This window comes from Carica papaya, chromosome 6 (genome assembly GCF_054855325.1).
Source record: "Carica papaya isolate Zhongbai chromosome 6, ASM5485532v1, whole genome shotgun sequence".
NCBI lineage: Eukaryota > Viridiplantae > Streptophyta > Magnoliopsida > Brassicales > Caricaceae > Carica > Carica papaya.
The window spans coordinates 23,104,336-23,176,424 of NC_142314.1; the positions used below are offsets into that span (position 1 = coordinate 23,104,336).

The 72,089-nt window shown below is 35.1% G+C and overlaps 3 protein-coding genes, 1 long non-coding RNA gene, 1 other non-coding gene and 2 pseudogenes across 5 annotated transcripts; 4 read left to right on the forward strand and 3 right to left on the reverse strand.

The window, feature by feature from the left end:
* The first annotated feature begins 3,136 nt into the window (after positions 1 to 3,136).
* Positions 3,137 to 5,873, forward strand: LOC110806905 (putative peroxygenase 4). The gene is made up of 6 exons (XM_022031932.2): positions 3,137 to 3,882; positions 4,025 to 4,138; positions 4,279 to 4,364; positions 4,599 to 4,693; positions 5,331 to 5,456; positions 5,542 to 5,873. The coding sequence occupies exons 1-6, from the start codon at positions 3,840 to 3,842 to the stop codon at positions 5,693 to 5,695; spliced, it is 618 nt and encodes a 205-aa protein (XP_021887624.1). The 5' UTR covers positions 3,137 to 3,839; the 3' UTR covers positions 5,696 to 5,873.
* Positions 5,874 to 10,351: 4,478 nt separating this feature from the next.
* Positions 10,352 to 12,935, reverse strand: LOC110806929 (trihelix transcription factor DF1-like). Its single transcript, XM_022031928.2, has 2 exons — positions 12,523 to 12,935; positions 10,352 to 12,052 (listed from the first exon to the last, which is right to left on the reverse strand). Exons 1-2 carry the CDS (start codon positions 12,744 to 12,746, stop codon positions 10,834 to 10,836), a joined length of 1,443 nt encoding a protein of 480 aa, XP_021887620.2. The 5' UTR covers positions 12,747 to 12,935; the 3' UTR covers positions 10,352 to 10,833.
* A 7,890-nt stretch (positions 12,936 to 20,825) lies between these two features.
* LOC148253416 (uncharacterized) lies at positions 20,826 to 21,224 on the reverse strand. Its single transcript, XM_088223366.1, has one exon. The coding sequence runs from the start codon at positions 21,222 to 21,224 to the stop codon at positions 20,826 to 20,828; it is 399 nt and encodes a 132-aa protein (XP_088079492.1).
* A 12,247-nt stretch (positions 21,225 to 33,471) lies between these two features.
* LOC148253417 (small nucleolar RNA R71) lies at positions 33,472 to 33,578 on the reverse strand. The gene has a single exon (XR_015812959.1). It is a non-coding gene; the product is annotated as a small nucleolar RNA R71 (small nucleolar RNA).
* A 4,699-nt stretch (positions 33,579 to 38,277) lies between these two features.
* Positions 38,278 to 40,013, forward strand: LOC148253418 (uncharacterized; annotated as a pseudogene).
* A 1,948-nt stretch (positions 40,014 to 41,961) lies between these two features.
* Positions 41,962 to 48,380, forward strand: LOC148253419 (uncharacterized). The gene is made up of 2 exons (XR_015812820.1): positions 41,962 to 42,292; positions 48,042 to 48,380. It is a non-coding gene; the product is annotated as an uncharacterized LOC148253419 (long non-coding RNA).
* Positions 48,381 to 59,291: 10,911 nt separating this feature from the next.
* Positions 59,292 to 66,039, forward strand: LOC148253420 (uncharacterized; annotated as a pseudogene).
* The last annotated feature ends 6,050 nt before the right edge of the window (positions 66,040 to 72,089 follow it).

Here is a 72,089-nt window from a genome sequence, read left to right on the forward strand (position 1 = left end):
CAGTAGTGCGTTTCAGTTCCCCAAAAAAAATTCAGGGAAAATTAGGGACAGCTTTTAGGCGCACTGTGAAGCCGTGTTCAGACCCCAAAATGAGTAAGGACCCCTCACCCTATTTCCTATCACGGTATTAAAGTTCAATAATGATAAAACGGTATTTCTTGAATCAACAAATGTGTGAAATTGCTTAAGGTCGCTAATGGAGGCCGAGTCTAGTGTGTTTGTCGGTTAACTGTTATTGGGCCTATTTTACAGTTTTAAATGCAGTATGAGGTTTGATGTTTTCATTTCATAGTTTCGTGTGCATATTTTACTGTTTTATTGATTATAGGTTGAATGACTGAGAAACCGATACTGTATGTTGTCTTGTTTGGAATAAATTACTGTTTTGCTTGTTTGTACGTGAATTGATGATGCTGACTGAGGAAAAGGAGAATGAAAGATTATGTAGATTGATAATTGTATAATGTGGTCAGCCTGACTAGATATCCTGGGAGATAGTGGACGGACTGGGTCCATAGGGAACCCTACCGGGATTGTGGTCTCTCATACCGGACGGGGTATGGAGACCTTATGTGTTTTGGCGCCCATACCGGACGGGGTATGGGGACGGCCCGTTTCACCCTCATACCGGACGGGGTATTGAGGTTTATAGTTTTGGTCCCATACCAGACGGGGTATGGGGACGACTCTGGAATCTGATTACAAGTGTTAAGGGTTAACGGGTAGCGGGACCCCTATGGATCCCCATGGATACTAGTAGGCTGGTAAATGAGGAAAAATATGTTGTGTAATGATTGAATTCCAAAAGGCGTGATAAGTATTATGTTATACAGTTCATATAATTTCATGATGATGATAATATTATTACTTTCGTATATTGTTTTATGAATTTCACCGAGGTAAGTGGATGGTAAATGTTTTATTATTAATAAAAGGATTTATTGTAAATCATGCTCTATTGGTCTTTTTGTGTTTTCTACTCACCTTTACCTCCGTGACGGTGAGATATCGTGATGTCTTTACTGGGCTAGTATAGCTCATTCCTTATTTAATCATTTCAGATCAGGAAGACATTGTTCCCGAGCCCGTTCCGCAGGAAGACGACGAAGGGGACGCCTAAAGACTCCATAGTCATATTCATAGCTTTTACTTTCGAATTTCTCTTTTAATTAGTTTGATCTTTTATATTTTGAGCACGTTTTTAGTTTTAGTGTAAGGGATGTTAATCGAAATTTTGACTTCGCTTCCGCATTTAACATTTTTAATACACATATTTCATTTTAAATTTCCGGGGCCGTTACAGGATCTCTCATCCTATTTTCTATCACGATATTAAAGCCTAATGAATGATAAAACGGTATTTTATTAATTAATATATATGTATAATTGATTAAGGTTGCTAATGGAGCCCGAATCTGATAAATTTTCGGTCAGGTGTTGTTTATTTATTTTACAGTTTTGAATGCAGTATGGTGCCTGATGTGTTTAATCTATGGTTTCATATGCATGAATCACGGTTTCATTTATTATGCTTTGAATTATTGTGAACCCGATGGTGTGTTGCCTAATTTGGTGTCCATTACTGGTTTACGTGTTTGTATTTGATTGGATAATTGAAATTAAGAAAAATAGTAAAAAAGTATGTGAATTGATAATGGATAATATCTACAGCCTCACTAGATATCCTGGGAGATGATGAACGGACTGGGTCCATAGGAAACCCTACCGGGAACGTGCTCTCTCATAGCGGACGGGGTATGGAGATTTTATGTATTTTGGCGCCCATACCGGATAGGGTATGGAGACGGCCCGTTTCACCCTCATACCGGATGGAGTATTGAGGTTTATGATTTTGGCGCCCATACCGGACAGGGTATAGGGACGGTCCTGGAATTAAGTTATTAATGTGAACGGTTCACGTGTAGCAGGGACCCCCTATGGATCCCCATGGATACTAATAGGTTGATAAAGAGGAAAATTGTTGTCTGATGATTGAAATACAAAAGCATGATATGTGTTATGTTGCAGAGTGTGCGTGATCTTATGATATTTATGATGTAATATTTTCATGAATCTCACCGAGGTAAGTGGACAGTAAAGAGTTTTATTAGTGATAAATAAGTTTGTTATAAATTATGCTCAATTGGTCGTTTTCGTTTTCTACCAACCTTTACTTCTGTGACAGTGAAATAGTGTGATGTCTTTACTAGGCTAGCGTAACTCATTCCTTACTTAGCCATTTCAGATTAGAAGTATTTGGTTCCCGAGCCCGTTCTGCAGGAAGACGGCGAGTAGAAGCGAAAGAATTATTTAGTTTTCCTTACAGTATTCTTTCATAATATTTCCTTTAAATTAGTTTATTTTTTCTTATTTTAATTCGTTTTGATTATTGTGTAAGGGATATTAATCATAATCTGTTTTATTTCGCTTATGCACTTAGAATAAATATATATACATTTTCTTTTAATTTTCAGGACCGTTACAGTTAATATTAAAAATTAAAAAATATATATTTTAAAGTGAACATACAAAAACATATTTGTCTCAACTCAAACAAGATGATAATAAATATTAATTTTAAAAATACCATATTTATATTAAAATCCTGATAAAAAATCTCAATCTATAAATTATATTAATAAATTAAATTTTTAGTAAGTTATTAATTAAAATATGATATCACATTGGCGTCTACTAGTTACATAAGATAGTTTTTCTCTATAGCAGTAGACCATCATATTTGTCATTTTAAAGTAACTTTTATTTTATTAAATTATTGTAAATATGATTACACCTTTGATTTAATTTTATAATATTTATTTGTATATAATATTAGATCCACTAACCCTAACGTAATTTTAATTTCATCTTCAACCAGACGTCTCTCCGTTCTTCAATTTTAATTTTATCACTCCAGAACCAGAATTCACTGCACTTCCTGCGATCTTAAAAAGTACGAGGTCTGAAGTTGGTAATTACATTTTTTTTAATGCTTTCTTCCTAGTCTCACTGTTTTCCCTGGTTCTCAATCTCACTCTGCTTCTCTTCTCCGTCTCACTCATTCGATGCTTTCTTTTGCTCTTCGCGGTAAATCCGTAGGGAAGATGAGCTGCAATTTCGAGTAAGTTGGAGCAATAAGTCTCGACCGTCCTGCGGTTGGCCTTTTTATTCCTTAGATTCTTTATCGATTAGCCTTAAGATTCATATTGCCATGTTTCCTAATTCCTGGTATTTTTTTTACAAAAAGTGGAGTTCGTTTCTTAATTGATAGGTTTCTCTTAAACTGTTGTTTCCCGATTTTGATTAATAATTTACGTTTACTTTTTAGTAGACCTGGTTTTCCCATATATCTGCAACATCGATTCGAAATTGCCTATTAAGAAATTATACACACACACGCACACTCTCTCACACACACACACACACACACATACATATATCCATATGTACACACAAGAGAGAAGAACACCCAACAATTGCTATTGGTATAGATATTATTTAATCTCTCTCTACCGAATTTGGAAACCCTTATTAGAACGTTACTTTCCTTTACAAGCCCTTTCCTCCTGATCTCTGGATTAGTAGTTTTATCTTTTGATTTTTAGATATAAGTCAGTTTCCTGTTTTCTCAATATTTTCTTTTAAGATTTTTTTTCCTTTTCTTCAGCACAGTGGGTATTATAAATAGCTCCAAAACTCTCTTCAATACCATAAACGATCCGTAAGGATAAGATCCACTTCTGTTATATCTACTCTGCAGTTACTTTTTCATCTCTTTAATTCCATTGTTGTTACTTTCATAATCTCTCTTCCACTCTCTGATACCTTTGTGTGTTAATATGTATGCCTCTTTGTTGACATCACCAAACAATAATCAACAAAGTAATTACCAACTTCTCTTCTATTCAATTTCAACCTCTTTCTTTATTTCTTAAATTGAGTTGCTACTGTACTTTAACTGTCTGCATGTTATAATTACTTTATAATATTCGTTTTGAATTTTATATTTGATTATATGCTTCAGAAGTTGATGATCAGAAGGTGGTACCCACTGATCAACTTAGTGCTCTGCAAAAGCATGTTCTGTTCTTTGACAAGAACCATGATGGAATCATTTATCCATGGGAGACCTACCGAGGTGATCTTTAAGTTCTTTGTTCCCTTCAGAAAAATTCTATTATATTGATTATGCTTTTTCCAATCTTCAACAATTTAACTGTTCAAATTAATGACAAAATTTTCTGGATTTTATTATTAATTCTGCAATATCTTTAACAGGTTTTCGTGCAGTTGGTGCTGGTAGACTCTTGTCATTGTTTTTTTCTGTTTCCATCAATGTTGGTCTTAGTCGGACTACTCGTCCGGTAACTCTCCCCCCCCTCTCTCTCTCTCTCTCTCTCTCTCTCTCTCTCTCTCTCTCTCTCTCACTCTCTCTGTTTTCTCTCTCTCTGTTTTCTCTACTTGGTTTCTTTGTTTCTTTTGTAGACTTTTGGATAGTGTTAGTAAATTTTTAGTTTATATTTGTATTGGATTTAAGAACCAGCAAGTGAATTGTGTTCTTTAATATATTAATTCTACGAATTATTAATGTGAGGCAGGGAAAATTCTTTTCTCCGCTATTTCCAATTGTTGTCAAGAATATCCATATGGCCAAGCATGGGAGCGACTCTGGTGTTTATGATGATAGTGGAAGGTGTGTTATCTTTTAAGGATATAAAGTTCTCTTTGCAGATACTTTGCAAGTAGTGTTATGTTTTGTTAGATGCTATAGGTATAGTATTCTTGGTTATATTACTTTAAATTTCTATAGAGTTTTTTCTTTCCCAAAAAAAATTCTACAGTATTCTTGTTAATTTTTACTTATAAACATATAAATGCGGATTTCTGTATAAGTAAAATTCAACGATTGGTGATAAATTAGTTCAATATGAGGAGAAAAAGTTTGTGTTACAGAAAATTTGATGCTTTTTGATTGTAAATAGTGAGGCAACTATAAGCTTTTATTTCAGAATTGAGATTTTGTGCTCTCGTTCGAATTGTATACTAGTATAGAACGATTTAAAAAGTATATATATTTTATATTTAGTGACTTATTTATGTCTATTTGTTATTGAATTTTTCTACACCCACTAAATTTGCACACTTTTAATTGCTCTAACATTCCACAACAGAGTTTAGTTCTAAAAAAATAAAATACAATTTTATCAAATTATCATATATTAATTCGTGTGTCTATGCTATGTGAATGTTTTTTGTTTGATATTTTCTCCTTAAAAAAGATAGTTTTAATGAATTATAGTTAAGTGATTGATAAAGAGTCGATGTTGCAGATTTGTTCCGTCTAAATTTGAAGAGATATTCACCAAGTATGCTCGTACTCATCGTGAAGCTTTAACATCAGATGAATTGAAGGAAATGGTAAATGCTAATAGGCAACCCGAGGACTTTAAAGGAAGGTTAGTGTTTTTCATTTTATTTTATTATTAATACGCTATGATTTTAATTAATTAATTAATTATCTTTATTTATAATTAATTTCAGGATAGCGAGCTTGATGGAATGGAAGTTACTTCATCATCTTTTTAAAGATAAAAATGGTTTATTGCAGAGAGAGACAATTAGAGCTATGTTTGATGGAAGTCTCTTTGAACGGACGGAAAAGGAGAGAAAGAAGAGAGTTATTGACACAGTGTAGATTGTTATAACAGTAAATAGAAAAAAAAAAAAATGTAATTTCTAATTTCATTTCCATGATAATAATGTAGCCATCCATTACCATTAGTAGTTGTGTAATTTTTCTTTTGTTAGAATCAGAAGACAAAAAACAAAGATATCCTAGTTTCTCAATGTCTTAAAATAGACATATATACATATACAGACGCACACAAAAATCAAAGCAACCCATGTCAGCTCTTGGTTTTTAAGAATTATATATTTCGTATACGAGTAAAATTGGGATAAACGTATTTTAGCTTCAGAACTATTATTTTTGTTCAATTTATCCATTTGGTTCCTATTTTGATTTTACCTCGGATTAATCTACTTGATTTTTTTTTTTTTAAATAATTGATTTAATCATTCTCTACCCATAGTATTTAGCATTGTCAGCATTTATGTCATTGTAACACTCAAGTAATTTAATTTTTATCTTACTATTTTTATTTTTTTGTATTTGAATTTTTTATATTTTAAATTAATTTAATTTGATTTAATTTAATTTAATTTAATTTAATAAAAATAAAAATAATAATAATGATAAAATTGGGTAAATATATTATTTGGATTTAATTGAAATTGATTTTGGAAAAAATGAGTGAAAATTTGGATTCTGGGAGTGTTTTTGAAAAGAAAATCTGAAACCGGGGGTCAAAACGCAATTTAGAAAAGTTGTGCCACGTCAGCGGCCGGTCAGCAGTCCCGGCCAACCAGGACACGCCGCGTGGTAAGAAAACGCTGACCAGGGGACGGGCCACATGGGCGATCCGCGTGCGCGCGATCGGACGGCCCAGATCCGTTCCCACGCGCACGGACGACCCAGATTCACGGGTACGGACGACCCAGATTCAATTAGGCACAGACGGCCCAGATTGCGTCGCGATGGACGGTCCAGATTTAATCCCAATTAAATCGCGATCGGATGGTTTAGATTTAATCTTGATGGACGGTTGAGATTAAAAGGCAAAGGGTATAAATAACCCCACCCACACCTGACCACAAAACCCTAGCCGCCAGTACCTCGCCGGAGAAGAAGAACCAGACGCCGGAGGAGCTGGCCGCCGCCACCCGCCATCGCACCGGAGAAGTTTCTGACCGCCGATCGAGGTAAATTTTCTCCTCCTGGCTCGTTTTTCGATGCTGAGTCCGCCTATGGCCAAACTGGAGCCAAACCACCGGCCAAACGGTCGGAAAACCCAGTCGAAGTCCAGCGGCGCTGCCGCGCCCCTCTCTGTTTTTGCCTCCGATGAGGTCCTTCCCGGCCTCCGTTCGATGCAAACTTTATACCATTGTGATCACCGTTCTTTTCTCTACAGGTTGATCGGAGTCAAACATCAAAACGCGACTCACGCCGGAGGAGCCGCCGCACCCGAGAGCACCGCCGTCGGTAAGTTTCAGTTTTTCGTGATTTTTTGGCCCACCGAGGGCCCTGGGGTTGTTTTATTACAGGGACCGATGTAAGTGTGACCGAATTCGGCTGAAAACGGTCAATCCGAGGCGAATTGCCGCCGCAAGCGGCGGAGCCACCGTGCTGGAATTTCGATATTGGCCGAAAGGGGCCCTAGATCTGATTTGGGATTTTTTAGAACACGTGCAGGTACCGATAGTGCGTTTTAGTTTTCTGGGAAAAATTCAGGGAAATTAGGGACAGCCTGTAGGCACACTGTAGAGTCGAATTCAGACCCCAAAACAGGTAAGGACCCCTCACCCTATTTTCTATCACGGTATTAAAGCTTAATAAATAATTAAACTGTACTATGTGACTTTATAGATGTATAATTGATTAAGGTTGCCAATGGAGCTCGAGGTTGATACAGTGTTGGTCTATTATTGTTTGATCTAATTTTTAGTATTAAATATAGTATGATGTTTGATGTAATTATGTTATGGTCTCGTATGCATGAATCATGGTTTCTTTTATTATGGTTTATATTATGGTGAACCCGATACTGTGTTGTCTTATTTGGTGTCAATTACTGGTTTACATGTTTGTGTATGATTGGATGAGTGAGACCAAGGAAAATGGCAAAAAGGTTATGTGAATTGATGAGTGAATAATGTGGACAGCCTGACTAGATATCCTGGGAGATGGTGGACGGACCGGGTCCGTAAGGAACCCTACCGGGAACGTGGTCTCTCATACCGGATGGGATATGGAGACCTTATGTGTTTTGGCGCCCATACCGGACGGGGTATGAGGACAGCCCGTTTCACCCTCATACCGGACGGGGTATTGAGGTTCATGGTTTTGGCGCCCATACCGGACGGGGTATGGGGACGGCCCTGGAATCATGTTGTAAATGTTAATGGTTCACGTGTAGCGGGGTCCCCCTATGGATCCCCATGGATACTAGTAGGCACCAAAAAGAGGAAATCTGTTTTTTGATGATTGAAATGTAAAGACGTGGTAAGTGTTATGTTATCCAGTTTATATGATTTCATGATGATGATAATGTTATTGCTTTCATATGTTGTTTTCATGGATCTCACCGAGGTAAGTGGACGGTAAAGGTTTTTATGTTAATAAACGAGTTCGTTATAAATTATGCTCCATTGGTCATTTTTGTTTTCTACCCACCTTTACTTCCGTGGCGGTGAGATAGTGTGATGTCTTTACTGGGCTAGTGTAGCTCATTCTTTATTTAACTATTTCAGATCAGGAAGACATTGTTCCCGAGCCCGTTCCGCTGGAAGACAGCGAAGGGAACGCCTAAAGACTTCATAGTTATATTTATAGTTCTTATTTCGAGTATCTCTTTTAGTTAGTTTGTTCCTTCATGTTTTGAGTACGTTTTGGTTATTGTGTAAGAGATGTTAATCAAAATTTTTATTACGCTTCCGCATTTGAGATTTTTAATACATATATTTCATTTAAATTTCTGGGGCCGTTACAATCATAGTTTACAAAATTCGTAAGTGGCTGGCCTTTTTAATTGTGTGTTTTTTTACATTAGTTGTCACAGTGTTGCCTTACTTAAGAATTTACATGGTAGTCATTATAATTTGAACCAGTTTAAGAAAAAAAAAATCCCCAAATCCTTAATTCCACGAATCCCAAAATCCAAATACTTTTCTTCACTTTTGATGAATGATGGTTGTCTCCACGGTCTTCTTCTTCACACTTTGCCTTTTCACTCAATAAAGACTTTTAGAGACACAAAAACCAGTGTGAAATGTAACATGAAACACTTTTTCTCTTCCCATCTTGACATGTGCTGCGTAAGAATAGCATTTGGTAAAAGCTTGTGTGAAATGTAGATGTTAAATTGCTTCTTCGCATATAAAACTATTTGGATAGAAAATTTACACTTACATGTGCAAATGAATTTTCAAATGATAACTTCACAAACTTAAAGAAATTGAATCACAGTCTATGTGAAGTTCCTATTTAACATTTAATTTAGATATTGTCTTTTAGAGTTTTCTAAACTTGTGTGAAATAAAACGTAAAATGGTCTTTCCCAAATCTTGTCACTCTTCATTTGGAAATAAAAAATCATGATATTCAAATCTTTCTTTACATTGGAAACTGCTTATAATTATATATACATAGCACATGTATGTGTTTAGTGTTATTTTACAAAATATGGAAAAAAAGACTCATGAAAGAGTTCTTAATCAAATTTTAAAGACCTCAAAACTTATTTTCAATTCTATAAACATATGTTCATTCAGTTTGGAGTAATTACCTTTATTGATATTAAGCTGCTTTTATAAAATTCAAGTCATGTCTAATTATTATCTCCATATAGCTCATAAAAGAAGTTTATAAATTACAAGTTTCAAACAGGGCTTTGTACTCGGTCCAAAACTGGGCCAAAGACCGGACCGGGACTAGACTAGAAAACTTGGTTTCAACATGCTGGGATTGAGGATTAGGCAATAGTTCGTCCAATCCGGTTGGACAAAACAACTGGTCTCGATCCGATTTTCCAGTTTAGACTGAATTACATACGCCACCCAGTTCCAAAGTGTGATGGACCACTTACAAGATGTATATATTTGATATACAAGAAAAGCTTTACTCAAGAGTTTCATCCAAATTAATTAACATATTTCTTAATGAGAATCTAAATTAAATAAAAAATAAAAAGAAATCCTTGGATCAATCTGCTGTTTGTTATTCGGGTCATTCAAATGGGATACATCAAAAACATTATTCCATTTAAATCCATGAATTCGTAAGTAAGCTCAAGGTGTAAAAAGAGATGCATATTCACAATCTTCATTTGATGCATCAAATCTAGGGCGGATTTATGAAGTCTATTTTTTTTTTATCCAACAAATTTTTGTACAATCCGACCAGACTTGAATTATATACAAATATATATGTTTTAAACTCAACGCCAATCTGATCTTCATTTGATCAAAAGTTAAATCCGACCCTGACTCATTTTTTTTTCTTATAAAATAAGAACAAGTCTATTCTGATCTATCAGATTTACTTATTGTGTTACAAGAATTTGCATTAATAAAAACAAAATCCCATGTAATGACAGTTGACTTATATGATTAAATTTACTGATGAATTCCAGATTGAATGTTCAAGAACAGCGTGTAAAGCGACCTAACATTTTCAACGCAAGTGATGTAACCGAAATGAAAAAAGCGAGAGGAATAGAAAAAGGTTAACCAATAAAGAAAACAAAATAGAATCATTGGCAAAATTATGTCAACAATTTGTCCTTTGTAAATATACACTATTGCTTTCTCATGAAGGATATAATTGAATACTTCAAACAAAAAGCAGACCTCTTAGTTGCAGCATTATGACTTTGCTAATCTACATTGAATCATACAATACATACCCAACAATTTCCAGTTTGCCACACAGAGGGCTTATTGCTCTTCCAACTGCCAAAAAGCCTAAAAACAAGTATATATAAGTATACATGTATTTCACTCCAATTTCCTCATTCTACACTCAAGCACTTATTCAACAGATGATGAACATGTACATATATAGCTAGATATGCATTATATCTTGTACCAAAATGAAGTTTCTAAAATCTCAAAGTAACCCAAACAAGCCATGTGACCAGCCTTCAACTATGACCCTACACTAATAAACAAGACCCACAATCATCGTCCAAAAAGTGGGTTCTCTTCATTCTCTTTTCACTCTATGATTTCCATGGAGAATGAATTATCAGCTCCAATCTGATAATTATTTCCTTCATCTTCATTATCTCTATGTTCTTCACTCTGATCAGCACTCTCGCTTTCTCCATCCTCTACGTGCAAGTCAGGTCGTTGCTCTTCTTGGGAATCCATCATATGCATCAAAAGCTCCTCTGGCTTCATGTTGTAACCTGAACTAACTGAACTATCTGGCTTCCTAGTCTTCTCTTTATAGAGAGCATCAAGCTGTTGAAAATAAGGACATGTCTTTGAATCCTCTGACCTCTTCTTATTGCTTTCCTTAACCTTTTTGAAGTATTTGTTCATGTTCTCCCATTTTTCTTTACATCTTTTTGCATTTCGATCATAACCAAGCTTCTTCATGGCAGCTGATATCTCCTCCCAAAGAGGCCCTTTAGGAGCAGTTTCATCATACTGTGTGTCCAAATTAGCCCTCAACTTAATCAAAGCCTCAATTTCTTCTTTAGGCCACCGAGATGAGCTCATCTGATGAATAAAATTTTCACCACCGTCACCATCTTCCTGCCTCTCAACCACTTTCTCAACTGCAACTGGAATCTGAGGCATTTGCACCGAGTTTGTTTGTTCCGAGAACTTCTGCAGAAATGCAAGCACAGCAGCATCCTTTGCAGCTACAACTGATCTTTCTTGGACCAGAAGCTCACGCTCTCTCTTAATCCTTGCTAATTCTTGCATCTTCCATGCCTCCTCTCTTGCTATCCTATCTTGTTCAAACTTCTCTATTGCCTCTACAAACTTCTTTTGCAAATTCTCTTGCTTCTCCATCACTTTCCTCATTAAACCTTCAAAAAACTCTGCTAGTTTTCTCTTCTTCTTATGCATTCCATCAGATTCTTTACTTGAAAATGATGTTGAAGGCGAGGTGTCAGCATAATTTGTAGTGGGATTCTTTATGGAACATGGAATAGGATCATGGGCAAAATTAACATGAGATATGTTTGTTGGTACTGTATTTATTGGCGGCGGCATGCTAGTTTGAACACTATCTAGCGGAGGAGGCATGTATAAAGAATTGTGGTTATCTAGAGCCTCTAGTTGCTCAAAAAACCTATAAGTCTTGGAATTTGACCGACCAGACCGGCATTCTTTGGTTCTTCTATGGTACTTAAAAATGTTCTCAAACTTCTCCTTGCATTTCTTTGCACTTCGGTTGTATCCAAGCTCAGATAATTTCCTGATAACATTAACAACACTATAAACTCCATGGCCGAGGGTTAATACTCCAACTTTGAAGAGACAACTTAGTGGAATCCTTCAACCTACAAGCTAAACATGAAGTAATCTCAACCTAGAAATCAATGTCCTAACAATTTCTGTAAATAAATTGAGACCCAAACCAACGTTAACATTTGGTTCTAAAAATCAAACCACAGATAACTTGGTATTATCACCATTGAAACTGGACTGTAAAATCAAGAATTTGATGCAGACATGTCAAAAAGAATTTGATGCAGACATGTCAAAAAGAAATAAAGAGAACGCACCCACGATTGGAAGGTCAAAACTTTTCTAAATTTCCTAAGAAAGCAATTAAAAGAACGAACAAATTCAGGAAAAAAAACAAGACCCAACAAAGAAAAGAAAAAAAAAAGGCAAAGATAAGCAAATTAAGACAAAAAGGGGGGAAGGGGTGAAGAAGCTCACCGGGAAACTTCTTCCCATAGAGGAGCCTTATGACCAGAGTCCCTAAACGCAGCGTCCATATCAGACCTTATCTTTAACAAAGCCAGAGTCTCCTCCCGCGGCCACCGGTTACCGGGAAAGTACCGATCACTCTCTTCAACCTTCACTCGTCCCTCCTCCTGTCCAAGCCTGTCAGCAGCCTCCTCAGTATCCCGGTTGTCGGTGACGGAAGTAGAATTTTCCATGGTCACCAGTGAATTAAAGCTGAAAAAGGAAGTGAATTTTGCAGGGGTGGGAAAATGGGCATTAAGAAAGATTAAAATTTTTAACTGGGCAGCGAGGGTTTTTGAAGATGGGCTTTAGCTTTCCACAAGCTAGGCGTCTTTGTTGGTTGGGTTTTTTGTAGGTAAACAAAGGAGGGAAGAAGGTGAATTAGGGTTCTTCGTAGGGATAAAGACGTGACATGAGGAAGCGGTTTCTTTACATGTCAAATTCTGATTGGTTGAGATATTTGACTTTTTAAAACCTTTGACTCATTTCGTAATGTTAAAATTTCAGTCAAGTTTTGTGGCTTAAAAGTTGTGGCGCCAAAATATATAGGTAAATAAATAAGAAATAATGGAAAAGAAAATGAATGACACTAATTTTCCTCAAGTATATTCTAATTTATGCTTATTTTCTTGTACCTAAATTATATGTTTGTTTTTAAATATTGAAAAACATTAAATTGAATCAAATTTAATGTATTTGGCTGCGCTTCTGACCTACCTTTTTGGTTAATTAATTTATTTTTTAATCTATGCGTATATTTATTACTTAATGTTCTTGTCACATTTACTTTTAAAATAAGTAGCATAATTAATATTTTACTCTCTTAAGAAAATAGATATGACTATTTCATGTATTACTTCCTATTTATAATATTAAACTTATTATGGACAAATAAAAATTAGTGGAAAACACTAAAAATGATTTTATTTCAAATAAGAAATCACTAAAATAATTAAGTATCTTTTTATTAACAAAATCATAATTTCACAATCATTTTTAACGTATTTATTGTAAACATTTTAATTTTTTGTATTTTAGTATTGTATTTATTTTTTTAATTAAATTATACTTTGATGCCTATGAAGATGTATCATAACATAATGTTATTCTTTTGAGTTTCCATAATTGACATGGTATTCGAGCCAACTAACAAATTCTGAAACTACATTTCCTTCTTTTTTATCTTGAAAAACTTCTCCCTTTTATATCTCTATGTGTTCCCCTCCCTATCATATCACTCATTTTCCATTAAGGTTACCACGACAAATTACCTATTGTGAAAGACTAAATTTCTTTTATTCTAAAATATTAAAACTTATATGGCTTTGTTGATAGATTTTTATCACCTTCACGAGGAAGACTTACTATATTAATGGCTCTTTAATTATCAATCCTCATTGTACTAATTAGTTCCACAAGGATTAAATGTTAATGGCTCAGCTCTTATCTTACGTAACAGAAGAAATATCACCTTATGTATGGCCTAGAAACTTGCCTTCAATCTTGGACTTCACAAAGTGTTTGCATCCATTTCATAACTTGCCAACCACAGCTCAATATGATCTTTCAAGAACTATAACATAAGGATAAAAATAGTCTTTCAGTGCCTCAAAGAAGCAAAACTTAGTGCTAATAAGCTTGTAGGTAGATATATATCAACTATGGAATTTAATGCAGTTATTTTCTTTCATTTATGCCTAAATTATAATTCTCTTATTACAATTCTCAAACTAAAATATGACTCCATCCCATTCCATGAACTACATTGATCTTACCTTGTCAATCCATGACTAAACCCATTATTATAAATGTTGCAGTCAAATCAAGTCACACCACTCACCATACCTCAAAAAGATTTTGATAATTTCTAAAACAATGGAAATTATGATAGCTAAAAAAAAGAGAGGTCTTTACCAAATATGTAATGTCCAAAATCACACTACATATCAATGTCGCAAGTGATACCAAAAATCTCATAATTACAATGCAATGCCATCAAAATCTACAAGAACATTTGATGTAGAATCCTACATCAACAATGTAATACAAAACTCACATAATTTTAATTAGTAACATAGAATTAATCCCTAAATAAACCTTCTTACTTAACCCACTATCAATAGATGCTAAGAATTAAGGTAATTGAAAAAAATTAAAGACTTGATAAAACGCCACAAGGTTACCTTGATAAGTTGAACCAATTCCTCATTCAATAAGAGGGATGAAAAACATCTCACTTGCTAAAAGATAAAACTTTTGTAATTTTATTAATTGAAAACTTTATGATTACAACCATGAGTTGAAAACCTATTTACAGTTATAGGCATGTGCATTACGAGGAAATATATCTCATAAATTAATTGTAAAACTTACATAAGAAATCAAATCATACTAGAATCGGAAAAAAATTACAATTATGAAGATTAGAACCATAATAGTTTAGATATTTTGTTCCTTTGTGGAAACCTCTTCAATAGTGAAGATGTTCATTAATTATAAAAGTTTTTGACTGTGGAAATATGGAAAATTAGAGTTGGCTTTATGACTCCATAGGGAAGACACCAATTTTATCCAAATCCTTCCAAGATCTTGAGTTCATTACTCCTTAAATGTGGTTGCTTCCTTTGAATGGGTGGAATCAGCTAAGGAAGATCTTTTTCCCTTGAAGGCCAGTTCTCCTCGAATATTTAAGACTTGATTGCTTACTTTGATGGAAAAGAAAAGGAAAATTTCCAACTTAGAAAAAAAACCTCTCAGGTGAGAAACTTTTTTCACACGTGAGGAAGATTTTCCCATTTTGTTTCCTCGAGTTCTTCCCTTAATTAGAGTAAGAGTGCATGAACATTCTTGCCCTTAGCCGAATGGGCTTAAGCACATTCCCTTATAGGCTTCTATATTAATCTATCCCTTGATATAATCAAGGGAGTCTTCTCAAGTCCCTTGGTCATATTTGTTTTACTTGGTCTACTTATTATTAGGATGTTTCTTTCATTGTCTTAAATCCATCATATAAGGCTTCCAAGCTTTGGTTCCCTCCATGTGAGCATTTAATGTGGTATATTTTTATCATATTTTTTATGCTCTTATTACTTCAATTTGTAAAAAAATGGAATGCATTTAGGGTTACAAAATCAAGTTACAAGTACAACTGTGATACAGGTGCTTTGATGAAGAAAAGAGACACAAAAAAAGGCTAAAAAGAAAAGAAAAGAAGAGTAAGAAATCAACCCAAACCAGCAACAATAGCTCTAACATCTTGAATCTTTGCGCTTTATTGTGTGGTCAAAACTCTATTAATTTGGGCCTAATGGTCATTTTAAATTTCTACTGATAATTAATTTCTCCATATTTTAAATTACTAATATTTCTATATTTTAAATTTTTACCATGTTTTATTTTATTAAGTTTGGTATATGATTATTTAAAATATTTAAATAAAAAAATAAAATAAAATAAAATAAGAGACGAAAAAGAGGAAAAAAGAAAGAAAAGAAAGGAAAACCAAAAAAGGAGAAAATCTTCCCCATACCCGCTTCCATGCCTCCCTATGCCTTGCGAGTCCCACGGCGACCCACTCCTCACCCACCTGGATGCTTGTCATGTGGCACAAATTCAAGCTTTTTTCTTACCTATTTAAAGGTTCTCTTTTCCTCATTTTTCCACACTTCATTTCTTATTCCCTTTTCATTTTCTAGAGAGAGATTTTAGATTTAGAAATAGAAAATTTTAGAGAGAGAAAGAAATAAGAAAGAAGGAGAAAAGGTAGGACTTTTAAGAGCTTGTTCGATATTTTCCCTTCGTCCTATGTCCATTTTTAAAATAGAGATAAGTTAAAATCTAGAGAGAGAAAGTGAAATTCTATATAGAAAAAGCAAGGTAAGAGGTATATAAAGTATTATTCGAAGTTGTTTACTTTTTAAACCTTATCCGTGTATTTTAAATATTGTTTCCTTTATTGAATTTATATGGAACTCACCCCTAATATGTGCTCTCTAGATGTTATGGAAATTCAGGATTGGCTCCCTGAGTTATCTTGAAGTTTGATTAGAACCAGTTACAAATCCTTAAAAATTCTTTAAGAAATAATTCAAGTGCAATAGTTATTTTGCACTTTGATATAAAATCATGTAAGGACTCTACCTTTTTGTATTTAATATTTAGGATTGCTAATTTATGGCATTTGATGTAAGTTTTAATTTTAGATTGCTTTGTAAGGGATTTATATTTTCTACTTCAATGTCCAAATTTTTTTTAGCACTTGTAACTACTTAGTAGTTGGCTCCTTTTTACCCATTAGGTATTTGGTATGTTACAATAGCCCAAGCTTAGATCTAAAATCCAGCCCAGCAATACTCAATAAAACATGTTGTTCTTGGGAAAAAAAGAAAAAAAGAAAAAATATATATATGTATATATATATGCAGAAACATAAAGAGGCGGGGGAGGCCTCTGAAAAAAGGGCTGAAGGGAAATAAGAAAAAGAGTTGAAGAGGAAAGAGGACGCTAAAAAGGGAAGAAAAGGCATGCGAAATGTGATCTCTTCTCTTCCTTCCGCATATAAAAAAAGGAGTAACAGAGAGAGAGAAGGCAACAACTAGCAGACAGAAACAAAAAAAAAAAAAGAAGAGAAGAAACTTGCAGAGGCAGAGAAAGAGAGATACCAAAGAGCAGAAGCGAAGCGGCATGCTGAGTTGAGAAGCAGATTCGAAGCAAAAATGCGATTGCAGAACATAAACTCAGACAAGCAAAAGCGGAGCTCGACAGCGAGTTTGGAGGACCCGACGCGACCTGGTGGAGAGCTAAGCAAAACATAGAGTTTGATAGGGAGAGAAACTAATCAAGTAATATATTTATATTTTTTTATTAGTAAATTTTTGTGATTGAAATTTTCAGAATTTTTGGAACTCTGAATATTTGAATTTATTTTTAATTATTACATGATTAAATATCTCTCATTATAATTGTTGTTGCTTAATCCATCATGTTGGCTAAATTTTCTTACTAGAGTAATTGATGTAATCTGAATCAAAGGTAAATTTGTTATTAAATTTTTAGCTTTCTTCTAGTTGTAATTTAGCAGTATTAAACTTAATTAGGTTGTGAAAATTAGCTACCTCATAGCTTTATTTGTAATTGATAGTTTTAGAGTAACGAGAGTAAAATTTTATCAATTAGACATATACTGTTAATTGTTAATTAGACTTGAATAGGAGTAAAATAGTCGAGTTAATATGAAAAAATTAAATTATCACATATTTAATTGAATAAAATTAATAATTATTATAAAAAGTTAGTAATTGTTAATTGATAGACTTATGGAATACTGGGAAGTAACCCGAAAGTACATTAAGATAATTTGACAATTGCAGACTAGATCAAATCGATTACAAAATTAAAACGCAAATAAACCCAAGATTCAAGTTAAATCAATTACTTTGGTGCGTTTCTGCTGATAAATTTTTCTCAGTTCAAATTATCTTGCTTTGATTAAATTATTTTAATTTTTATAAAAATTTAATTTTAATTTCTAGATAATAGTAGAATTTTCTACAATTTTGTACTTGATACGCAATTTATGTGAAATGATACTCAACTAATTATTTTATTTCTTGAATAATTTCGTGCATTTGTGAATTAACCCATCAAGTTTTTGGCACCGTTGCTGGGGATTGTTAGTATCAATATCAATACTAAGAGTTCTATTATTAATCTAGAGTTTATTTTTTTTATTTTTTTATTTTTAATTTAAGTTTAATTTTTTTATTTTATTTATTTGTTTATATATAAATTTATTTTATTTTTAGTTTACTTGCATTTTTAGTTTTTATTTTTTTATTTTAATTTAATTTATTTTTATTTTTATTTATTATTTTTAATTTAAGTGCAACTTTTTTATTTTGTTTTTTTTAATTTTATTTTTATTTACTATTGTTTTGTGAGCAGATTATGCCATTTCTTTTTCTATTTTCAATTGGTTTATGAGTCAATCAAACAACGCAAAACTGCTTTCTATAAATACAGAGATCGAAAAGACTTGTAGGCAATTGAATAGGGAGAGAATGGAAAATTTGGTAGTAGAAAGGCAAATGAGAGTTGAGATGGTTGAACTCGAAGAAATTAGACGAACAGGGGATGTTTTGAGGTTTGGATTATCTGAATGATGGCATAACAAGTAATTGTATGCAGCGGAGCAAATTATTATAAATCCCTTACCAAAATATATATGAGTTCCAATTATATATATATAATTGAGCTCAGAAGTGGCAACAAAATACAAGAATATCAAAATACAAAAAGGGCCACTTCTTTCACTATGTGAATGAACTCATCAAAGTGCGAAAAAATTCATGCACTCAAGGTTTGTGGATCCACGGGATCCTCATAGACTTCAAGGGGTAAGTCAGCAATCAATTCCTCATTATCTTCTTCATGTGGGGGACATGAAAAGGGGTGAGTTCCATATACTCAGTAAGAAAAAAATATTTAAATAATATCATAAGATTTTAAAAGTGAATAATTATGTCATCAACATTTACCATCAGAGGTCATGTCAGGGTCATTTCTTACTTTATGAAAATAATTTATTTGTTAAAGAAAATATCAGATCCATCATGTTATAGTTATAACAATCAAATCAATTATGCTGATAATAGAGAAAATCAAATAAATCATGAAATGCTCAAATTTTCGTGTCATACTTCACAAAGTCATTCCAACTTCCATCTACTGAGGGCAGATACAGATTTTTGACTACTGGTGTGGGATAACCAGATTAGATATATAACATCAATTTGCTCACGGCAGATTTTTGGCTTGCTAAACTATGACACGATTTATGACTACGGCTGTGCCAATCATAATGGTTCTATCAGATATTTTATAACCACAACAGTACTTAACCAAAGGTGACCCATAACAGATAATTCGCGTCACCACTCTCATTAAAGAGTACACCGTCATCCATAGAGAGCGGTCCTCTCTCGTCTTTCCAGATCAGATGGAGGAGGGAAAAATAGAAATCTCTCATAGATTAAAAAAGTAACGAGACATTTAATGCATTATGCATGTTAATATAGATACATGTTTTTCATACCATTTCATACTCAATTTCTTTTTCGTATTTTAGAAAATTATCACCATAATCATGTCATTTAAATTACATATAAATCACCAAGTGCCTATATAATCTTATAACATGCTTTATCAAGTATAATTCACTTCATTTAAATAATTAAATATAAATCACGCAAATCATAAATTTCAAGCTCCATAATTTTGATTCTAAAAATGCTCCTTAAGATGTTTAAGGAAATACTAAATTCTTTATCGGAATCTTGAAGTTTCCTTTACCTTCTTCTTCTCCTCATCTTCTTCTCTCTCTAGATCACTCTCTCTCTCTAAGCTCTTAGAGGATAGAAGAATGAAATAGAAGTGATGAGAAAAATGGAAGAGAGGGGTCTCTATTTATAAAAAATAGAGACTGTTAGATTTGCGCAAAGGGGCAAAATCTGGTGAGGAGAGAGAAAGTTGAGCAGAAAATGATTGATGTGATGAAACGTGATGGCAGTGGAAAAAATAGAGGAAGAAACTCTCAACTGACAGAAGCTCACAACCTATGGCGGTGGCGGCACACCGCTCAAGGTGGTGTACGGTGCCCAAGGGGCAGTGACACACTGCTCGAGGTAGTAGTGTGCCTTCTTAAGTCGGCTGCACTTTGCAGGCCTAGCTTGCAGGTGCGCTGGCCTATCCTGCTGCGTGTTGCAGGCCTAGCCGGCAGGTGCACCGGCCTATCCTACTGTGCACAGGCTTACTGCACAAGCCTACTTTGCAGACAATGTGTGCATAAGGCGTGTGGTGCTTAGCTTGTCTTCAGGCACATACCAGCCTCGCACCCGGCGCAAATGAGAGGTGCACATAGTGTGCGCGTCCTATGCTGGTCGCACACATGCACGTGTGCATGACGTACGATGCCTGCACGGGAGGGTCTTTCCTGCGGGCATTTTCTCGCGGGTTTTCCACCCCATTTTCTATATTTTGTCTTGAAATTTATTCTTTTGGAAAAGAAAAAAAAAATTGATAAAAATAACGAAATTATAATTTTCAAAATAAAAATAAAAAATAAAAAATAAAAAATAAAAATTAAATTTACGAAATATGATATAAATTACGAGATAAATTTAAAAGAGTTCATGTAGCCTTAAGATCCGAATAAATAGGGGTTTCCATATACAAATTTAGTGTGAAGGTTAATGTGGTATTACATTCCCTCAACCTTAGAAAATTTGGTCTCCCAAATTTGTCTCGAATAGTTTTGAAAACTTCTCTCTCATCTTGTTCTCTAACTCCCACGTCCCCTCTTCTGAAGTGTGGTCTTGCCATTGCACCCTCACCATGGGGATCATCTTATTGCGTAAAACCTTGTTGGTCCAACCAAGAATTTTCACAGTGAGTTCTTCGTATGTCATATCGGCTTGTACCTGCATCTCATCGTGAGGAATGATATGATAAGGATTAGGGTGGTACCTTTTGAGCGTGGAGACATGAAAAATATCATGTAGACCCGCAAACTCTTGAGGCAGAGTAAGGCGGTACACCACAGGTCTAACATGCTCCACAATTTGAAAAGGTCCCACATAATGGGGGCTCAACTTTCTTCTTTTTTTGAACCGCATTTTTCTCTTGTAGGAAAAAATCTTGAGAAAGACTTGGTCATCAACGGCGAATTCTAAAGGTCTTCTATAATTATTAGCATAACTCTTCTAGTGACGTTGGACAGTAGCCAAGTTGCTTTGGATGATCGCAATCTTCTCGATAGTCTCCTGGATGAAGTTTGGTCCCAAATGACGCTGGTTTTTTATTTCGCTCCAGCAAGTGGGAGAACGATAGGATCTACTGTATAAGGCTTCATACGGAGCCATGCCGATGCTGGAATGATAACTATTATTATAAATAAATTTACACAGGGGCAGATACTCTTACTAGTTATCGGTAGAGTCGAGGATGCAAACATGCAACATGTTTTTCAATGTCTGGATAGTGCATTCAGACTGACCATCAGTCTGGGAATGATAAGCAGTGTTGAAGTATAATCCAAACCCAAACACTTTTTGGAAGCTGTCCCAAAAGTGGGAGGTGAATCAACGATCTCGATCGGATACAATAAATGAGGGAATGCCATGGAGTCAAACAATTTCATCGACATACAGGCAGGCTAATCTGTTGATGGAGTTAGTGGTTTTAATGGGTAAGAAGCAGGCTGTCTTGGTTAGTCTATCAATAATAACCCAAATAGCATTACAACCAGAATAGGTCTTGGGTAGACAAGTGATAAATTCTATGGTTACATGTTCCCACTTCTATTCCAGAATTGAGAGGCCCTGCAATAAATCGTCGGGTCTCTGGTGTTCTGCCTTAACCCATTAGCAAGTGAGGCATTAGGAGATGTAGTTGACAATGTCTTTCTTCATTCTCGACCACCAATATTGTCGCTTCAGATCTTGGTACATCTTGAGACTTCTGGGGTAGATAGATAATTTAAAGGTGTGGGTAGCCTTGAGAACATCCGTCTTGATATAGGCAGAGACCCAAATACGGTCCTGAAATCTAAACAACCCATCATTAGAAAGTCTGAAATACGGAAACTCATCAGAGGTGAACTTACTCAAATTTTTAGTGATTTCTTAGTCCGTGGACTTAGCTTCCCAAATCTTTATAAAAAGATCAGGTAAAGTTTGAATCTAAGTGAGATAGGCACTGTTGCCATAGTGATTGAGGCAGACTGCCTATATAGCATCTACTAACTTTCAACTGGAGGCCATGGTTTGGGCTAACACAGTAGACTCCTTCTAGTTTAGTGCATCAACGAGTACATTCCCTATATCGGGATGGTAGATAATCTTGCAGTTGTAGTCCTTCAGGAGGTCCATCCAACGTCTCTATCTCATGTTCAACTTCCGCTGTAAGAAAATATACTTTAAACTTTTGTGGTCAGTGTAAATTTTAAAGGTCTGACTAAACAGGTAATGACACCATATCTTCAAGGCAAAGATGATGGCCGCCAACTCTAGGTTGTGAGTAGGATAGTTTTGCTCATGGGACTTCAATTATTTGGATCCATAACACTCTACAATACTGCATCAAAATGCATACCAAACGAGTATGAGATGCATCACAGTGGACCTAAAATCTTTTAGGATTATCGGGGAGGATCAACACCAGACAAGAGGTAATAAGATACTTTAATTCCATAAGCTTTCACCATATTTGTAATCCTAGACAAAAAGTACACCCTTCCTAGTAAGATGGGTCAACGGAGCAACAATCTTAGAGAATTTATCGATGAACCGTCGGTAGTAACCTGCCAAGCCAAGAAAACTACGTACCTCAGCTACATTGGTGGATGGGTTCCAGTTGATCATTGTTTTAACCTTGGCCGGATCCATATAAACTCCTTCATTTAAAATTACATGACCAAGAAAGAAGACTTGATCCAATCAAAAGGAGCATTTGCTGAGTTTAGCAAACAGCTGGTTCTGACGAAGTATCCCCAACACTTTAAAAGGGTGGATGGTATGTTCCTTCAGGCTCTTGCAGTAAACTAGGATGTCATCAATGAATACGATGATGTATTAATCTAGTGCATGCTAGAAAACACTGTTCATAAGATCCATGAAGGTAGTAGGGGCATTAGTTAACCCAAACAACATAACTTTGAACTCGTACATGCCATATCTACACTGAAAAATAGTTTTCAAAATATCTTCTTCCTTGACTCTCAATTAATAGTATCTCGATTTGAGGTCGATCTTGGAGAAGACCGTGACTCCTTGCAACTAGTCGAAAAGATCACTGATACTAGATAGAGGAAACTTGTTCTTTATCGTTACCCAATTGAGTTCTCAGTAGTTTATGCATAGTCTAAGGGAGCTGTCCTTTTTTTTCACAAATAACATTGGAGCGCCCTAAGGGGAGTGACTAGAGCGAATAAACTTCTAGCCAAAAAGCTTGAAAACTTGGTTTTTCAGTTCCACGAGTTCAACATGACTCATGCAATATGTAAATTTTGAGATCGGTTAAGTTTCAGGAAACAAGTTGATAAAAAACTCTATCTCCCGCAAGGGAGGTAGACTAAGTAGTTCAACCGAAAAAACTCCCACAAAAATTGCAAACAATGGGATTTTTATATCTTTTTTGGAGATCGCAAGGTTACAACTTTACTTTCACAATTAATAATTGCCGTATATTTCTCTAACCAATCCATTTGTAGAATAATGTCAAACCTTGAGAAATCTAAGAGCATTAGATCTACAAATATTTCTATTTTTGAAGCTTTTATTTTACAAATTTTATACACAAAGTGAGCTTCTAATAATCTCCTAGAGGGAGTCTCTACAACTAATATTTCTTTTAAAGGTTGGGGCCTAATATCTAATTTACAAGCAAATACATAAAAGATAAAAAAGTGGGTAGCACCTGTATCGATCAAAGCTCTAGTATAGGTATCATAAATAGAAAGCATACCCTAGATAAGGACATAAGTGGGGAGGGTACTGGGTTCATCAAAGTGATACACATGATCCTAGGCTTTATTTTCTTGCCACATCCTTCGGTCGCTAGGGCAGTCCTTTATAAGGTGCTGGGTGCTTTCGCACCAATAGTAGGCGTGATTAATACGCCAACATGGTAGTTCACCATTCAAGCGACCCCAATGCTGAGATGGTTAGAAAGGTCAAGTAGGTTGTCTAGTAGGTAGAGATAGAGTAGGAGGAGTGGCAACTTGGGTTTGTTTATCAGGGTGGTTACTTATTAGGTTAGGCAGTCTTCTTCTGGGTTGTTAGGGTTGATGTTGTTATTATTGGGTACAGACTTGGGCAATGCATTAGTGCCTGGCCGAGATGAAGTCTTCGGCCAACTAGGCATATTCTAGCACCTCAGCATACGAGCTGGGTCTCAGCATCGCAACCCACTCATAAATATAGACACGAAGGCCTTTCAAAAACTTCCTAACTTTACGACTTTTGGGGGTGATCATTAGAGGGGTAAACCTAGAAAGTTGGATAAATTGGGCTGCATATTAGGCAACCGTTAGATTTTCTTAGTAGAAGTCCTGAAATTCCTCCTCCTTATTCTCTCGAATATAGACTAGGACAAAGTTATTAAAAAACGCATCTATGAAAACTTCCCAAGTGGTAGGTGTAGGCAGGACTTCTTTCTTAAGTTGCCACTAGTGTTCTGCTTCACCAGTCAGCGTAAAGGCTACTAGGGGGACTTTTTGTTCCTTGATTAGGTCTAAAATAGAGAAAAGCTTCTTAATTGGTAGGATCCAGGCTTCAGCTACTAAAGGGTCAGGGCCACCTTTGAAGTGTGGTGGGTTAAGCTTCATAAACTCCGCTATGTTATGAGAGATAGACCTTTCGGCTATTCAGTTTTCTAGGGTAGGATGTTGACAAGGGTTGGCTTGGTTCTGTCCTACGGTTGCAGTCAATCTTTGGATAGCTCAGAAGAGTTCGGTAAACTCGGCCCTGGTCGGATGATCCTGGGCCTAAGGTTTTTTAGTATGTTTAAAAGAAGATCTCCCTCGCGTCATTCCTACAAAAGAAAAGGAAGACATAAGTTGTGGTCTAATTTTAGAAAAGATAACTCATTTTCCTAAAATATCTAAAGGGTTTTTCTCCCTACAGTCTTAGTTGTAAGGGATTTGGTCTATGTAACTGCTCTAATATCATATATGACATTCCAAATGCTAATTAAGACGTATGGGTGCCAGATATAGAAATAAATTATGAGTGTATGATAAATAGTTGTATGCAGTGGAATAAATTATTACAAATCTCTTACCAAAATATATGAGTTCCAATTATACATATATAACTGAGCCCAAAAGTGGCAACAAAATACAAAAATATCAAAATATAAAAATGACCACTTTTTTAACTATGTGAATGGATTCATCGGAGTGCGGGACAATACATGTTCTCAAGGTTTATGGATCCACAGGATCCTCATAGATTTCAAGAGGTAGGTCAACGGTCGGTTCATCATTGTCTTCCTCATCTGTTGGGGCATGAAAGGGGTGAGTTCTATATACTCAGTAAGGAAAATAATATTTAAATAACATCATAAGATTTTAAAGGTGAATAATTATGTCATCAACACTTATTATCAGGGGTCATGTTAGGGTCTTTTTTATTTTATAAAAATAATTTATTTATTAAAAAAAATATCAGAGCCATCATGTCATAGTCACAACAATCAAATCAATCATACTAATAATAGAGAAAATCAAGTAAATTATGAAATGTTCAGATTTTTATGGTATGCTTCGCGAAAATCAAGTAAACCAATTTCTTTCTACTGAGGGCAGATGCAGATTTCTGACTACCCGTGTGGAATAACCAGATTAGATATATAATGGCAATTTGCTCACGACACATTTTCGATTTGCCAAAACATGACACAATCTATGACGACAACCATGCTAACCACGATGGTCATAGCAGATATTCTATAGTCACGACAGTACTTAGTAAAAAATGACCGCTAACAGATAATTTGCGTTACCACTCTCGTCAAAGGGTACGTCGTGATCCACAGGGAGCGGTCCTCTCACGTTTTTTCAGACCAAATGAAGGAGGGGAAAATAGAAATTTCTCAGAGATAAAAAGCCTGACAAGACACTTTGTGACATCCCAAATGCTAATTAAGGCATATGGGTGCCAGATACAAAAATAAATTACAAGTGCATGATAAATAATTGTATGTAGCGGAGCAAATTATTTCAAATTCCTTACCAAAATATTTATGAGTTTCAATTACACATATTTAACTGAGGCTAAAAGTGACAACAAAATACAAAATATCAAAATATAAAAAAGGCCACTTTTTTTACTATGTGAATGGACTCATCAGAGTACGGGATAAGTCATGCACTCAAAGTTTGTGGATACACGGGATCCTTATAGATTTCAAGGGGTAGGTTAGTGATCGGTTCCTTACTATCTTCCTCATCTGGGGGGACATGAAAATGAGTAAGTTCTATATACTCATTAAAGAAAATAATATTTAAATAACATCATAAAATTTTAAAGGTGAATAATTATGTCATCAACACTTACCATTGGGGTCACATCAGGGTCCTTTCTTACTTAATGAGAATAATTTATTTATTAGATCAAATCCATCATATCATAGTCAAAACAATCAAATCATGAATGCTCATATTTTCGTGTCATGCTTCGCGAAGCTATTCTGACTTCCATCTACTGAGGGTAGATACAGATTTTTGACTACCCATCTGGAATGACTCGATCAGATATATAATGACAATTTACTCATGACACATTTCTTGTTTGCCAAATCATGGTACGATCTATGACCACGGTCGTACCAACCACAGTGGTCTTATCAGTTAGTCTATAGCCACGATAGTACTTACCCAAAGATGACACCTAATAGATATTCGCATCACTGCTCTTATTAGAGGGTACGCTGTCATCCACAAAGAGTGGTTCTCTTACGTCTTTCCAGACCAGTTGGGGAAGGGGGAAACAAAAATCCCTCAGAAATAAAAAGCTTAACGAGACACTTGATGCGTTATGCATGTCAATATAGATACATGTTTTTCATACCATTTTAGGCTCATTTTCCTTCTTATATTTTAGAAAATTATCACCAAAATCATATCATTTATATCACATACAAACCATCAAGTGCCTATAAAGTCCTATAACATGCTTAATCAAGTAAAAATTTACTTCATTAGAACAGTTAAAAAAAAATCATGCAAATCATAAATCTCAAACTTCATAATTATGATTTCTAGAAATGCTCTTTAAGATGTTTAAGGAAATACTAAATTCCTTACCGAAACCTTAAAGTTTTCCTACACCTTTCTTATTCTCCTCTCCTTTTCTCTCTAGATCACTCCCTCTCTCTCTAAGCTCTTAGAGGATGGAAGAATGAAATAGAAGTGATGAGGGAAAATAGAAGAAAGGGGTCCCTATTTATAGAAAATAGAGATAGTTAGATTTGTGCCAACTGGTAAAATTTGGTGAAGAGAGAGAAAGTTAAACGAAAAATGAGTGATGTGATGCAAGATGACGACAACACAAAAAATGGAGGAAAAATCTTCCCAACTTGTGGCAGCCCACCACCCAAGGCACGTGGCAGCACACCGCCCAAGGTGGCACACGGTGCCCAAGGGGAAGCAACATACTTCCTGAGACAGCTGTGCGCCTCCCCAAGCTGGTCGCGCATTGCAAGTCTAGCTGCATGCACCGACCTATCCTGTTGCAGGCAGGGCTAGCCTGTGCACGCGTAGGACCGACAACGCGCAGGCACTACATGCAAGCCTACTACGCGCAGGCCCATGAGTGTAGGCTTACTGTGCGGACGGCGCATGCACAGAGCATAAGATGCTTTCCCTGTCCACATGCGATGTGATGCTTGCAGATTGGTTCATCTACGTGCGATGTGACATGTGTGGACTGGTTCGTCTGCGCATGATGGGAGGCACGTACAGACTAGCCTCGTGCCCCTCGTGGATGGGACGTGCGCACATTGAGCACATCCTATGTTGGCCGCATGCATACGTATGTGAACACAACGTGCGCTGCCCATGCAGGTGGGTCTTTCCCACAGGCATTCCAAGTGGGATTTCGCCCTTTTTTGTTTTCTCCTGAAAAACTATTTTTAATAAAATAACAAATAATAAAATAAAATAAAAATAAAAATAATGAAATAAGAATAAAATTAAAATCATGAGTTAAATTATGAAATACGATATAAAATTATGAGATAAATTTAAATAAGTTCAAGTAGCCTTAAGTCCTAAATAAATAGGGGTTTCTTAATACAAATTTAGCGCAAAGGTGAGCAGGGTGTTACACACTTGATGCATTATGCATGTCAATACAAATACATGTTTTTCATACCATTTCATGCTCAATCTCCTTTTCGTATTTCAGAAAATTATCACCAAAATCATGTCATTTAAATTACATGCAAATCATCAAGTGCTTATATAATCTTATACCATGCCTTATCAAATATAATTAACTTCATTTGAACAATTAAACATAAATCATGCAAATCATAAATTTCAAGCTCCATAATTTTGGTTCTAAAAATGCTTCTTAAGATGTTTAAGGAAATATTAAATTCCTTACCGGAACCTTAAAGTTTCCTACACCTTTTTTCTTCTTCTCCTCTACTTCTCTCTCTAGATCACTCCCTCTTTCTCTAAGCTCTTAGAGGATGGAAGAATGAAATGAAAGTGATGAGGAAAACGGAAGAGAGGGGTCTTTATTTATAAAAAATAGGGACCGTTAGATTTGTGCCAAGTGGAAAAATCTGGTGAGGAGAGAGAAAGTTAAGTGGAAAATGAGTGATGTGATGCGACGCAATGACAACGCAAAAAATAGAGGAATAAACTCACAACCGGTAGTGGCTCACCACCCAAGGCGGCGCATGACACCTAAGGGGCAGCGACACACTACTTGAGGCAATAGTGCGCCTCCCCAAGTCGATCGTGCGCAGGGCCTACAACACGTAAGACGCTACATGTAGGCCTACCATGCATGCCTACTGCGCGCATGGCGCCTAGCTTGTCCGCGTGCGATGTGATCGTGTGGACTGGCATGTCTACATCCGATGGGATGAGCGAGCAGACCAGCCTCGCACCTGGGGCGGATAAAATGTGCACACAGTGTGCACGTCTTATGTTGGTTGCATGCATGTATGCACGTATGCACGCACGACTTGCGATGCCTGCACGAGCAGGTCTTCCCCACGGGCATTTTTTCATGGGTTTTCTGCTCCACTTTTCGTCTTTTCTCCTGAAATTTATTTTTTTGGCAAAAATAATAAAAATAGTAAAATTGACAAAAATAACGAAATTATAATTTTTAAAATAAAAATTAAAATCACGAATTAAATTTATGAAATACGATATAAAATTAGGAGATAAATTTAAAAGAGTTCATGTGGCCTTAAGGTTCGAATAAATAAGGGTTTTCAGATACAAATTTAGTGTGAAGGTTAACAATGTAACGGCCTCGGAATTTTAAAATGAAATATGTGTATTAAAAAGGTCAAATGCGGAAGTGTAATAAAAATTTTGATTAACATCCCTTACACTAAAACCAAAAACGTGCTCAAAGTATAAAAGAACAAACTAACTAAAAGAGAAACTTGAAAAAAAAAGCTATAAATATAACTACGGAGTCTTCAAGCGTCTCCTTCGTCGTCTTCCTGCGGAATGGGCTCGGGAACAATGTCTTCCTGATCTGAAATGGTTAAATAAGGAATGAGCTACACCAGCCCAGTAAAGACATCACACTATCTCACCGTCACGGAGGTAAAGGTGGGTAGAAAACACAAAAAGACCAATGGAGCATAATTTACAACAAATTCTTTTATCAATAATAAAATCCTTTACTGTCCACTTACCTCGATGAAGTTCATAAAACAACATACGAAAGCAATAACATTATCATCATCATGAAATTATATGAACTGTATAACATAATACTTTCCACGCCTTTGCATTTCAATCATTACACAACAAATTTTCCTCATTTACCAGCCTACTAGTATCCATGGGGATCCATAGGGGTCTCGCTACCCGTGAACCCTTAACACTTGTAATCAGATTCTAGGGCCGTCCCCATACCCCGTCCGGTATGGGCGCCAAAACCATAAGCCTCAATACCCCGTCCGGTATGAGGGTGAAACGGGCTGTCCCCATACCCCGTCTGGTATGGGTGCCAAAATACATAAGGTTTCTATACCCCGTCCGGTATGAGAGACCACAATCCCGGTAGGGTTCTCTACGGACCCGGTCCGTCCACCATCTCCTAGGATATCTAGTCAGGCTGACTACATTATCCAATTATCAATTTACGTAATATTTTATTCCCTTTTTCCCCAGTCAACATCATCAAATCACACACAAACAGGCAAACCAGTAATTTATGCCAAACAAGACAACACACAACATCGGGTTCTCAGTTATTCAATCCATAATCAATAAAACAGTGATATATGCACACGAAACTATGAAATAAAAATATCAGGCCTCATACTGCATTTAAAACTGTAAAATAGGACAAACAACAGCTGACCGACAAACACACCAGATTCGGGCTCCATTAGCCACCTTAAACAATTTCACACATCTATTGATTCATGAAATACCGTTTTATCATTTATTGAACTTTAATACCATGATAGGAAATAGGGTGAGGGGTCCTTACTTGTTTCGGGGTCTGAATACGGCTCTACAGTGCGCCTACAGGCTGTCCCTAATTTTTCCTGAATTTTTTCCGGGAAGCTAAAACGCACTACTAGTACCTGCACGTGTCCCAAAAAATCTCAAATTAGACCCAGGGCCCCTTTCGGCCAATATCGCAATTTCGGCACGGCGGCGATTTGCCTCAGGTTGGCCGTTTTTGACCGTTTCTGGCCGAATTCGGCCACATTTGCATCGGTCCCTGCGATAAATCAACCCTAGGGCCCTCGGGGAGCCAAAAAATTATGAAAAACAGAAGCTTACCGGCGGCCGTGCTCTCGGGTGCGGCGGCTCTCCGGCGAGGTTTGTGTTTTGGTGATTTGGCTCCGATCAACCTGTAGAGAAAAGAATAGTGATCACGGTGATATAAAGATTGTATCAAACGGAGGCCGGGAAGGGCCTCATCGGAGGCAAAAATCGAGGAGGGGTGCGACGGCGCCGTTGGGTTTCGGCCGTTTGGCCGGGAGTTTGGCTCCGATTTGGCCACAAGGGAACTCAGCATTGAAAAATGAGCCGGGGGTATGAAATTTACCTCGATCGACGGTCGAAAAACTCCCCGGTGCGGTGGCGGGTGGCGGCGGCCGGCTCCTCCGGCGTTTAGTTCGTCTTCTCCGGCGAGGGCTGGCGGCTAGGGTTTTTATGGTCAGGTTTGGGGGGTTTATTTATACCGTTTGCCTTTTAATCACAGCCGTCCATCTTGATTTAATCTGGACTGTTCGATCGCGATTTAATTTGGATTAAATCTGGACTTTCCATCGCGATTAAATCTGGGCCGTCCGTGCGCGTGCATCTGGGCCATCCGTGCGGGTGCATTTGGGCCGTCCGTGCGCGCGGGGACGCATCTGGGCCGTCTGTTCGCGCGCACGCGGATCGCCCACGTGGCCCGTTCCTGGGTCGGCGTGGCCTTGCCACGCAGCAGGTCCTGGTTGGCCAGGGCTGCTGACTGGGCCGCTGACGTGGCTGCTGACGTGGCGCTGACGGGGCACAACTTTTCTAAATTACGTTTTGACCCCCGGTTTCCGATTTTCTTTTCAAAAATATTCCAAGAATCCAAATTTTCACCCATTTTTCCCAAAATCAATTTCAATTAAATCCAAATAATATTTTTACCAAATTTTATCATTATTATTATTTTTTATTAAATTAAATTAAATTAAATAAATTAAAAATTAATAATAATAAAAATGATAAAATTAATGGGTGTTACAAACAGGGTGTTACATGCACACACGATATCAAAAAATAAAAAATTCCATAAGGCCACCTGCAGGTCCTTACTCAAACAGAAAAGTAAGTTCTAGTTTCATAAATGGGAATACCCAAAATATGGAAGTAATCTCATCATTAACAACTTTTATAATTGGGATTATTGCAAGAGATTGGTCAAGTTTGTTCAAGCTAGAAGGCTTAAGGCCCAAGTAAGATTAATGGGCTTGAAGAATTAAAAGGAAGTCCAAGATTTAAGCCCAACTCGATAGGGCCTTAAGGCCTTATGGCCAAGATGGGCCACAACCCAAAGATGCCACATCCATGGGCAGCCCACACTCGAGGAAGATTGCCCACACGTACGACGCATACATAGCCCACATGCGCGCACCACGCGCACGCATGCTGGTTCAGGCAGGGCAATTGCTTTGCCTGCATAGTCTAAGAGTCCTGCGGGCCCTGCACGCAAACTCAGCCAAACTCATAAGCTCATTTAGCTAGACGCGCTCCCAACCCACAATCGGGCCCAGCGTGTGCCTAATAGGCTCGTACCCCCCCCTCCCCCCCCCCCCCCCCCAACAGGCCCAATCCTTAGGCCTATTTTCATACAGCCTACATGACCCGCTGGGCCAGCCTATGCGGTCCACATGACCTGCAACCTGGTCAGTTTTCCATCCACCACTTTTTAATTTTTAATGGTTATTTTAAAGCCTCTTGGACCCCACTTTTAATTTTTCCATGTTTTAAAATTAATTCTCATATGTTTTAATTAAATTTTTTTATGGAAATCACATGGGATAAATCCTATCTTATTTTAATTATTATTTTAATGTAAATTCTATCTTAGGATTATTTAATTAATTGTCTTGTAATTAGATAGGATATAATGAATATTTTATCATATAATTATCCTAGAATTAGATATAATTTTATTTATGATACTATTTTATTAATTTCTTCAAGTGATTGTGATAATTTATAAGTATCTTGGGAAAGCCTATAAAAAGGTCTTTGCCCATAAGTTGTAAACACATCATTTACAATTAATTTGAGAAAAATTCTTGAAAGCTTGGGCTTTTCTTCAATTAGTATTTTTTCTAATTTTTAGCTTTTTTAATTTCTTCAAGAAGTTGGAGTCTTCAGAAGTCTTGTTGAGCCAATGAGTGGGATTAACTTATCAGTAAATCCATGGCATTTTTCTTTTTCTTGTTTTATTTTTCCTAGTCTTTGTTTTTGCATTCCTTTTAGGATTGTAGATACAATTAGAGGGAGGAGTTTTCTAAGCTGTTAAGTTTTGGTATTGCATATGTTGAGTGGGTTATAGGAGTTAATTCGATCCTCACCATACCCTCCCATGTCATACTACATGAGAAGACCTACCTCAAAAATTTTTGGCTAAATTTTTCCCACCAGTCAAGACAACAAGGATGGGAAATGATATCACAAGTTTCTATCAAATGGATGAAGAGATATTGTATGAGGCATGGGAGCGATTCAAGGAGTTGATTAGAAGATGTACTCATCATGGGTTACCTAAGTGGTTATTGATTCAAACCTTTTACAACAGATTGAGCCAACAAACCAACATCACAATCAATGCAGCTGAAGGTGTTTTGATGGGGAAGTCTACAGATGATGATTATGAGCTACTGAAAGATATGGCCATGAACAACTATCGATGGCCAACAAAAAGACTTCAACCTAAGAAAAATGGAAGAATATATGAGATTGATACTTTAACTGTTCTTAATGCAAAAATTGATTGTTTATTTAAGAAAATTGATCAAAAGGGTGTTAATGTTGTTAATTCTCAAGTGCAAGATTCATTTGAAGATTATTTTCAAGGATATGAGGCGGAGCAAGTAAGTTTTGTAGTTATGCAAGGCAGGCCACCATACAATCTATACTCTAATACATATAATCATAAGATGAGAAATCATCCAAATCTTTCATGGAGGAATTAGTAGAATGTGATTAGGCCTTCCCCAAGTTTCAGCCTCAAGAAAATAAGCCCTCACTTGAAGATATGATCACAATTATTCATAAGAACACAACATAGTTTGTAACAAAGACTGGATTAGCCATTCAAAATCAACAATTAATGTTGTAAAACCAATAGGCTTCTATCAAGAACCTTGAGATCTAGATGGGGCAATTAGCAAGCATGATCAATGGAAAAGCTCAAGGTACCTTATCAAGTAACATAGAGACAAATCCAAAAAAACACGTCAAAGTAATTACCTTGAGAAGTGGGAAACAGTTGGTAAATATAAGAAAGGATGAAGCAATCGTAGAGGAAAATGTAAAGAAAGAGAAGGAAGAGCAAAAAAAAAGAGAAGAAACAAGTAGTGGTCAAACCTTACGTGCCACTGGTTCCATTTCCATAGCGCCTCAAAAAACATAATGAAGATAAGAATTTTCTTAAATTTCTTGATATATTTAAAAAACTTCACATTATATTCCTTTTACATGGGCTCTTACTCAAATGCCAAGTTATGCGAAGTTTCTTAAGGAGATTCTAACAAAGAAGAGGAGCTTGGAAGACAATGAGATTATTATGCTCACCAAGGAATATGGTGCCATCATTCAGAATAAGCTACCTCCTAAAGTGAAAGATCCAGGGAGTTTTACTATACCTTGTAATATTGTTAATTCTGATTTTAATAAAGCTCTTTGTGATCTTGGTGCTAGTATTAACTTAATGCCTTATTTTGTGTTTAAAAAATTAGGTATTGCCGAGCTGAAGCCCATAACAGTGTCATTATAATTAATTGATAGATCGATGAGATACTCTTAAGGAATAGTAGAGGATGTGCTTGTAAAGGTGGAGAAGTTCATCTGTCTTGTCGACTTTGTTGTCTTAGACATGGAAGTTGATAGAGAAGTTCCACTAATACTTGAAAGACCTTCATTGCAAAGGGTAAAATATTAATCGATGTGTATGACGGTAAGTTAAAGTTGCAAGTTGGGGATGAATAGGTAACTTTTAATATTTTTAATACCTCAAAATTCCCATTGAACACTAATAAATGTTTTAATATTGATATAATTGATGAGTGTGTGTCCAAAAGTCTCACCAAGATAGGAAAAGACATTAATGGCACGAAAGCTACTAATTCAAATGAAGAGAATGGTCATGAAGAGGATGGTGCAATAAAGGAGAAATTGGAAGAAGGTGTGTACACAAGAAACCTTCTATTGAGGAGCCACCCAAACTTGAGCTAAAATAGTTACCTTCACACTTCATGTATGCATATTTGTGTAAGAACTCCACTTTTCCTATGATTATTTATGATTCTTTAGATAAAGACAAGAAGTGGCTTTATTGTGCGTACTTATGAAAAAGATTAGGGCAATAAGTTGGGGTATAAATGATATAAAATGTATTAGTCCTTCCCTTTGCATGTATAAAATTTTAATGAAAGATAACTACAAGCCTTCTATCGAGTATTGTGATATCCTAAATACTAGTTAAGGCATAAGGGTGCTAGATATAGAAATAGATTATGAGTGCATAATAGTTAAATGTATGCAGCAAAATAATTTATTACAAATCTCTTAAAAAATATGTGAGTTTCCAATTACATGCATATTTGAGGCCAGAAGCGGCAACAAAATAAAAAATATTAGAATATAAAAATGGTTACTTTTATCATTATGTAAAAGGAGAGTGCGGGACAAGTCATGCACTTAAAAAGTTTATGGATCTACAGGCTCCTCAAAGACTTCAAGGGGTAGGTCAACGATCGATTCCTCACTATCTTCTTCACCTGGAGGGGGCATGGAAATGGATGAGTTTCATATACTCAGTAAGAAAAATAATATTTAAATAACATCATAAGATTTTGAAGGTAATTAAAGGTATCATCATTATGTACCATCAAGAGTCATGTAAGGATCCTTTATTAAATTATAAAAACAATTTATTTATTAAGGAAAAAATCAATCCATAATGTCATAGTTATGTCAATCAAATCCATCATGCTGATAATAAATAAAATCAAATAAAACATGAATATGCACTGTCTTTCGTGTTATTCTTCGCGAAGTCATTCCGACTTCCATCTACTGAGGGCAATATGGATTTTTGACTACCCATGTGGAATGACCAATTCACTTCGTATATAATAGTAATTTATGGCTTGCCAAACCAATAACACATTTACAGCTTGCCACACTATGACACGATATATGACCACGACCGTGCCAACCACAGTGGTCCTACATGTTAACTGTGGCCATTTTGTACTTCGCTAATAGTGACCCCTACAATCATATCGCGTCACCACTCTTGTCAGAGGGTGCGATGTCATCTACAGGGAGTGGTCCCTTCATGTCTTTTCAGACTAGAAGGGAGACAAATAAAGACCCTAAGAGATAAAAAGCCTAACGAAATATTTTATGAAATATGCATGCCAATACCAATACATATTTCTCGTGTCTATATATCATTTCATGCTTAATCATTTTTCCGTCAATAACATCACATATCAACATTTATTTTGAGCATCAAAATCATATAATTTACACATACAAATTAACAAGTTTATATATGATTATAAAACATGAATTATCACATAAAGTTGTTTTATTTAGGCATAAAAATCAACCATGCAAATCATAAATTTAAACGTCATTAATTTTTATTCTAGAAATGCTCATTAGGATGTTTAAAAGTTGATACTAAATTTCTTACTGAAATCTCGACGTTTTCTATACCTCTTCTTCTTTCTCTTAGCTCTTGGAGGATGGAAAAATGGAATGAAAGTGATGAGAAAATGGTGAAGGGAGGGTCTCTATTTATAAAAAATAGGGACAATTAGATTTGCGCCAAGTGGCAAAATATGGTGACAAGAGAGAAAGTTAATTAAAAAAGAAGTGATGTGACCGACGGATGAATGACGCAATGTGACGTCAGTGCAAAAAATGAAGGCACACCACCTAATCAACAACGACACATCACTCAAGTGACAGTGGCAAGCTACCCAAACCGACAGCGCACGCTTCCCAAGATAGCACACAGTGCCCAAGGAGGTTGCACGCATTGACCGAGGTAGTCGAATGCTGCCAAAATCGACTGTGCGTTGCAAGCCTAGCTTGCAGGCACACTAGCCTAGCCTGCCGCATGTAGGACCTACAGCGTGCAGGGTGCTGTGCGTAGGCCCATACGAGCAAGCCTACCGCGTAAACCTACTGTACGCATAAGGTGTACGGAGCTACGCCCGTTTGTGGGTGATGGGATGTGCGTGCAGACTGCACCCGTCTACAGGTATTGGGATGCTCACGCAGACCGTGCCTCGCACCCCAGGCTGACGGGACGTGTGCGCAGATCAGGCCTCGTGTCCTGCATGAACGGGATGTGCGCACGTCCTATGCTGGGCATGCTTGCAATGTGCGGTGCTCGCACGAGCGGGATCCTTCGCATGGGCACTCCTATGGGATTTTTCTGCCTTTTCTTCGTTTTTCTTGAAAATTATTTTTAAATAACAAAAAAATATAATTTTTTTACGATGAAATAAAATAATAAATTTTAAGAATTATTTAACTAAAGAAAAATACGAAATTTAAGATACAAAATGAGATATTTATCCAAAAATTAAAATTACAAAATATTTAAGGAGTTTAAGCGGCCTTAGGGCTCGAATAAATAGGGGTTCGCATTACAAATTAAGTGCAAAGTTTTCAGGGTGTTACAGTCAATGTAGGTTAAACCCTCATATGAAAGATGTAATGAAGGTTGAAGTGATTAAACTCTTGAATGTAGGGATTATTTTAACAATTTCAAATAGTGAGTGGGTAAGCCCTATACATGTAGTACCTAAAAATGGGGGCATGACTGTAACCACTAATGAAAAAAAACATTAATCCCAACTAGAACGATTAGAGGATGACGTGTGTGCATAGATTATAGGAACCTAAATAAAGCCACTTGGAAGGACCACTTTCGTTTACCCTTTATAGACAAAATGTTAGAGTGATTATTAGGTTATGCTTACTATTATTTCTTAGATGGCTATTCAGGGTATTACAAATTTCGATTGTACCCGAGGACCAAAAAAAGACTACCTTTACATGTTTATGTGGTACCTTTGCATATTGAAAGATGCCATTTGGATTATGTAATGCACTTACGACTTTTCAAAGGTGCATGACATCCATATTTCATGATATGATTGGGAAGATGATTGAGGTATTTATGGATGATTTTTTGTTTTTAGTTCTTATTTTGATTTATGTCTTGTTAATCTTGATTGAGTATTGCAACAATGTGAAGAAGTTAATTTGGTGCTAAATTGGGAAAAATGGCATTTTATGGTACAAGAGGGTATTGTATTAGGGCATAGAATTTCCAAGAGTGGAGTAGAGGTGGATAAAGCCAAGAGTGAAGTCATTGAGAGGTTATCACAACCTACGTCCGTGAAGGGTATAAGGAGCTTCCTTAGGCGTGCAGACTTTTATCAATGATTCATAAAGGATTTTTTAAAAATTATTAAACCCTTGTGTCAATTACTTATTAAAGATGCACAATTTGATTTTAACGAAGAATGTTTGTGTTTTTGACATATTAAAAAAGAAACTCATTTCACCTCCAATTATTGCAAAACCAGATTGGTCCTTACCATTTGAGATGATGTGTGATGCTAGCGATTATGCTATTGGTGCTGTGCTTGGTCAATGCAAGGATAAGAAGTTGCACGTGATTTATTATGCTAGTAGGACATTAAACGACACACAACTTAACTATGCCATAATTGAAAAGGAGTTTCTTTCTATAGTTTTTGCTTTTGATAAATTTAGATCATACCTCATTGGAGCTAAAACTATAGTTATAATTGATGATTCTACAATTAAATATCTCTATATAAAAAAGGATGTTAAACCTCATCTAATCTGTTGGGTTTTATTGTTGCAAGAATTCGATATTGAAATTAGAGACAAGTAAGGAGCAGAAAACTCAGTAGCAGATGACTTATCACGATTGGAGAGGGTTAAGGCCTAGGAGGATAAGGTGGACATCAATGAGTCTTTTCCTGATGAGTAACTTTTTGCTATGCTGATAGCTCAAGCCCCATGGTATGCAGACATTGTGAACTACTTGTAGTATAATATAGTTCCTCCCTAGTTTTCATATCAATAAAAGAAGAAATTCTTTTTTGATGTGAAATACTACTATTAGGAAGAACCATATTTGTACAAATATTGTGCATACCAAATAATAAGGAGATGTGTTCCCAAGGAAGAAATTCATGATATTTTGATGTATTACAATTCATTAGAATGTGGGGGACATTTTGGGGCAAATAAAATTGCAGCAAAAATACTCCAATGTGAATTCTATTAGCCATCCATATTTAAGGGTGCAATTATGTAGGTGGCTTCATGAGATAGATGTTAAAGGATGGGCAACATCTCCAAAAGGAAGGAGATGTCACTAATAAATCTTTTGGAGGTTGAATTGTTTGATGTGTGGGGAATTGATTTCATGGGACCTTTTCCTCCATCCTTTGGGAATTTATACATTTTGGTGGCAGTTAATTATATTTCTAAATGGGTAGAAGTTGTTCTCCTTCGCAATAATGATGTCAAGAGTGTGCTAAGTTTCCTTTGATGGAATATATTCATAAGATTTGACATGCCTCGAGCAATAATCAGTGATGGAGGTAAGCATTTTTGTAATTGTTATTTGGACACCTTATTAGCTAAATATGGTGTTACTCATTGTGTAGGTACCCCTTACCATACTTAAACAAGCAATCAAGTGGAGATCTCTAATAGGGAAATCAAGTGCATCTTGGAAGCAACTGTAAATGGAGGAAGGAAAGATTGGTCAAAGAAGCTAGATGATACATTATGGGCATACAAGACTGTATTTAAAACACCAATTGATTTGTCTCCCTATTATCTAGTATATGGAAAAACATGTCATCTTTCGGTGGAACTCGAACATAAGGCTTATTGGCTATAAAGTTGTTGAATTTCAATTCCCAAGATGTGAGTGACAAGCGCTTATTACAGTTAAATGCCTTTGAAGAATTTAGACTGCATGCCTATGAGAATGCAAAAATCTATAAAGAGCGAACCAAAAGGTGGCACGATAAGCGTATTGAAAGTTGAGAATTACAAGTTGGTCAACAAGTCTTACTCTATAATACACACCTTCGATTATTTCCAAGAAAGTTTAAATCTTGTTGGATAGGACCCTTCACCATCATTAAGGTGTTTCCTTATGGAACTGTTGAGCTTTAAGGAAAAGAGCATAAGTTTAAGGTTAATGTTTAACAAGTGAAGTTGTAGTTGGGAAGAGATTTTGAGAAGTTGAGGTCTGCCTTAGTTCTCATTTGAGTCATCTGTTGCAAGGTAAAGCTACCGACTGTAAACAAAGTGCTGATTAGGAGGCAACCCAATATAGATGGTATTAGACAGATAAATACAATTTTTTAATTTTTTTATGTGATAGAATCGTATATTTTTTTTATTCATTTATTTTTATTTTATTTTATTTATTTTTCTTTCTTTGCACCTCTCCCTTCTACTTTATAATGTTTCACTAACACTTGTGGATTCTTACTTGCAGTCCAGCTAATATGCTTTTTGATGTTGATGATATTTGCTTTGGATTAGAGTAGATCTCAGGCCAAAATTCTAGTGATCACTTTTGGAGCAAGCTACATGGGCACCACACAAGGGGAATATTTCATTTCTTCACTATTTTATTTTTATTTTCTTAGGCATAATGTGTTGATAAATAGTGAGAATACTCTTCATAGCAAGTTTGGGGGTATTGGGTCTCTAGAGTTTATATTGCCATTTTTTTGAAGTTTATATTTTTTTATACACCAAAAGACTAAACGTTTCACCATTAATAGTTAGTGAAGTAGGATAGAATTGAGATTTTATCCCGACTAAGATTGTGGTTATTCTAAAAAGAAAACAGGACGTATTTGTAAATAATAATTAGATTAATTAGTAATTTTTTTTGTAGCTTAATCGGTGTAAGGATAATTGCATACAAACCTAATGTAGGGCTTTACATTTGTGACATAAAAAATGTGAGTTTGATTTTTACTTTTTAGTTAGTCCTAAACTAAGGTTTGAGTGAATAAAACAAATCAATTAGTATGTGTTGAGTGAGATGGAGTCTAAAACACACTCACTCAGGAAAAGTAATAATAATAATAATAATAAATATTTTAAGTGAAAGAGTGAGATGGAGCGTAAAATACACTCACTAACAAAAATATATTTGGGATAAAAGTGTGAGATGGAGCATAAAATGCATTCACAATGAAAGAGATTGTGAAAAAAAATACATATATATGGTAAATAGTGTTAAGTTCACTATCTTGATTGAAGTAGGAAAGATGTAAGGTTAAACAAAATATAATTTATGAATCAAGGGTGAAAACTTGGAAAGGGAATTTATGTATTGAAATTAAGCAAATTTTGTTGAGGGATATAATCGGTAATAATCTATTTATCTTTTGCAACATTCCTTTTGAATTTTCAATTGATAAAAATTTCAAAATTATCAAGCTGAATAGATGAACATGGTGGAAAAGTTTGATTTTAAGTATTTCTTTTCGGTCTTTTTGCTTGAGGACAATTAAAGATTTAGATTTAAGGGTATTTCATATGTTATATTTTTATCATATTTTTTATACTCTTATAACTTAAATTTGTAAAAAAAAAAAAAAATAGAATGCATTTAGAGTTACAAAATCAAGTTATAAGCAAAATTGTGATGCATGTGCTTTGATGAAGAAAAGAGAAGAAAAAGGTTGAAAAGAAAAGAAGAGAAGAGGAAAAAATCGGCCCAAACCAGCAACAGCAACCCAGGCCCAGATCTGCAAACCCGCCGAGCAACAGTCAATAAAACTATGTATATATATACATGCAGAAACATAAAGAGGCAGGGGTGGCCTCTAAAAAGGAAAAGGGCTGAAGAGGAAATAAAAAAAAGAGTTAAAGAGGAAAGAGGATGCTGAAAAAGGAAGAAAAGGCATGCGAAATGGGATGTCTTCCCTTTTTTCACATATAAAAAAGGAATACCAGAAAGGTAGCAGACGAAAAAAAAGGGAAGAAACTTGCAGAGGTAGAGAGAGAGATACTGGAGAGCAGAAGTGAAGCAGCACGCTGAGTGGAGAAACAAGTCGAAGCAGAAGTGCAATTGCAGAGATAAACTCAGAAAAATAGAAGTAGAGTTTGACGGTGAGCTTAGAGGACCCGGCACGACTTGGTGGAGAGGTAAACAAAATAGAGAGTTGGAAAGAGAGAGAAACTAACCAAGTAATATATTTATATTTTTTTATTAGCATTTTTTTCGGGATAAAAATTTTAAGAATGTTTAGAACTCGAATATTTGAATATTTTTTTGAATTTATTCTTGATTATTACATGATTAAATTTCTCTTAGTTATAATTCTTGTTGCTCAATACACCATGTTTGGCTAAATTTTCTTACTAGAGTCATTGATGTAATCTAAATTACAAGTAAATTTGTTATTTAATTTATAGCTTTCTTTTAGTTGCAATTTAGTAGTATTGAACTTAATTAGGTTGTGAGAATTGGTCAGCTCGTAAATTTATTTATAATTGATAGTTTTAGAGTAATAGGAGTGAAATTCTCTCAATTGGACATATATTGTTAAGTGTTTACTAGGAATTGGACATACAGTGGGTAGGCTTCGAAATGGGCTAGGTTCCTTAGAGCAGGTCAATGGAAAATTCTATCTCCCAAAGGGAGGTAGTTCTAATAACTCTTCTAGAAAGATGTCTGAAAAGTTATAAACCACAGAGATTGTAAAAACTGTAAGATTAGTGTCTATATTTTTGTTCACCATAAGGTTAGGGAAAACAAGCAAAGAATGATTTTCATAAGTATATATTTCTAAAAGAAGTTTTTCATTTTACTTTGTTTTAGGCGAGTGAATAGTTACAATGTTACTTTTACAATTAATAATTATGCTATATTTTTTCAACCAATCCATACCTAGAATTATGTCAAATCCTGAAAAATTTAAAAATATGAGATCTACCAGTAGTTCCCTTCCTGAGGCTTTTATCTTACAATTCCTATACACACAGTGAGTTTCTGAAAGTTCCCTAAAGGGTATTTCTACAGCTAATGTTTCATTTAATGGTTCAGGCTTAATATCTAAATTACAAGTAAAAGAACAAGATATAAAAGAGTGGGTAACACCTGTATCAATCAAGGTTCGAGCAGTGTTATTGTGAATAGAAAGTATACCTTGAATGATGGTAGGAGTGGTAAGGACATCAGGCTCATCAAGGTGGTAGACATGTCCCTAGGCAACTAGTTAGGCCACATCTTTGGGTCTCTAAGGGCAATCCCTCACAAAATGCTGAGTGCTTCTGCACTTGTAGCAGGAGTTATACAGACGCCAACAAAGCTGATCGCTGTGGAAGTGTTCGTAATGCTAGCATGGGCAGGCAGGTTTAGTAGGATTTTCAGTGGGTGGGGGTAAGGTAGGAGCAAGGGCAACATGGGATCTCTTGTTAGGATGATTGTTGCCAAGGTCAGGCAATCTTCTCCTCTACTGTTGTGGCTGATGCTGCTATTGAAGGGAGCAGATTTGAGTGATGTATTAGTGCCACATCAAGATGAGATCTTCAATCAACTGAGAATGTTCAAGCATCTCGGTATATGAGCTGGGCCTCAGGATCGCCACTTGATCGTAGATATAAGCACGAAGACCCTTCCAAATTTTTTGGGTCTTATGACTTTCTAGGGTAATCATCAGAGGGGCAAACCTAGACAACTGTGTGAACTGGATAGCATACTAGTTAACAGTCATGTTCCCTTAATAGAGGTCCTAGAATTCGTTTTCTTTCTTCTCTCGGATGTGCACAGGGAAGAAATTTTCAAAGAAGGCATCCATGAAAACTTCTCAAGTGGTGGGGGAGGGTAGGACATCTTTCTTAAATCGCCATTAGTGTTCGACGTCATCGGTCAACAGAAAGGTGGAAAATAGAACCTTATATTCCTCTATCAGGTCCAGGACAGAGAAAAGCTTCTCTATTTATAGAATCCAAGTTTTTGCGGCCAAAGGGTCCTCCTTCAAAGTAGGGTGGGTTTAATCTCCTAAACTCGACAATCTTATGGGAGATGGAACGGTCAATAGGGCGATAGTCTTGGGTTGGGGGATGTTGGCATTAATTTGCTTGGTTCTTTCTTACGGTTGCAGTTAGGCCTTGAATTACTCTAAAGAGCATTTGGTCCTGGTCGGTGGGTCTTGGGCTTCGGGTCTCTTGGTTCTTTTTACTGATTGTCTCCCTCGAGTCATTGGTCCTACAAAAGAAAAGGGAGACAATGAGTTGATGGACTAGTTTTCGAGAAAGGAAATCTCTTCAGTTTTTTTAGAGTGGTTTCCTAGACTATAATCTCAATTAAGGGATTATTCTGCGTAACTACTCTAATACAATTTGTGACATCGTATATACTAAATATAACATAAGGGAGCCAGATACAGAAACAAATTACGAGTGCATCAAGATAAATTATATGTAGTAGAATAAATAATACAATCCCCTTATAAAATAAAATTTGAATTCCAAATCTTACAATACTGAGGTCGAGTTAGGCAAAATAATAAATATAAGCCTCTTCAAGATGGACTCATTAGAGTGAGGAACAAAACATGCATTTGTAACAATTTATGGATCCACGAAATCCTCAAAGGCTTCAATAGGTAAATTGACGAGCGGTTCCTCATTATCATCCTCATTGAACGGGGGGAGGGGGGGAGGAGGGGAATGGAAAGGAGTGAGTTTCATAAACTCAATAAGGAATATAATATTTAAACAACATTTTTCAGATTTTAAAAGTGCTTAAACTTTAAAGAGATATACCATAAACTACTTACCATCGGTGATCGTTGTAAGTTCATTTCAATATTAAAGAAAATCTCTTTATTATATTTAGAAAAACGTCAACATCAAGATAATCATATATTGCATAGAATAGAGAAAATAAAACAAATATAAATCATATCATGCTTTTTTTTTTCATCTTTTACCTATCCTTCACACGAAGCCATTCTAACCTATATCTACTGAGGATAATATGAATTCTCAGCTACTACTATGGAAAGATAAGTTCATTTTATTATTCAGTATATTTACAGCTTGCTAAACCACAACAGATTTATGACTTGCCAAACCTTGACACGTTTTACGACTATGGCCGTGCCAACCACAATAGTAGGAATATGTAAACTATAGTCATGGCTGTATGTCGCCATAATGACCCCTACAATTATATGCGTAACCATTCTCATTAGATGGTATATTGTCCTCCATAGGGAGCAATCCTCTCATGTTTTTTTAGACTAGATATGGGAGAATAGAATCTCTTAGAGATAAAAAGCCTAATAGATCATGTTAATATAAAATGTCATGCGTAGATATTTCGATGATCTCCTTTCTCATATATCCATGTTTTTCATATAATAATATTCATGTTTTTCACATAATTTCCATGTTTCTCGAGTAAGAATCATAACATCTTATGCATTACCACACATATCATCATATTCATAATACTTTAATTAAATTTCAAACATAAACAAGTTTACTAAATCATGCAAGTATTACATTTTCTATTCCTCATAAGATGTTTAAATAAAACTTTAACATATGCATGACATTTTTCATTTAATCAAATAATATTTCAATTTTATTGTTTTAGAAATACTCCTTAGAATGTATAAGAAAATACCAAGATCTTCCTTACCGAAAACTTGTAGATTTTCCTACATTCGTTTTATTTTTTCCTTCCCTTCTCTCTCTTTAGCTCTCTCTTTCTCTCTCTATAAAGCTTTTAAATGAAGAAAAATGAAGATGGTGTGAGAAGAAGTGGTGGGGAGGGGCCCCTATATATAGATTAAATGAGTCGTCAGATTTTTTCCATATGGCGTGAATTCATGAGGAGAAAGGTAGTGAAAAGTTGACTAATGCGACGTGACGACTGGAACAAAGGCCGAAGGTGCCCTGTCCAAGGGATGGCATAGCCTCCTAATGGCGAAAACGCCCCGATCGAACAGTGGCGCTCAATGCCTAAGGGGAAGAGCTCGCTGCCTGAGGGCAGCGTGTGCTACCCAAGGCCTGCCGTGATAAGCTGAGGCTTGCCATGAGTGTAGGCTCGATGGCCCGAGGCACCTGCACAATCTAAGCAGGCTCACAGGTGCGCAGAGCTGCGTGATATCCATGCATGATGTGACACACGCTCAGACTGTGGGCCTTGTGCCCGCATAGAATGGAATGTGCATGCAGGCGCACGTTCGGCTGGCCATGTGTGCTGTGTTAAGATTTCTTCGCTGTTTTTCTCAGTTTTTCTTGAAATTTCAAAAATTAGTGATAAAATTATAATAATTTAATAATAATAAAATTTTAAGCAAATTCAAAATTATACAAAATATTTAAAACATAAATTTAAATAGTTAATGGCCTTAGGGCTTGAATAAATAGGAGTTTTACACAACACATTAAGTACGGTGATTCCTGGGTTGTTATAGTCACCCTCACTCCTAAACCATTCATTCTATAATAAAATTTTCTCATTTTCCGTGCCTTAAGTAAACCAATAACTCTTTTAATTTATGTCAAGCATGCGTTGAAGAAAAACCATTTATGACTATGATAAAATTAACTTGTCATATCTGCAAAAATACTTTTGACTTAATTTATTATGATATATAGAGTCTTGCTTTAATTGAATCCTTAGATTCTTTGTGATGTGAGCACAACCAAGCCACAAAAAAACTCAAAAGTCCAAGTAGAATTCTAAGAAATGGAGGGAAAAAAGAGTCTTGCCCGCGCAGGATCTCTCTCCCTCATGAAAAGTTTATGTCGAAAACAGTTTCTTCTTTTGAATTTCATGAAAAATTCCATGTCAAGGAGAAATCTACTTGCGGCTAAAAAAAGAGTCCTAGAAGAAAACCAAGAATGCATCCTAGAAAGAAAAAAACTCATGGGAAGAGTTCTAGAGGAGAAAGAATTGCTGCCCTGCGGGAATCCTACCGGAGGGAAAATTCTCACTTATCTTCCTTTTGGTGGCTAAATTAAAGGCAAATTGGGAGTCCTTCTTGGATATATTTTCAACTAAATCAATGAACTACATGCATAGGAATTCTACTTCAAAGGGAAAGATAAATCATCAAGCAAAGAAGCAAGAAGAATTCAAGGTGAATTCATACAAAAGATTCCTAAAAATTCCCATCTTTAATTTTCTAATGGATAATGTTGGATCATTACCTAGATCTTTTTCTCTATATTTTTTCCTATATTTTCTCTTAGATTAGTTCCTAGATTTTCTCTTGAATTTTCTCTTGAATTTTATTTTTGATTTTCTCATGGAAGAGGAATTGTTTTCTACTTCAAATTGAAAGCTTTTAAAGCATATTCCAACTCAACTTCTATCATAAAAATTAATTAAATATTAAAGACTAAATCCAAGTCAAATAAAGCATGGAGAATTCAGCCACAACTCTAACACTTTTCAAGAAGACTTTTAATTTTACTTAGTTCATATTATTTTAATTATTATTTTAATACTTTCCTAGATTAAGTTAAAGTCAGGAATTTAATTAGGATTCTAGTTTTTGAGTTTTATTCAAATATGTAAGGTGAATGCCTATATAAAGGACCCATTTTTAAGTTGTAATTAATTAATCAATTATGCCAAATTAATAAAATTAAGGTTTGCTTTAGCTTATGCTATTGTGATTACTCTTTGAGAGAGTTCTTCTACTATCTTTTTGAGTGGAGGATTGATTCAACTTATCAAGGTAATCCCTTATAGTATTTTATCAATTTTCATTCGAAATGTCTTTTTAACTTATTGAGTTTATATTTTTGACATTTTTAATCAATTTAAACTATCCCAATTACCCTTATAATTCCAGGTGAATTATTGGGTTAAGTAGGGAATATTTGTTGAGAGTTTTATGATTCTGTTTACTAATATTATATGCAGGTTTTTGATCACAATAGTTGATCCTGGGTTCTGCATCACTTCATCTGGGAACAACTTGCTTAAAATAACTTCAAGTTCATGTTGTCTTCTTTAATGATCAAATTGTATTCATATTTTCACAAAGCCACTTCTGAAAGAACCTTTTCTCAAGTTCTAGGAAAAACTACGTCTTTGTTCCATGTTGATGTCACCTTGCAAAAAATTGTTAACCAAATCATAATATATATTTATTCTAAATATTTAAATTTTTTTTGTATATTTAATTATTGTGTTTACTTCTTTTAGCTTAAATTATACTCTGGTGCTAATAAATAAAGGCATTATCATAATATAATGTAATTCGTTTGCGTCTTTTGAATTGACACTTTTAGTTTTGTGCATATTTAAGTTTATTATTTATTTATTTATTTGTTATAACATTTTTGTACTATAAGAAAAGAAATAGGGCACATAGTTATTGATAATTTTGTAATCATCACTAACATAATGATTCATTTTACCCCATCCACTTATACATACCAAACTAAAAAAAAAGTAAAATAAGATTAATGTAGAAATGATCCAATGATAGGTCACTATTGAAATACTTCCTCTCTTTCTAAGTCATCAGAGCTTTTTGTTCTCTCCCTCTTGCCCATCCCTACTTAGCCTTGTAGAACGACAAGCTCGTTATAAAAGCTCAGGTTACATCGAGGATGTGAAACATTGTCGTTTAAGATTCTTTTAATTATCTTAAGCTTATATAACTAAAAAATGCATAAGGGTGTTTTATTAGGGTTATGAGAAGACGAAAGAGAGATGTGTGTTTCAATGGTCTTACGGCCATTTGATGGTGGTAAAAGCATAATGATGAGTGATCATTGAGTAAGAACTCTTGATTAGGGAAGACACGATAAAGAAGAAGAGAATGTGATGATCTTAGAGAAGCAAAAAATGAAGCAGAGAAAAAAAAATGCACAAAATTTGAGATTAGGGAACCCTGTCAGAGAACCCTACCTCTAAAGAGAAAATGGAGCAAAATTTCGAGCTAAAGAAGAAGAATGACATCTAAAACCTCGCCTTTTTTAAGAAAATAGATAAGAGAGAGGGCACAACCTCGTGAAAAAGTTAAAACATGCTTGCAGCTCATCATTAGAGCTTTAGAATCATTAAGTAAAAATGAAAGAGAGAAATTTAAGGCTTTATAAAAGCTAGAAGAAGAGAAGCTTAGAAGATGTAACGGCCCCGGAATTTTTAAAATGAATTGTATATTAAAAATATCAAATGCGGAAGCGAAGTCAAAATTCGAATAACATCCCTTACACTAAAACCAAAAACGTGCTCACAAAATATAAAAGATCAAACTACCTAAAGGAGAAACTTGAAAGTAAAAGCTACGAATATGACTATGGAGTCTTTAGGCATCCCCTTCGTCGTCCTCCTGCGGAACCGAATCGGGAACGATGTCCTCTTGATCTGAAATGATTAAATAAGAAATGAGCTACACTAGCCCAGTAAAGACATCACGATATCTCACCGTCACGGAGGTAAAGGTGGGTAGAAAATACAAAAAGACCAATGGAGCATAATTTTCAACAAATCCTTTTATCAATAATAAAACCTTTACCATTCACTTACCTCGGTGAAATTCATAAAAAACAATATACGAAAGCAATAACATCATCATCATCATGAAATCATATATAAACTGTATAACATAATACTTATCAAGCCTTTCGTAATTCAATCGTTACACAACATATTTTCCTCATTTACCAGCCCACTAGTATCCATGGGGATCCATAGGGGTCCCGCTACCCGTTAACCCTTAACACTTGAAATCATATTCTAGGACCGTCCCCATACCCGGTCCGGTAATGGGCGCCAAACTATAAACCTCATTACCCCGTCCGGTATGAGGGTGAAACGGGCCGTCCCCATACCCCGTCCGGTATGGGCGCCAAAACACATAAGATCTACATACCCCGTCCGGTATGGGAGACCACAATCCCGGTAGGGTTCCCTACGGACCCGGTCCGTCCACCATCTCCCAGGATATCTAGTCAGGCTGACCACATTATATAATTACCCATTTACATAATCTTTCATTCTCTTTTTCCCTCAGTCAGCATTATGAATCCACATACAAACAAGCAAAACGATAATTTATGCCAAACAGACAACATACAGTATCAATATCCCAGTCATTTAATCCATAATCAGTAAAACAGTAAAATATGCACACGAAACTATAAATGAAAACATCAAACCTCATGCTGCATTTAAAGCTGTAAAACAGGCCAAATAACAGTTAACCGTCAAACACACTAGACTCGGGCTCCATTAGCGACCTTAAGCAATTTCACACATTCGTTGATTCATGGAATACCGTTTTATCATTTATTGAACTTTAATACCGTGATAGGAGATAGGGTGAGGGGTCCTTACACGTTTCGGGGTCCGAACACGGCTTCACAGTGCGCCTACAGGCTGTCCCTAATTTTTCCTGAATTTTTCCCGGGGAACTGAAACGCACTACTGGTACCTGCACGTGTTCCAAAAAAATCCCAAATTAGGCCCAGGGCCCCTTTCGGCCAATATCGCATTTTCGGCACGGCGGGTCCGCCGTGCTCCGGCGACGGCGCCACCGCAAGCGGCGGCAATTCGCCTCGGTTTGGCCGTTTTCGGCCGAATTCGGCCACACTTGTATCGATCCTTGCGATTAAACAACTCTAGGGCCCTCGGGGGGCCAAAAATTTACGGAAAACCGAAGGTTACCGGCGGCGGTGCTCTCGGGTGCGGCGGCTCTCCGGTGAAGTTCGTGTTTTGGTGATTCGGCTCTAATCAACCTGTAGAGAAAAGAATGGTGATCACGGTGATATAAAAATTGTATTAAACAGAGGTCGGGAAGGGCCTCATCGGAGGCAAAAATCGAGGAGGGGCGCAGCGGCGCCGCTGGGCTTCGGTCGTATTTTTTGGCCGTTTGGCCGGGATTTTAGCTCCGATTTAGCCACAGGGGAAATCAGCGTGGAAAAACGAGTCGGGGGTATGAAATTTACCTCGATCGGCGGTCAAAAATCCCTCCGGTGCGGCGGCGGGTGGCGGCGGCCGACTTCTGGTTCGTCTTCTCCGGCGAGGGCAAGCGGCTAGGGTTTGTGGTCTGGTGTGGGGGTCTTATTTATACCCTTTTGCCTTTTGATCTCAGCCGTCCATTTTGATTTAATCTGGGCCGTCCGTTTTTGATTGAATCTGAGCCGTTTGTGCGATTGCATCTGGGCCGTCCGATCGCACGTTCGATCTGGGCCGTCCGATCGCGCATACGCGGATCGCCAACGTGGCCTGTCCCGGATCGACGTGGTCTTGCCACGTGGCAGGTCCCGGTTGGCCGGGACTGTTGACTGGGTCTGCTGACGTGGCTGCTGATGTAAACCCCCCCCCCCTCCCCCTTTTTTTTTTTTTTTCTCTCTTCTTCTTTAATTTCCCGGGCGCTACAGAAGATATATAGAAAATCAAAGGAAAAAAAATGCCTAGAGGAAGCAATGACTAACAATAATATATATTAGAAAAAAATTAGGAAAATAAGAGCTTAACACAGAAACTATGAAAGAACAATTTAGGGATTTCCAACTTGGTAAGCTTTGGTAAAATCTAAGACATTAAAATTTTGTGTTCTCTTATTAATTACTCGAATCTTTGTTGTAAAATTCTTGTCTTTATGAAAAGTCATTATAAGTTTAAATGTGTCTTCTTGCTTTTGTTAAATGACAATTGAATGCATGTTTCTGAGTGCGTCATAAATGAATTTGAGAACCTACAATTTGATGAATTGAATATGTTTCATGGATAGTAAAATAAATTGAAACTTTTAGGTGATATATGTTATGTGTTAGTATTTAAGAAAGGAATAACCAATAGTTTCTCATATTTATAAAAAAATTTATGGTTATAAATTAAATATCATCAGTTTTAGGACCACAGGAGACCTTGAAGGAAACCATCTTGCTTTTGGTTAAACTTTCTATAGTAAGGTAGAAATAAATTGAGATATTATTTATAAATTAAATTTTTAGAAAAACCATCATGTATTTTGGTTCTAATTAATTATTTCTGTTACAAGATATGTACACAAATTTGTAAAACTTTTACATGTTTAGCAGTTTTGTTAGTTTAACTAGTTGGAAATAGTGTGCAAGCACCTGTTTCTCGAAACCATCCCTTGTTCATAAGGCTTAGGAATTTTTGGTAGTTTAAGACTGCAAAGAAATAAAAAAAATGAACCTTTGGCAATATTATGAAACTCCCTCCAAAGCATATGTGAGTATGAGAAAAGATTAATTTTTTAAAATATTCGAGAAGATAGGAACCATGTGACAAATTTTGTAAATCAAAGAGATATGGCTTCACTCTAAAGTCAATTAGAGACGATGAATAAGTAATAACCATTGTCAAGTGTAGCATATGATAAGAAAAATTACAGGAGCCTTACACTCCTACCTAGGAATTACCCCCACCGAAGAAAGAAAATGGGATAAATCTTTAAGAAAACATTGAATTTCCTCAGATTAGGGGAAATGGAACATTCCCTAAAGGAGGGGGGAGGGGTACAGCGAGATTTGATTTCTCCCAAATTAAGAAAAATCCGCCAAGTAAGATAAAACTTCTAAAGTGGGAGAAAAATTCCCAATACGGGGAAAAATACCTCAAATGAGAGAAAATTTCCTAGTAGGGAAAAAATTCCCTGAGTGAGAGAAAATTTTTTAAGAAGAAGAAAATTCCCTGAATGGGAGAAAAAACTTCAGATGAAGAAAAGTTCCCCAAGGTGGAGGAAAACCACCCACGTAGGTAAATCTTTAATGAACCATTTCTAAGTCCACTAGAGACCAAGAAGAAATGGAAACCCTGAAATAAGTAGACCTTATAACAAGCATTTAAGAAGGTTAAATAACCGCCCATAACTTCGATGGGTTTTAAAACTCCTTTTTGAACTTCTTTTAGGAAGAAAAAATGCCCTAATTATTTAGTTCTTATCTGGATTCCACATAGAGGTTACAATAATGATTCAAAATCTTAAAAGTCCAAATAACCATGAGGTTGATGAATAGAAACCCATTCCAATGAATGAGACAAGGTACATTTAACTAAAACCCTTTTTCTTAAAAGAGCTTACTCCGTCTAAGGAAGAAAAACAAAATCCTTGAAGACATGTTTTGAAAATGAAAAGCATTAACATAATATTCACAAAATATAAGTTCCATTACACTTAAAAGAAACATAAAAGTGATAAGCTATTAATACATCAGGATAATCCCTTAAAATAAATACCATCAGAGAGGTGTAGTGGAAGTGTAGTGGGCCCATGACTCACAAGACAGGAAAGATTGCTCTCTAAAACCAACAATGGAAGAATGATAATGTGACAAACATGTTATTCATGTTTTGAAGCCATACTTAAGAGTGGTCACGTGAAAATTTCAGAATCTCATAGGTATAATACCTAACCTTGAGAGAGTTTCAATCAAATATAATCATTCACAATGAAGCTAATAATTAACCTTCCTACCCAAGGAACTCCTAATAAATTCTCGTAGAAAAAATGAATCCCATAACCCATTATAAACATTTTAAAGGACCTGAGAACAAAGCTACTCATGTATTGAGGTGTTTTAAGAATCATTGAGCCTTTGGGGGATTTAGGGAAGCAAAACAGCCAAGTTAAGAATAATTTACTTAAATTTCAAATCACCTGAATAGGAGAAAAAAGTTGTGAATACCATAATGCTTTACGAAATCCACGAAGTAACATTCAAAATCCAGAAACCACCACCAAACCCCTAGTTGTTAAAACCTTTAGAATTGATGGACACACCCTTAAACAAATTTACCATTACCTGTAGGAGTTAAAAAAAATCACTATATAAAGTGATCCCACTAAAGTAAAATGTTATAACCAGCCCATTATATTAGAGAGGTCACTTGAGTACATGCATGGATAGTTGCTTTAAAGTCCTTCACAAACGGGAATTTAGAGGACTCAATTTCTTAAGGGAGGGGATGGTAAAACCTTGCAAATTTTATTTAAAATTTTCGATGCCAGCTACTACTTCTCGGTGTAAACTAGGCCCAAGGCTTAGTCATGTACCTGCTACTATCTTTATACAAAATCAGTTCTGCTGCACTATTTTTCTAATTTTGAATCTTATCTCTAGATCTACATCAAAATAAGTAGAATACTTAAATTAGGCAATAAGTGACTCAAATATGCATTCAATCTAAGCAATAAAAGTGACATTTGTGGACACTATCAATAAAACAGTAAAGAAACAAAATACTCCTCTTACATGGTGCCCATGTAGCCTGCTCTAAAAGTGATTACTAGAATTTTTTCTTGAGAAGTATTCTAATCCAAAGCAATCTCATCAACATCGAAAAACATATTGGCTAGACCTTAATTAAGAATCCATAACTGCTAGTGAAAAAATTATAAAGTAGAAGGGAGAGGTGCATATAAAAAAATAAACAAAATAAAAATAAATGAATAAGAAAAATCTAGGATTCTATTATATATATAAAAAAAAAATTGTACTTATCTATTTAATACCATCTATATTAGGTTGCCTCCTAATAAGCACTTTGTTTATAGTTGTTAGCTCGAGTTTGCAGCAGATGACTCAAGTGAGAATTAAGGCAAACTTCAACTTCTCAAAATCTCCTCCTGCATACAGCTTCACACGCTGACCATTAACCTTCAACTTATGCTCTTTTCCTTAAAGCTCAAAAGTTCCATAAGGGAACACCTTAGTGATGGTGAAGGATCCTGTCCAATAAGATTTCAACTATCTTGGAAATAATCGAAGGTGTGTATTATAGAGTAAGAATTTTTGACCAACTTGTAATTTTTGCCTTTTAATGTGCTTATCATTCCAACTTTTGGTTCGCTCTTTATAGATTTTTGCATTCTCATAGGCATGTAGTCTAAATTATTCGAAGGCATTTAACTACAATAAGCACTTGTCATTCACATCCTTGGAATTGAAATTCAACAACTTCATAGCCCAATAAACCTTATGTTTGAGTTCCACTGGGAGATGATATGTTTTTCCATATACTAGATGATATGGAGACATACTGATTGGTGTTTTAAATACAGTCTTGTATGCCCAGAATCCATCATCTAACTTCTTTGATCAATCTTTCCTTGCTCCATTTACAGGTGCTTCCAAGATGCGCTTGATTTCCCTATTAGAGATCTCCACTTGACCATAATGGTAAGGGGTACCTACACGATAAAGAACACCAAATGTAGATAATAAGGCACCCAAATAATGGTTACAAAAATGCTTACCTCCATCACTGATGATTGTTTGAGGCGTGTCGGATCTTGTGAATATATTCTTTATAAGGAAATTTGTCACACTCTTGGCATCATTATTGTGAAGGGGAATAGCTTCCACCCATTTAGAAACATAATCAACTGTCACCAGAATGTACAAATTCCCAAAGGATGGAGGAAAAGGTCCCATGAAATCAATCCCTCACACATTAAATAATTCAACTTCTAAAATCGACTTAGCTATACGAGGAGATTGGTCATTTGAGTCTCACTGAAGATCAAAAATCATAAGCTTATATTTATCTTTTAAAAGAATCAAACATAGCATCTATTTCTTGAGTTGTCCTCCTAAAGGTAGCAAAAATCTCCTAAAGAATTTGCTTCCAGAACTAGGTAATGACATATATTAAAACTCAAGTTCGTTTAATTAAACTTGTTAATTTATAATCTTTGTTTTTCTTTTAATTTTCTTTGCTTTTGCAGGTATTTGAAAATAGAAGATGTTGTTATCGACATGCAAGACTTGAGTTTAGATGTAGGAATGTTGCAAAATTTATATTGCATGATGTATTATGTTTCTTTTTATGGTTGGTCGGAATTTATATAAACACCTATACTTATTTACTTTATTACGATGGTCTAATTTGTATTTTAATCTATGATGGACTAATTTGTATTTAGGAATGAATGATGACACTTTAAAATATTTGTATTTGTAGTAGTTCAACTAGTGTTATATCTTTGAAGCTCTTATATTTATGAAATTATGTATTTTTTTTTTTATTTTTTGACAATGCAATTTATTTATTTTATTGTACATATATATTTAATTATATATTATATACATAAACGTGTATTTATTTATTCAATTAAATTCATATACTTATATTTTTAATTATATCAATTTTATTGTATATATATTTATATATTTTATTAGATATAAACAAAAATTTATATATGTATTTATATATTTAATAATATATAAATACATGTATATAATATTTTAATTATAAATATACATGTATGTAATATTTTAATTACATATATGTATATAATATATTTAATTGTATATATATATATATCTTTAATTATATATATTATATATATGTATATATTTAATTATATATATTTATATATCTCTATATTTAACATTATATATATTTTTAATCTTTTCTCTTTTTATTTTTCATTTATTATTATATACAATAAAGCATGAACAAAATATGTATATAATATATTTAATTGTATATATATATATATATCTTTAATTATATATATTATATATATGTATATATTTAATTATATATATTTATATATCTCTATATTTAACATTATATATATTTTTAATCTTTTCTCTTTTTATTTTTCATTTATTATTATATACAATAAAGCATGAGCAAAATAGACAATTTGCTCAAATATACAACCATACCATACTGTCAATCCAAATAAAAATAGCTGCCACTACCATATATTAATAGACAATCATCCAAACATGGTTAAATTTGAACATTAATGAACCTTGCACATACCATACCATACCCAACATCAATGAACAATAATATAAATCATCCAATCAAGCTCTAAGAAGCATGGTAATGTCATGACAGAACAATTAGAAACATATACTATTCAAGGAAGCAATCAAAGCATGGGAAATCAATCGATTGTTCTAGCTATACCATCAAACGATTTGGTTCATTTACAGCTTTTACAGATCTTTGCGCGAAACCATTTTAATATATACCAACACATGGCAGAAGGGATCCCCGACTACCACTATAAATGGAAAACAGTTCAGTTCAATATATAGTATAATGGTTCGAGAATAATTACCACAACTGTATTTCACCATTGTGGCCCCTACAATAATAGTTGAAGACGAATGATAATGGTCATACTTTGCCATTGTGGCCCCTATAATCAGTCGCAATTTCACTTTCCTTAGAGAGAATGCCAATACCATTTATAGAGAGTAGTTCACTAACAGTCGAAAGCAGACAATTCGGTAACCCCCAGTGATAATAGTCAAACGAATTTTTAAGTCTTTCCACTTTCCTTTTTAGTTCAAATCATTATTTATTTTTACTGTCTAGGCCCCATGGGGGTTCATAATCCAATCTTGGCTTGGTAAAGGCCCATATACTCGGATTAGGTCATTGGGTTACCCTAGGGGTTAAGGCTCAAATGAGTAACCCTCTCAACCATCACTCTTGAAATGAGGTTAAGGGTGCGACCCGCACACATGGTATATCATATAAAAACATCTCAATAGGCAAATCATGACTATACACTATAGGAAAGCAAGCCCTTTAAAATCATGCAATTTACAATCCTTAGCATATATTACTAATTCATGCAAGAAAAACGATCAAGAATTCATACATCTTGTTGTTCCCTAAATGTTCTCATTATCTATAAAACACATTTAAAAGAGTATATAGCAATACTAAGATCCGTTACCTAAATCAAAGCTTTCAGTTGTTCCACAACGAGGTTGTTTACATATTTTGAAAGAGATGAAAAGGTCATTCTGTAACCCTAGATTTTAGAAGAGATTTCTAAAAATTTAAGGAAAAGAGAATCTAACAACAAGTTCTTTGAAATTATAGTGAAGTAATCAAATCAAGAAAATGAGGCTTACTGTGCGAATGGGAATGATCTTTTGGTCTCTTTTGGCTTCGTCTATTTCTCTCTCTAGCTTTCTCTCTCTATTTTCTCTCTCTCACACTCAACTAAATGGAACGGGAGAAGGGAAGAATTAAAAATGGGAGAAGATATGTAAAAGACGGCTTTAAATAGGCCAAATGAAGAAATTGAATGCGTGCCACGTGGCAACTGGTGGTGGGTACAGGCAGCTGGCAAACACGATAGGTGACATGACAACAATGATTGTTATGCTGAGCAGCTGTAGGTGGGCGTGTGGCTAATGGGACGAATGGGATGCGCAGCAGGCAGCATGCAACAGACATGTTTGTGATGTTAGAGCGTATAGGTGCGAGGCAGCGTGCGTGAGCGACAATGTGATATGCTGCAGCGCGCAGGGGGTGCGCAGGTGCAACACAAATTGTGTACAAGTGCATGTAGAATGCGATGTGCGCGAGGCACATCACATTGCATTCCCCCCCCCCCCAATTTTTCCGCTTCGTTTTCATTTCTTTTAAATTTTTCTTTCTCTTTTTACTGTAACTATTTTACAAAAATACATATTAATTCATGCATAAAATATTTTTGGGCACTGATACTCAATAATCAAAAAATATAGTAAAATATTTGAAATACCAAATTTAAGAAAATTTTGTAAAATAAAACTGATAATATTACAATATTAATATTAAAAGTTCAGGGTGTCACATTACATCATTTCTTTTTCTGTTTACAGGTGGTATATGAGTCGGGTGAACAATGCATAATTGCTTCCTATAAATCTAGAGATAGAAAAGACTCATAGAAAACTTAATCGAGAGAGGAGGAGATGCTTAGCAGTAGAAGGAGAAACAAGAGTTGAGATGATTGAACGCGAAGAAATTGGATGAGCAGGAGATGTTTTGAAAGAGAATAAAGGGAGAGCACTCAAGGACTTTACTACTCCTTCACTTGTAGGATCTTCATCCAGCATCGTTTGATCGAGTGTCAACACAAACAATTTTAAAATCAAACCCACCATCATTCAGAAGATCCAAACCTCAATTCAATTTGGGAGTTTTCTAAATGATGACCTTAATGCACACCTTTGTAATTTTTTAGAAATTTGTGATACTTTTAAACATAATAGTGTTTCTAATGATGCAGTTAGATTTAGCCTCTTTCTTTTTTCTTTAAAAGATAAAGCTAAAAGTTTGTTGCACTCTCTTCCTACAGGTACAATCACTATAGGGGAAGATCTAGCTAAAAAAATTTTAACTAAGTTTTTTCCACCAGTTAAGATGGCAGGATGAGAAATGACATCACCAGTTTCTATCAAATGGATGCAAATGGATGGAGAGACGTTATATGGGGAGCAATTTAAGAAGTTGATTAAAAGATTTCCTCATCATGGGTTACCTAAGTGGTTGTTGATTCAAACTTTTTACAATGGATTGAGCCAACAAACCAGGATCACAGTTGATATAGCTGCTGGAGGAGCTTTAATGGGGAAGTCTATAGATGATGCCTATGAGCTCTTAGAAAAGATGAAAATGAACAACTATCAATGGCCAATAGAAAGACTTCAACCTAAGAAAAATGTTAGCTTATATGAGATTGATGCTTTAATAGCTCTTAATGCAAAAATTGATTCTTTATTTAAGAAAATTGATCAAAAGAGTGTTAACGTTGTTAATGCTCATGTACATGGTTTATTTGAAGATCTTTTTCAAGGACATGAGGCAGAACAAGTATGTTTTGTAGCTCGGCAAGATAGGCCACCATGCAATCCATACTCTAACACATAGAATCCTGGGATGAGAAGTCATCCTAATTTTTCATGGAGAAATCAACATAATGTGGTAAGGCTTCCCTTAGGATTTCAGCCTCAAGGAAAGAAGCCCTCACTTGAAGATATGATCACATCTATTCACAAGAACACAACAGAATTTGCAACAAAGATTGAAGCAACATTACAGAATCAACAATTAATGTTGTGAAACTAGTAATCTTCGATCAAGTACCTAGAGATCCAGATAGGTCAATTAGTAAGCATGATCAATGAAAGATTTCAAGGTACTTTACCAAGTAACACAGAGACAAATCCAAAAGAACAGGTCAAGGCAATTACCTTTAGGAGTGGAAAATTGTTAGCAAATACAAGAAAGGATAAAGCAACCATAGAAGAAAAAAGAGAAAAAGAGAAGGAAGAGTAAGAAGATGAGAGGAAACAAGTAGTGGTCAAGCCCTGTGTGCCACCTGTTCCATTTCCACCGTGCCTCAAAAAACACAATGAAGATAAGAATTTCCTTAAACTTCTCGATATATTTATAAAACTTCACATTAATATTCCTTTTGTATAGGCTCTTACTCAAATGTGAAGTTATGCAAAGTTTTTTAAGGAGATTCTAGTAAAGAAAAGGAGCTTGGAAGACCATGAGACTGTTATGGTCACCGAGGAATGCAGTGCCATCATTCAAAATAAGCTACCTCCTAAAGTGAAAGATCTAGGGTTCACTATACCTTGTAATATTGGAAATTTTGATTTTAATAAAGATATTTGTGATCTTGGTGTTAGTATAAACTTAATGCATCTTTCTGTGTTTAAAAAACTAGGTATTGGCGAGGTGAAGCCCACAACAGTGTTATTGCAATTAATAGTTAGATCAGTGAGATACTCGTTGGGAATAGTCGATGATGTGTTAGTAAAGGTGGAGAACTTAACATTCTCTATCGACTTTGTGGTGTTAACAATGGAAGTTAATAGAGAAGTTCCCCTCATACTTAGAAAACCCTTATTTGCAACGGGCAAAGCATTAATTGATGTGCATGAAGGTTGATGGGTGTCGAATCCACAAAAAATAAAATCCTAATTAACCAAAAAAACTAAACCATAGAAGTGGTAAGAAGGGTTGAATCCACCAGGAATTAGAAACTAATTTTCTTCCTTGATCAACGAATAAAAAGCAAATAAAAAGGGGGGTTTTGTAGAATCTAATACGTGAAATATAAAGTTAAAAAAGCAGAATAATATTAAACAAACTCTTGGCTGCAAATTAGAAACTAAAGTAATTATAAAAAATTCTTAGTCGACAAAATAGCTAGCTCTAGTAACGTAATTTATCATAGATGTAATGATTTGTTTTATTTAAATTTTAACAAACCAGTTATAGTTTCCAACTAGAAAAACCTTGAGAACTAGAAAAACTTGATTCAAGTTGTCAGATTTATTTGCATGAGCTGGTCAATCATATTACGTACCTCCTCATTGTGACACTGATCACTACTAGGTGCCGGAACCACTCAAATATTTATGGATTTGAGGGGTTCAACTAGTTACTTGTTGTCTCTCCAATAGGCTTGTTCAAATGAGTTCAAGATCGTAAATATGTAGAGGTACAGAAAAATAAATAAATACCAAGATTTAAATAAAACATAGATTAAACCAATTCGATCTCACAAATACATCATTAGAGTTCATTAGATCTCAGATAGGAAAACAAAAATAAATTAGCCGTTCATGGTGGACTTTTTAACATAAATGAGTTCTTGAAGAGTAAAGGAAAGAATAAAGATGAAGAGTAAAAATTGTAGAAGCAGCGAAATTGCTGTGTGCGGCATCAGGAATAAGAAAGGTGATGAACTACTTGACAGCTACCCTCTTTATAGAAAATGAGCTAAGGTTTTCTTCTTTTGTTAATTAGGATCCTTTTTCTTGATTTTTGGCTTATCCCAAACTTTTGAGAATATTTTTCCCTTACTTTTTGGCCCTAGATCTTGGTTGGAATGACATTTTTTTTTCAAATTTGAAAAGTGCACGTTTTAATTTAAATCTACTGTTGTGGGCGACTCTTAGCCTTGCCTAAGGTTAAGTTGTCTGTCTACTAGACCCAAGCTTTATCTAAGGCTTGCTTCTAGACTGATGACTCTTTTCACGAACTCTTCCTCTTTTCATGTTGTTTTTTCTCATTTCGTCCTTATATCCTGTCCTACAACAAAATATAAAAAATAGCTCGAATTACGTAAAGTACCATCAAATTAAGGCATAAGAGTGATAGATATAGAAATAGATTACGAGTGCATGATAAAAATTTTATGCAGTGGAGCAAATTATTACAAGTCTCTTACTAAAATATATGATTTTTAATTACACATATATATAATTGAGGCCAAAAGTGGCAACAAAATACAAGATATCAAAATACAAAAGGGCCACTTCTTTCACTACACGATTGGACTTATTAGAGTGGGGGACAAGTCATGCACTCAAGGTATGTGAATCCACGGGATCCTTATAGACTTCAAGGAGTAGGTCAGTGATTGGTTCCTCACTATCCTCCTCATATGGAAGGAAATATGGAAAGGGTGAGTTCATATACTCAGTAAGGAAAACAGTATTTAAATAACATCATAAGATTTTAAAAGTGAATAATTATGTCATTAATACTTACCATCAGGTCACGTTAGGGTCCTTTTTTACTTTATAAAAATAATTTTATTTAAAGAAAAGATCATGTCACAGTCATAATAATCAAATCAAAATTATACTTAACAATAGAGAAAATCAAATAAATCATGAAATGTTCAGATTTTCGTGTCATGGTTTATGAAGTCGTTTTGACTTCCATCTCTAAGGGCAAATACAGATTTCTGACTATCTATGTAGAATGACTAGATCAAATATATAACGACAATTTGCTCAAGCACATTTCTGGCTTACGAAATCATGGTATGATCTATGACCACGGCCGTACTAACCACAGTGGCCCTATCAGATATTCTATAGTCAAGGTAGTACTTAGCCAAAAGTGATCCATAACAGATATTCGCATCATCGCTCTCGTCAGAAAGTACACCTTTTTCACACAGGACGGTCATTTCACATCTTTCCAGACCAAATGGAGGAAGAGGAAATAGAAACTCCTCAGAGATAAAAAGCCTAACAAGACACTTGATGCATTATACATATCAATACGGATACATTTATTTATTAGACAATTCAGGCTCATTCCCTTTCTCTTTCTTTTTTTTTATACATGTATTTCAGAAAATTATCACCAGATTCATGTTATTTATTTACGTGCAAATTATCAAGTGCCTATAAAATCACATATCATGCTTGAAATCAAGAATAAATCTCTTTATTAAACATAAAATACGCAAAACACAAAACACAAACTTCATACTTTTGATTTTCTAGAAACGCTCCTTAAGATGTTTAAGGAAATATTAAATTCTTTATCGAAACCTTGAAGTTTTCCTACATTTTTCTTCTTCTTCTCCTCTCTTTCTCTCTCTAGATCACTCCCTCTCTCTCTAAGCTCTTGGAAGATGGAAAAATGAAATTAAAATGATGAGAAAAATGGAAAAAAGGGGTCCCTATTTATAGAAAATGGGGACCGTTGGATTTGCGCCAAGTAGTAAAATCTGATGAGGAAAGAGAAAGTTGAGTGGAAGATGAGTGATTTGATGCGACGCGACGGTGGCATGAAAAATAGAGGAAGAATCCTCCACCAACAACGACTCTCCACCCAAGGCAGCAGCACACCAAACCAGTGCACGATTCCCAAGAGGGTGATTGCACACTGCCCAAGGCGGTAGTGCACCTCACTAGGTTAGTCGCGCTTTGTAGGCCTAGCCTGCTAACGCCGACCTATCCTGCCGTGCATAGGAGCTAGCCTACACGCACATAGGGCCTACAGCGCATAGGGCACTGCGCGTAGGCCTAATGCGCACAGGCCCAAGTGCACAGGCCTACTTCGTGTACACAGAGGGCGCACGAGGCCTGGCCCTATCCATACACGATGGGACGTACCTGTAGATTGGCCTATCTGGGCACGATGGGATGTGCGTGCAGACTGTCCCCACGCCCCGCACAGATGGGACGTGCGCATGTCTTGTGCTGGTTGTACGCGCACGCTTGCACACAGTGTGTTGCGCCCACACGGGTGAGCTTTTCCCGTGGGTGTTTTTGCATGAGATTTTGCCTCATTTTTCATTTTTATGCTAAAAGTTACTTTTAAATAAAAAAATGCAAAAAAATAAAATAAAATAATAATAATAAATAAATAAAATAGCAAAATCTGAATAAATTAAAATTACAAAATATGATATAAACTATGAAATAAATTTAAATGATTTCAGGTGGCCTTAAGACCCGAATAAATAGGAGTTTCTAGATACAAATTTAGCGTGATGGTGAACGGGGTGTTACACCTAAGGGGGGCAATAATGATGTTGTCTTAAGGCACTATCAACGATAAGTTAATGTTGTGAGTTAGGAGATGAACATATAACTATGAATGTTATAATATTGATATATTCAATGAGTGCGTGTCCAAAAGTCTCACCATGACAAGAAAAAACCTTAATGGCAAGGAAGCTACTAATTTAAATGAAGAGAATGGCTAAGAAGAGGATGGTGCAATATAGGAGAAGTTAGAAAAAAAGGTACGTACACTAAGAAACCTTTCATTGAGGAGCCACCCAAACTTGAGCTAAAATAGTTACCTTCACACTTAAGGTATGCATATTTGGGTAAGAACTCCACTCTTCATATGATTATTTTTTATTCTTTAGATAAACAACAAGAAGAGGCTTTGTTGTGTGTGCTTAAGAAAAGGATTAGGGCAATAGGTTGGAGTATAAATGATATAAAAGGTATTAGTCCTTTTCTGTGCATGCACAAACTTTTAATGGAACATAACTACAAGCCTTCTATTGAGTATCAATGTAAGTTAAATCCTTATATAAAAGATGTAATAAAGGCTAAAGTGATTAAACTCTTGGATGCAGGGATTATTTACCCTATTTCATATAATGGGTAAGCCCTGTACATATAGTACCAAAGAAAGGGGCATGACTGTAATCACCAATGAAAAATATAAATTGATCGCAACTAGGATGGTTATAAGATGACCTTGTCCATAGACTATAGGGAGTTGAATAAAGCCACACTAAAGGATCACTTTCCCTTACCTTTTATAGACCAAATATTAGAGTCATTAGCAAGCTATGTTTACTATTGTTTCTTATATGGTTATTTAGGGTATTACCAAATTTTGCTTGCACCCAAGGACTATGGAAAGACTACCTGTACATGTCTATATGGTACCATTGCATACTGAAGGATGCCATTTGGATTATGTAATGCACCTGCGACTTTTCAAAGGTGCATGACATCCATATTTCATGATGTAATTGAGGTATGGATGATTTTTTTATTTATGGTTTTTCTTTTGATATATGTCTTACTAACCTTGACTGAGTATTGTAGCAATGTGAAGAAGTTAATTTGGTGCTGAATTGGGAAAAATGTCATTTTATGGTGCAAAAAGTATTGTATTAGGGCTTAGAATTTCTAAGAGTGGAATAGAGGTAGATAGAGCAAAGATTGAAGTTATTGAGAGACTATTGCCACCTACTTCTGTGAAAGGCTTGAGGAACTTACTTGGGCATTCAGGCTTTTATCGATGATTCATAAAGGATTTTTTAAAACTACTAAACCCTTTTATCAATTACTTGTTAAAGATGCATCATTTGATTTTAATAAAGAATGTTTATGTGCTTTTGATAAGTTAAAAAAGGAACTCATTTTAGCTCCAATTATTATAGCTCCAGATTGGTCCTTGCCATTTGAGTTTATGTGTGATGTTAGTGATTATGCTATTGCTCCTGTGTTTGATCAATGCAAGGATAAGAAATTGCACGTGATCTATTATGCTAGTAGGATGTTAAACGATGTGCACTTAACTATCCATAAGTGAAAAGGAGCTTCTCGCCATAATTTTTACTTTTGATAAATTTAGATCATATCTCATTAGAGCTAAAACTATATTTCTTATTGATCATTCTGTAATTAAATATTTCCTTACAAAAAAGGATGTTAAACCTCGTCTAATCTATTGGGTTTTATTATTGCAAGAATTTGATATTAAAATTAGAGACAAGCAAGGAGCAAAGGACTTTTTCGCAGATCACTTATCGCGATTGGAGCAGACGAAAGCCAAGGAGAATAAGGTGGACATCAATGAGCATTCCCTCATGAGCAACTTTTTACAATAATGGTAGCTCAAGCACTATGATAGATAGACATTGTGAACTACTTGCAATGTAATATAGTTCCTCCAACTTTTTCATATCAACAAAAGAAGAAATTCTTTTCTGATGTGAAATACTACTATTGGGAAGAACCAAATTTATACAAATTTTAACCAAATAATAAGGAGGTGTTCCCGAGGAAGAAATTCAGGATATTTTGATGCATTATCATTGATTTGCTCGGTCTTGAACAACTTGGAGTTTTACCTTTGGGTTGTAATGTATGAGTTTGAGGCATTGGATGATCATGGAAAGATTCCTCACTATTGACGTTGATATTAACACCGACATTTTTGGGACCCATACTCATCACATCCTTAACTCGCGCTGCATTTGTATTAACATTCGTGTTCCTTTGTCTTCAAGAGGACGTGCTGTCTCACAACCAACTCCGTTAGCTCTATCTCTTCCAAACATTTCCAACATTTTGGTGTAATTTCGAACTCGTTTGTTCTTAAGTTCAGCTGTTTTTAGATGAGCCTAATTATAAAATATGATGTTAATATTTAAACTATATAAAGTATTATAAATAACATGTGATTTACTTTTTGATTTACCTCTATTAGTTGTTGCCAGACCTCCTCTTTAGCTTGAAATATTTCAGTTAACGGATTCCATGCAAAACCACTCAGCCATATTTGAATACGTCATACCATTTTGAGAACTGCCTTTTTAAAATTTTAATGCGATTGTGGACTCGCTCTTTTGCAATTGGCATGTTTGGCTAGGCGCACTTCAACTCTAAAACGATAAAATCAATAGGATGTGTGGTGAATGTTCCACCTGATCTGCGACCCAAACAATGTTGAGAGTAAAATGCTTCTACTAATGCATCATTCAATGCATCAGTCTAGTGGATAATGTTACCCACTCAATCTGCAGAATTATTCCCACTACTTATTTTATACAACCACAAAACAAAAAAATATAAAGTTACCATTAAGAACAAAGTTAACATTAGTCCAATGGATAAAGTTATCATTGTCAATAAGCAGAACTTCATTGAAATATAAAGCGTGAACAATAGCAAAAAATTCAAAATATTACCATTAAAACATCAATATAATATAGTAATTTCGTACAAAATACAACAGTTGTGAAGAATATAATTCTTAAACAATACAAGTACTATAATAAAGTAATAAACGATTATAAGTACACATATCAGCTGCTATCAAATCCTTAATAGCTTCTCCCCTTCTTATTTCCTCATGGCTATCCCTAACACTAAATGGAATACATTCCTCATGAGAAACGTTTCTAAGTTTTTCATCAACCTCTCTTAGAAGTTCATCGTTTGGATCCTCTTTCTGCAAACAAAATACAACATGCAAATATAATGCGATTGATAGCCTTCAACTGATAGTGTGGTTCATTAGTGCTTGAAATAATTGGAAAGCATTTTTTGAGAACTCTGATGGCACAGTCAATCGCATTACGTAAAGAAGAATGACGAAGATTGAATAACTAACGAGCATAGTGGTGGCTTCCTTGAGTATTCACTCAAGTGGTACCGTTCTCCCCTATATGGAGTAATTAATCCACCCTATAACATAAAACTAGCATCTATTAAGTAGAACTTACCTGAAAACATTATGTAAAGTTATAAATTTTTTTTTAAAACTTATATACTACATTTTGAAATGCAAACTTTTTTACTTACCTTCTAGAATTATTAGAGGATCATCAAGTCTTGTTAATGCATGTTTCATTAATCTCAAATCTGATGTGGTCCCCTCCCACCCAGCAAGGACATATGTAAAAGTCAAGTCGAATGCACAAGCCACCAAAACATTTTATGTGGGGAAATCTTTTCTCCAATAGATTCTTGGAGCATCAACTTTGGACACTTTGACACGTACGTGCGTTTCGTCAATCGCACCAACACAATACTAAAATTAAATGATCATTAATTAAACAAAATTATATATATTTACAAAAATTTAATCAAGTAAAATGCATATTTACCTTAAAAAATTGAAAGGATCTAGGATTGTTGGCTATTTCTGATGCACTCGCGATCCATCAGGCTTATTAAGGTATTTAACAGCCAGTTTTACTATAGATTGTATGACATTGTGAAAATGACAACTTGTCATCTCTCTTGATCGTCGAAAATGCCAAGACATGACTCAATTTCTCTGATTGTATCCTAATAAGTAAAGTGTCTTGAGTACTTGTTCCTCCATAGTTACACGAATGGTAGGTCTAAGTCCACCTTCTGTAACTAGCAGATGACATAACTTCGTAAATGATGGAGCTGTCATCCTAATAATGTGCCAACAGAACTCACTCCAAACTTTCCATGAGCTTAACTTAAACTTTCTCACCTTCAAGTCTTAATTCATGTACATGTCTAGGTTTTCTCATTCTATGAATATAAATTCCTACAAGCATCACTAAAACCCCCACTAACATTACTATATGTTTCGTACAATCCATCTAAAAATGGGTATGAAATATCAAATGAGTATCTACTGACGAGGTAATTAACCATGTGGAAGGGTTTTTATATATGAGGAAAGCATTCAAATTCAATATAATATTCGTCATCCAGCAAAATCTTGACTTAGAAACACTTTACAAGAATTTCATCATATAAATGCATAATGAAACACTTTAATCAACTAAAGAGCACCCAAAGAAGTAAGACATATAGTAAACACAAGAAGCTTTAGCGCATAGATAAATGTAGAACTTAGGAGAACAAAACATTGGCTAAACAACATGCACCAAGGGCACTGAAAATCTCCCTAGAAACTTCAAAACTTCATGAATGGTAGCCCACCAAAGAGGGAACAACCACTAGCATGAGAAATAAAGGAAAAAATAAAGACAAATAAAAAGGACTCTAACATAATCGAGTTGAATTCTAACAGAGCAGAGAAGCAGAACAGGAGCTATAGTTCTCACCACACTCGTAGCAGAACCACCCCATTCCCAAAATCCATACCCTCAAACAAGCACCCAGAAAGCCCACCTCACATACACAAGAGTTCCCTGAATATGATGTTTGTTATGCTAAAACAACTGTTCCTTGTACAACAAAACTATATATTAAACCTTTCTGACTCATCTCCAAATTTCAATTTCAGAAACCAAAATTACGTTCTCAATGTCAAATCTTATGAACCCCCAATGTTAAAGCAACCTGCAAATTGTAAACCTAAGAACTATGGTATTTAAATTCTCAAATAAGAACATTAGTGATATCCAAACAAAATCAAAATGCATTTCGCAGTGGTTTATCAATGACTAAAAAGCTTATTAAAAAATCCTCGCTGAGAAATCACCTAGCAAAGAAGATAATAATCACGAGCAAAACAACTACGCAACATAATGAAAATCAAAGCACATAATGATCCATAAACATCTGGTCCTAACAAGTTGAGAAAGCTACAAATCAAAGAGGCACAAGAGAAACAAAATAAATGAATATTGATGAGAAACAACATTCCAATTCTTTCATATGCTTCGTCAAATTGGCAATAGACAAAAAAAAAAGAAAATTACTACAAATCAAACAGCAGCGTGAGCACATGCCTTTTTCTTTTCAATTTTCAAACAAATCTAATTGAGCGCCACATATTCATACCAATCAAACAAGACACAAACAGTGATAAAAAAAATGAAAAACACATACCGGGAGAAAGAATAAACTAGATTGAAAGTAAACAGTTAAATTAAAGAAATTGCAGAAAATTATAAAATCAAAAAAATTAAGAGAATGACAACTATGAGGGGAAAAAGAAAAGAGAAATGAAGAGAGAAATCAAACTATTTGCATTACCAACTCAATTTCTGGTTACTTGGTCAAAAAAGAGAAGTCGGAGATGGCCATTATTTATGGCTCAAGGTTGGCAGTTCTTCTTGAATCAGTGTCAGATAGAAGAAGAAGAGTGAAAAGTGTGGGGTAGAATGATTTAAAATGAAGGATAATTTTATAAATAATAAAAAATATTAAGGGTAAAAGGGAAAAAATTATTAAACCATCCTAAAACCACCGAATCGGTGGTTTGAAAAAAATCATAGTTTTGAGAATCATGACTCAGTCAATAAAAAATCATACTATGTGTTTGAAAGTTCAAACAAACAGAAAAAAAAAACCATAAAAAAGCCATACCATCATTACTGAACTATCATCCAAACAGGCTCTTAGTTGGTTCAACTGGCTTCCATTCTGTTACTCATTGTTTCGTCATGTCATGCCATGTTTAATTAGTTTAACTAGTTTATGTGATATTACCCCATTGCATCACTGACTCTTTTATGTTGCATTGCTCTATCTCTACTTCTTATAACTATGACTTTAAAACAGATATTTCTGATTTAATTTAAAGGAAAAGTAAATGTTTTCTCAATATTTCAAATGAATATCTTCTGCGATGAGCCCAAGAGGTAAGTCACTTATTTATAAGATAGTGGCACATTTTGAAAATAAATAACCTTTGAAACTTTAGTAGTGTAGTTTGAATATTATTTCCCTTACTGAGTTTCATAGAACTCATCCCAATCCATTTCTCTTAGACAATGATGATAGTAAGGAATCGCTTCCTGAGCTACCCCATAAAGCTTGCTTAGATCCATTAACGCATCTGTAGTGGACTTTTGAGTGCATTTGGATAACTGTACTATGATAAACTATTCCTTTTATAATGAAAGAAGTGGCTCGAACAATGCTTTGTATATTTTTATCAGCCACCTTCTTGGCCTTTTGTGTATTTGAACATAAAATATTTTGTAAGGGATGATTTTTCTTCCGCTGCATAATTTATTTTGCACTCATATCTATTCTATTATCAAGCTCCATTACCCATAAAGTAGCGAGATGTCACACGTAATATGCTCACAAAAAAATATATAAAAATAAAATAAATAACCAAATAAAAATATTGAGCTTAAGTTAAAAATAATAAATAAATAAATAATAAAAATAATATAAAAATAAAAACTAAAATGCAAGTAAACTAATAAAACAAGAAAATAAATAAAATAAAAAATTACACTTGAATTAAAAAGAAAAAAGTAAAAATAAAAAATAAACAAAACTCTAGATTAATAATAGACTCCCTTGGTATTGATATTAATATTAACAACCACCGGTAACGTCACTTAAAACTTGATGGGTGAATTCGCAAGTGCACGAAATTGTTCAAGTAATAAAGTGATGAATAGAGTATCGTCCCACATGGATTGTGTATCAAATACCAAAATTGAAGAAATTCTAACATTATATAAAAATCAAAATTAAATTTATGAAAGAAAAAAATTAAAATAATTTAATCAAAGTAGGATAATTAAATTGAAGAAAACTTATCAACGAAAATGCACCAGAGTAATTAATTTCATCAGAATCTTGGGTATGTTCATATTTTAATTTTTGCGATGAATTTAATCTAGTCTACAATGGTTGAACTCTCCTAATGTACTTTCAATTTACTTCCCAGTATTTTCTTAGTCTATCAATTATAAATTGCTAATCTTTTATACCAATTATTAATTTAATCTAATTAAATTTGTGATAATTTGATTACTCCACGTTAATTTGACTATATTACTCCCATTCAAGTCTCTATTAATGTCTAATAATACATGTCTAATTGATAGAATTTTACTCATATTACTCTAAAATCATCAATCATAAATAGAGCTATAAGCTAGCCAATTCTCATAACCTAATTAATTTTAATACTACTAAATTGTAACTAGAAGAAAGCTAAAAAATAATTCTTAAATAATTTTTTTGATTCAGCCTACATTAATCACTCTAGCGAAGAAAATTTAGTCGGACATAGTGGATTTAATAACAACAGTTATATTTGAAAAAAATATAATCATATAATAATCAAGATTAAATTTATAAAAAATTCAAACACTAGCATTTCAATTTCATAAAAATAATCCCTGAAAATTTCTATCCCAAAAATATGCTAATTAAAAATTAGATAAATAAACTACTTGATTCTTTTTCAGCTTCTCTCCCTTCTGCTTGGTTCCAAGTCTCCTTCTACACT

Bases quoted from the DNA above. Each gene is read 5' to 3' on its own strand.
- LOC110806905 (XM_022031932.2), top strand. From the start codon at position 3,840: ATGTATGCCTCTTTGTTGACATCACCAAACAATAATCAACAAA. The intron at 3,883-4,024 runs GTAATTACCAAC...TATATGCTTCAG, and splicing joins ACCAAACAATAATCAACAAA to AAGTTGATGATCAGAAGGTG. The intron at 4,694-5,330 runs GTGTGTTATCTT...TCGATGTTGCAG, and splicing joins GTTTATGATGATAGTGGAAG to ATTTGTTCCGTCTAAATTTG.
- LOC148253416 (XM_088223366.1), bottom strand. From the start codon at position 21,224: ATGCGGTTCAAAAAAAGAAGAAAGTTGAGCCCCCATTATGTGGGACCT.
- LOC110806929 (XM_022031928.2), bottom strand. From the start codon at position 12,746: ATGGAAAATTCTACTTCCGTCACCGACAACCGGGATACTGAGGAGGCT. The intron at 12,053-12,522 runs GTGAGCTTCTTC...TAATGTTATCAG, and splicing joins CTATGGGAAGAAGTTTCCCG to GAAATTATCTGAGCTTGGAT.